Below are 72089 nucleotides of genomic sequence, written 5' to 3' on the forward strand. Positions count from 1 at the left end.
ATCTATTTTTGATAAACAGTGGAAAAGTATTATTCGTTTGTGGTGTAGATTAAATAACATGAGCTGAAATCGGTTAAATGAAAAAGTTCACAAGTGGGCTGATAGTGTGCGTATTAAGCATAAGTGTGTTAAAAACTGGATTTTCTTAGAAAAAAAACCTTCGAGCTAAATTCAAGTCATTTATCGTGTCCTGAAAATATGGACACTAACTTTATTGTAAATATTTTTATGTCAAAATTGTTCCTGTAACAAATACCATGTACATAGATATAGGAAGATGTGGTGTGAGTGCCAATGAGACAACTCTCCATCCAAATAACAATTTAAAAAGTAAACCATTATAGGCACATATATGAGACTATGAAAGTAAATAAATGGAGTTTACAGAAATAAAGATGATAATGGGATAAGCACTTTAAATTACAGAATAAAGAGATGAAAATATAAAGAATAGATTAAATGATTCATGGTTGCTTAACGACCAGTTACAAATATTACACTCTACCCCTCCATGTTTTTGTCCATCTGATGAGTTAAGCCTATTTAAACTGATTCTTATAGTTCGTTTTTATGTTGTACATGTACTTTTATACCACTGACCGAGTCTAGGGGCAGAATAGGGAGCCCGCTAACAATTTTAACCCCACCACATTATTTATGTATGTGCCTGTCCCAAGTCATGAGACTGCAATTCAGTAGTTGTCGTTTGTTTATGTGTTACATATTTATTTTTCGGTCATTTTTTTTGTTGTTATATAAATAAGGCGGTTAGTTTTCTTGTTTGAATTGTTTTACATTGTCATATCGGGGCCTTTCATAGCTGACCATGCGGATTTGGCATTGCTCATTGTTGAAGGCCGTACGGTGACCTATATTTTTTAATGTCTCTGTCATTTTGGTCTCTTGTGGACTGTTGTCTAATTGGAAATCATACCACATCTTCTTTTTTATATTCCGGTGCTTTTGAAATGCCCATTATAGACTTAACATGATACATTAAGCTTAACATTTTAATTTATAAATATCAAATAGCGAACAATTTATATATTTATTCAAAAACGACAATGTTGCTGCAATAGGTGCCAAAAACATCAACAATATTTTATTGAAAAGAAACGGCATTTTATTTCACTTGTTCTTAAAGAAAAAGATGTTTCATTTCATTTAGTATACGGACACTGTAAATTTTGAATGTAAATGAGTAAAAATTTGTTTATATTTATATATTGTGTCTTATACGGCTCTCATTTATCTTTTTAAATAATTGTTTAGTTCTGGGATTCTCATTTTATGTTTGTATGTGGTGAGACTTTGAAATAATAATAATGATAAAATATTGAATCTAAAAATATTCAGAAACTATAAACTTTTCTTAAATTTATACTTGAGTCAGAAAATTAAAACCAGCAGTGTCAAAAATATGTTTTAAGCTGACAAATATTTTACACTCAGCGGCATTCAATAATCATTGACATACTATATAGCACTAATCGCAATATACATGTACATATATTTTGGACATCTTATCAGTAATCTCTCTATTGAAGATGTTGAAATCTATGTATTATAATTATTCGCTTATTAGGCAAATTCATATTCTACAAAGATATTTTCAATCATTTTAGTTTTGATAAATACCATTACAAATAACATATTTGTCTCAGTCTCCTGTGTGAGGATATTCGATTGATAAAAAACAATAAACAATTTAAGGTCGTCAGGTAAATGTGGATTACGGATTAAGATGTTAGATGTCAAACTTGAATTAACAAACTGAGATGAATTTAACCCGAATATGTAGTTTCTCTTCAACAGTGTTTTAATTCCAAGTTCCTCATTTTCATTTAAACTAAATTAATTATATAGAATGATAGAAAGATTCGGAACTAAAGATAGTCACAATTAAAAATATGTATTTTGAAAAAAAGACAAAAACCGCCAGATCATATCTGATTTAAATCCAGGGTTCGTATATGCATCTTGTGACATCAGACTCAGGTGGCAGAAACCAGTTATTTTACAATAAATCTTTAGAATTTCATGGATTTATGATTTTATTTTCTTGAAAATTCATTCAAGCTTATATACAAATAAAATGTATGGTTTCAAGGAACTAAGATGTGTGCGTGCTTATGTTAATATATAGAAAACCTATAAATTTGGGTGTCTGTCCAGCATGGAAATTTAAAAATTTATAAATGCATTGCAAATAAGGCAAAAAATGTGATGCTCTGATACCAATCTAATCCTCACCTGCAAAATCCTGCTAAAAGCCGACAAGAATTTTAGCCAAAATTCAAGAGAGAAAGGATATTCAGTGAATTATAGCCTTGTCCGAACCTATCCTTACCATCAAAATCTCAAGATATTTTTGTTTACATAAAACTGAATTTTTCCCCCACTGTGATTGGATGCCGTCAAGTGAGGAGACCACAATTTTGACATCTGATTGGATCTATATGTGAAGGAAATCCCCAACCTGTGTATGCAACTACTTACTTGTGTAGTACAATAGCCTAGAATTTATATTCATTTATTTTTTCAGTCCACATGATGCAATTATATACCTCAATACTTAACTATAACAAAATTTCTGCGTGGGACACATGTTCTGGTACACCAAAACTGGTACCTGCCACCTTTAACCACTCATTGAAAACAATAGAATTCCATTTTTTTAGTCTGATTGAGTTCTATAGTCCTTTACCATTAAAAATACATGCATTTTATATGGTTACAGCACAAAAGAAAACATTAATAGGCTTTGTAAGACCAAATTTATTAAAGCATTATTTGCGTCTTTTGGCGTCTCACTGCTTTGAATGCAAAAAAAATAGAAAAAAATGATTGTGTTCATATTTAATAAATTTTATTGTGTGAGTTGTCTGGTACAGTGTATGAATTATCCAACAGTTTTTAAAACTACTTAAGTTTATTGTTTCATGCATGATATAAAACCACTTACAACTGATCTCAAGAAGTATTTTCCCATTGTTTGAGGTATTAAATAGTCTCAATTCTTGTCACTATCATTGTTCTGTTGACTGCAGTGCTGAAAAAGGCTTAGTTATGAATAAACTAATATTTTTGGTACATATGTTTCACTTTGTAAATCCATGATGCACTAAACTAAGTGTACATTTATTCGCAATCAGTCTCATGTCTCTTCTCCAAATGAGCTAGCTGTGTAGGCCGCATGTTGAAATTTTAGAATTGCCACACTATTGCTGATGAGAGAGACCAGTTTTCTTATTTCTATAGCCTGTCCTACAGTATCAACTATGTAGTAGACCTATAAAAAAAGAAGAATTCATATATTCATAGTTAAAAAGTAAATAAATAAGAAAATGTCCATATCATATGAAATAAATCATTATAACAGATAATATACAGTATAATCAGCTTTTTCTTGTACTATGCTGAGGCTTATTTTACTTTTTTCTCTCTTTGTAATTGCTATTTCTATATAATTTATGATATAAAATCATTGTTTGGTGAACATAATCATTTTAAAACTAATCAATTGAATGTCATTGTTTGTATTGGGATACAGAGTTATCTGTCTTGATATTTGATAATTCTTAAAATCCATGTAAAAACTATTTGCTTGCTAACAGACCTATACATTGACTGTGAATAAAAGAAATATATTACCACACACCTGTAGAACTCTTAAAAAGGCACATTTTGTGATATGTTAAAATCATGTTTAGGCTTAAGGTGGCAGAAACCAGTTATTTTACAATAAATCTTTAGAATTTCATGGATTTATGATTTTATTTTCTTGAAAATTCATTCAAGCTTATATACAAATAAAATGTATGGTTTCAAGGAACTAAGATGTGTGCGTGCTTATGTTAATATATAGAAAACCTATAAATTTGGGTGTCTGTCCAGCATGGAAATTTAAAAATTTATAAATGCATTGCAAATAAGGCAAAAAATGTGATGCTCTGATACCAATCTAATCCTCACCTGCAAAATCCTGCTAAAAGCCGACAAGAATTTTAGCCAAAATTCAAGAGAGAAAGGATATTCAGTGAATTAGAGCCTTGTCCGAACCTATCCTTACCATCAAAATCTCAAGATATTTTTGTTTACATAAAACTGAATTTTTCCCCCACTGTGATTGGATGCCGTCAAGTGAGGAGACCACAATTTTGACATCTGATTGGATCTATATGTGAAGGAAATCCCCAACCTGTGTATGCAACTACTTACTTGTGTAGTACAATAGCCTAGAATTTATATTCATTTATTTTTTCAGTCCACATGATGCAATTATATACCTCAATACTTAACTATAACAAAATTTCTGCGTGGGACACATGTTCTGGTACACCAAAACTGGTACCTGCCACCTTTAACCACTCATTGAAAACAATAGAATTCCATTTTTTTAGTCTGATTGAGTTCTATAGTCCTTTACCATTAAAAATACATGCATTTTATATGGTTACAGCACAAAAGAAAACATTAATAGGCTTTGTAAGACCAAATTTATTAAAGCATTATTTGCGTCTTTTGGCGTCTCACTGCTTTGAATGCAAAAAAAATAGAAAAAAATGATTGTGTTCATATTTAATAAATTTTATTGTGTGAGTTGTCTGGTACAGTGTATGAATTATCCAACAGTTTTTAAAACTACTTAAGTTTATTGTTTCATGCATGATATAAAACCACTTACAACTGATCTCAAGAAGTATTTTCCCATTGTTTGAGGTATTAAATAGTCTCAATTCTTGTCACTATCATTGTTCTGTTGACTGCAGTGCTGAAAAAGGCTTAGTTATGAATAAACTAATATTTTTGGTACATATGTTTCACTTTGTAAATCCATGATGCACTAAACTAAGTGTACATTTATTCGCAATCAGTCTCATGTCTCTTCTCCAAATGAGCTAGCTGTGTAGGCCGCATGTTGAAATTTTAGAATTGCCACACTATTGCTGATGAGAGAGACCAGTTTTCTTATTTCTATAGCCTGTCCTACAGTATCAACTATGTAGTAGACCTATAAAAAAAGAAGAATTCATATATTCATAGTTAAAAAGTAAATAAATAAGAAAATGTCCATATCATATGAAATAAATCATTATAACAGATAATATACAGTATAATCAGCTTTTTCTTGTACTATGCTGAGGCTTATTTTACTTTTTTCTCTCTTTGTAATTGCTATTTCTATATAATTTATGATATAAAATCATTGTTTGGTGAACATAATCATTTTAAAACTAATCAATTGAATGTCATTGTTTGTATTGGGATACAGAGTTATCTGTCTTGATATTTGATAATTCTTAAAATCCATGTAAAAACTATTTGCTTGCTAACAGACCTATACATTGACTGTGAATAAAAGAAATATATTACCACACACCTGTAGAACTCTTAAAAAGGCACATTTTGTGATATGTTAAAATCATGTTTAGGCTTAAGGTGGCAGAAACCAGTTATTTTACAATAAATCTTTAGAATTTCATGGATTTATGATTTTATTTTCTTGAAAATTCATTCAAGCTTATATACAAATAAAATGTATGGTTTCAAGGAACTAAGATGTGTGCGTGCTTATGTTAATATATAGAAAACCTATAAATTTGGGTGTCTGTCCAGCATGGAAATTTAAAAATTTATAAATGCATTGCAAATAAGGCAAAAAATGTGATGCTCTGATACCAATCTAATCCTCACCTGCAAAATCCTGCTAAAAGCCGACAAGAATTTTAGCCAAAATTCAAGAGAGAAAGGATATTCAGTGAATTAGAGCCTTGTCCGAACCTATCCTTACCATCAAAATCTCAAGATATTTTTGTTTACATAAAACTGAATTTTTCCCCCACTGTGATTGGATGCCGTCAAGTGAGGAGACCACAATTTTGACATCTGATTGGATCTATATGTGAAGGAAATCCCCAACCTGTGTATGCAACTACTTACTTGTGTAGTACAATAGCCTAGAATTTATATTCATTTATTTTTTCAGTCCACATGATGCAATTATATACCTCAATACTTAACTATAACAAAATTTCTGCGTGGGACACATGTTCTGGTACACCAAAACTGGTACCTGCCACCTTTAACCACTCATTGAAAACAATAGAATTCCATTTTTTTAGTCTGATTGAGTTCTATAGTCCTTTACCATTAAAAATACATGCATTTTATATGGTTACAGCACAAAAGAAAACATTAATAGGCTTTGTAAGACCAAATTTATTAAAGCATTATTTGCGTCTTTTGGCGTCTCACTGCTTTGAATGCAAAAAAAATAGAAAAAAATGATTGTGTTCATATTTAATAAATTTTATTGTGTGAGTTGTCTGGTACAGTGTATGAATTATCCAACAGTTTTTAAAACTACTTAAGTTTATTGTTTCATGCATGATATAAAACCACTTACAACTGATCTCAAGAAGTATTTTCCCATTGTTTGAGGTATTAAATAGTCTCAATTCTTGTCACTATCATTGTTCTGTTGACTGCAGTGCTGAAAAAGGCTTAGTTATGAATAAACTAATATTTTTGGTACATATGTTTCACTTTGTAAATCCATGATGCACTAAACTAAGTGTACATTTATTCGCAATCAGTCTCATGTCTCTTCTCCAAATGAGCTAGCTGTGTAGGCCGCATGTTGAAATTTTAGAATTGCCACACTATTGCTGATGAGAGAGACCAGTTTTCTTATTTCTATAGCCTGTCCTACAGTATCAACTATGTAGTAGACCTATAAAAAAAGAAGAATTCATATATTCATAGTTAAAAAGTAAATAAATAAGAAAATGTCCATATCATATGAAATAAATCATTATAACAGATAATATACAGTATAATCAGCTTTTTCTTGTACTATGCTGAGGCTTATTTTACTTTTTTCTCTCTTTGTAATTGCTATTTCTATATAATTTATGATATAAAATCATTGTTTGGTGAACATAATCATTTTAAAACTAATCAATTGAATGTCATTGTTTGTATTGGGATACAGAGTTATCTGTCTTGATATTTGATAATTCTTAAAATCCATGTAAAAACTATTTGCTTGCTAACAGACCTATACATTGACTGTGAATAAAAGAAATATATTACCACACACCTGTAGAACTCTTAAAAAGGCACATTTTGTGATATGTTAAAATCATGTTTAGGCTTAAGGTGGCAGAAACCAGTTATTTTACAATAAATCTTTAGAATTTCATGGATTTATGATTTTATTTTCTTGAAAATTCATTCAAGCTTATATACAAATAAAATGTATGGTTTCAAGGAACTAAGATGTGTGCGTGCTTATGTTAATATATAGAAAACCTATAAATTTGGGTGTCTGTCCAGCATGGAAATTTAAAAATTTATAAATGCATTGCAAATAAGGCAAAAAATGTGATGCTCTGATACCAATCTAATCCTCACCTGCAAAATCCTGCTAAAAGCCGACAAGAATTTTAGCCAAAATTCAAGAGAGAAAGGATATTCAGTGAATTAGAGCCTTGTCCGAACCTATCCTTACCATCAAAATCTCAAGATATTTTTGTTTACATAAAACTGAATTTTTCCCCCACTGTGATTGGATGCCGTCAAGTGAGGAGACCACAATTTTGACATCTGATTGGATCTATATGTGAAGGAAATCCCCAACCTGTGTATGCAACTACTTACTTGTGTAGTACAATAGCCTAGAATTTATATTCATTTATTTTTTCAGTCCACATGATGCAATTATATACCTCAATACTTAACTATAACAAAATTTCTGCGTGGGACACATGTTCTGGTACACCAAAACTGGTACCTGCCACCTTTAACCACTCATTGAAAACAATAGAATTCCATTTTTTTAGTCTGATTGAGTTCTATAGTCCTTTACCATTAAAAATACATGCATTTTATATGGTTACAGCACAAAAGAAAACATTAATAGGCTTTGTAAGACCAAATTTATTAAAGCATTATTTGCGTCTTTTGGCGTCTCACTGCTTTGAATGCAAAAAAAATAGAAAAAAATGATTGTGTTCATATTTAATAAATTTTATTGTGTGAGTTGTCTGGTACAGTGTATGAATTATCCAACAGTTTTTAAAACTACTTAAGTTTATTGTTTCATGCATGATATAAAACCACTTACAACTGATCTCAAGAAGTATTTTCCCATTGTTTGAGGTATTAAATAGTCTCAATTCTTGTCACTATCATTGTTCTGTTGACTGCAGTGCTGAAAAAGGCTTAGTTATGAATAAACTAATATTTTTGGTACATATGTTTCACTTTGTAAATCCATGATGCACTAAACTAAGTGTACATTTATTCGCAATCAGTCTCATGTCTCTTCTCCAAATGAGCTAGCTGTGTAGGCCGCATGTTGAAATTTTAGAATTGCCACACTATTGCTGATGAGAGAGACCAGTTTTCTTATTTCTATAGCCTGTCCTACAGTATCAACTATGTAGTAGACCTATAAAAAAAGAAGAATTCATATATTCATAGTTAAAAAGTAAATAAATAAGAAAATGTCCATATCATATGAAATAAATCATTATAACAGATAATATACAGTATAATCAGCTTTTTCTTGTACTATGCTGAGGCTTATTTTACTTTTTTCTCTCTTTGTAATTGCTATTTCTATATAATTTATGATATAAAATCATTGTTTGGTGAACATAATCATTTTAAAACTAATCAATTGAATGTCATTGTTTGTATTGGGATACAGAGTTATCTGTCTTGATATTTGATAATTCTTAAAATCCATGTAAAAACTATTTGCTTGCTAACAGACCTATACATTGACTGTGAATAAAAGAAATATATTACCACACACCTGTAGAACTCTTAAAAAGGCACATTTTGTGATATGTTAAAATCATGTTTAGGCTTAAGGTGGCAGAAACCAGTTATTTTACAATAAATCTTTAGAATTTCATGGATTTATGATTTTATTTTCTTGAAAATTCATTCAAGCTTATATACAAATAAAATGTATGGTTTCAAGGAACTAAGATGTGTGCGTGCTTATGTTAATATATAGAAAACCTATAAATTTGGGTGTCTGTCCAGCATGGAAATTTAAAAATTTATAAATGCATTGCAAATAAGGCAAAAAATGTGATGCTCTGATACCAATCTAATCCTCACCTGCAAAATCCTGCTAAAAGCCGACAAGAATTTTAGCCAAAATTCAAGAGAGAAAGGATATTCAGTGAATTAGAGCCTTGTCCGAACCTATCCTTACCATCAAAATCTCAAGATATTTTTGTTTACATAAAACTGAATTTTTCCCCCACTGTGATTGGATGCCGTCAAGTGAGGAGACCACAATTTTGACATCTGATTGGATCTATATGTGAAGGAAATCCCCAACCTGTGTATGCAACTACTTACTTGTGTAGTACAATAGCCTAGAATTTATATTCATTTATTTTTTCAGTCCACATGATGCAATTATATACCTCAATACTTAACTATAACAAAATTTCTGCGTGGGACACATGTTCTGGTACACCAAAACTGGTACCTGCCACCTTTAACCACTCATTGAAAACAATAGAATTCCATTTTTTTAGTCTGATTGAGTTCTATAGTCCTTTACCATTAAAAATACATGCATTTTATATGGTTACAGCACAAAAGAAAACATTAATAGGCTTTGTAAGACCAAATTTATTAAAGCATTATTTGCGTCTTTTGGCGTCTCACTGCTTTGAATGCAAAAAAAATAGAAAAAAATGATTGTGTTCATATTTAATAAATTTTATTGTGTGAGTTGTCTGGTACAGTGTATGAATTATCCAACAGTTTTTAAAACTACTTAAGTTTATTGTTTCATGCATGATATAAAACCACTTACAACTGATCTCAAGAAGTATTTTCCCATTGTTTGAGGTATTAAATAGTCTCAATTCTTGTCACTATCATTGTTCTGTTGACTGCAGTGCTGAAAAAGGCTTAGTTATGAATAAACTAATATTTTTGGTACATATGTTTCACTTTGTAAATCCATGATGCACTAAACTAAGTGTACATTTATTCGCAATCAGTCTCATGTCTCTTCTCCAAATGAGCTAGCTGTGTAGGCCGCATGTTGAAATTTTAGAATTGCCACACTATTGCTGATGAGAGAGACCAGTTTTCTTATTTCTATAGCCTGTCCTACAGTATCAACTATGTAGTAGACCTATAAAAAAAGAAGAATTCATATATTCATAGTTAAAAAGTAAATAAATAAGAAAATGTCCATATCATATGAAATAAATCATTATAACAGATAATATACAGTATAATCAGCTTTTTCTTGTACTATGCTGAGGCTTATTTTACTTTTTTCTCTCTTTGTAATTGCTATTTCTATATAATTTATGATATAAAATCATTGTTTGGTGAACATAATCATTTTAAAACTAATCAATTGAATGTCATTGTTTGTATTGGGATACAGAGTTATCTGTCTTGATATTTGATAATTCTTAAAATCCATGTAAAAACTATTTGCTTGCTAACAGACCTATACATTGACTGTGAATAAAAGAAATATATTACCACACACCTGTAGAACTCTTAAAAAGGCACATTTTGTGATATGTTAAAATCATGTTTAGGCTTAAGGTGGCAGAAACCAGTTATTTTACAATAAATCTTTAGAATTTCATGGATTTATGATTTTATTTTCTTGAAAATTCATTCAAGCTTATATACAAATAAAATGTATGGTTTCAAGGAACTAAGATGTGTGCGTGCTTATGTTAATATATAGAAAACCTATAAATTTGGGTGTCTGTCCAGCATGGAAATTTAAAAATTTATAAATGCATTGCAAATAAGGCAAAAAATGTGATGCTCTGATACCAATCTAATCCTCACCTGCAAAATCCTGCTAAAAGCCGACAAGAATTTTAGCCAAAATTCAAGAGAGAAAGGATATTCAGTGAATTAGAGCCTTGTCCGAACCTATCCTTACCATCAAAATCTCAAGATATTTTTGTTTACATAAAACTGAATTTTTCCCCCACTGTGATTGGATGCCGTCAAGTGAGGAGACCACAATTTTGACATCTGATTGGATCTATATGTGAAGGAAATCCCCAACCTGTGTATGCAACTACTTACTTGTGTAGTACAATAGCCTAGAATTTATATTCATTTATTTTTTCAGTCCACATGATGCAATTATATACCTCAATACTTAACTATAACAAAATTTCTGCGTGGGACACATGTTCTGGTACACCAAAACTGGTACCTGCCACCTTTAACCACTCATTGAAAACAATAGAATTCCATTTTTTTAGTCTGATTGAGTTCTATAGTCCTTTACCATTAAAAATACATGCATTTTATATGGTTACAGCACAAAAGAAAACATTAATAGGCTTTGTAAGACCAAATTTATTAAAGCATTATTTGCGTCTTTTGGCGTCTCACTGCTTTGAATGCAAAAAAAATAGAAAAAAATGATTGTGTTCATATTTAATAAATTTTATTGTGTGAGTTGTCTGGTACAGTGTATGAATTATCCAACAGTTTTTAAAACTACTTAAGTTTATTGTTTCATGCATGATATAAAACCACTTACAACTGATCTCAAGAAGTATTTTCCCATTGTTTGAGGTATTAAATAGTCTCAATTCTTGTCACTATCATTGTTCTGTTGACTGCAGTGCTGAAAAAGGCTTAGTTATGAATAAACTAATATTTTTGGTACATATGTTTCACTTTGTAAATCCATGATGCACTAAACTAAGTGTACATTTATTCGCAATCAGTCTCATGTCTCTTCTCCAAATGAGCTAGCTGTGTAGGCCGCATGTTGAAATTTTAGAATTGCCACACTATTGCTGATGAGAGAGACCAGTTTTCTTATTTCTATAGCCTGTCCTACAGTATCAACTATGTAGTAGACCTATAAAAAAAGAAGAATTCATATATTCATAGTTAAAAAGTAAATAAATAAGAAAATGTCCATATCATATGAAATAAATCATTATAACAGATAATATACAGTATAATCAGCTTTTTCTTGTACTATGCTGAGGCTTATTTTACTTTTTTCTCTCTTTGTAATTGCTATTTCTATATAATTTATGATATAAAATCATTGTTTGGTGAACATAATCATTTTAAAACTAATCAATTGAATGTCATTGTTTGTATTGGGATACAGAGTTATCTGTCTTGATATTTGATAATTCTTAAAATCCATGTAAAAACTATTTGCTTGCTAACAGACCTATACATTGACTGTGAATAAAAGAAATATATTACCACACACCTGTAGAACTCTTAAAAAGGCACATTTTGTGATATGTTAAAATCATGTTTAGGCTTAAGGTGGCAGAAACCAGTTATTTTACAATAAATCTTTAGAATTTCATGGATTTATGATTTTATTTTCTTGAAAATTCATTCAAGCTTATATACAAATAAAATGTATGGTTTCAAGGAACTAAGATGTGTGCGTGCTTATGTTAATATATAGAAAACCTATAAATTTGGGTGTCTGTCCAGCATGGAAATTTAAAAATTTATAAATGCATTGCAAATAAGGCAAAAAATGTGATGCTCTGATACCAATCTAATCCTCACCTGCAAAATCCTGCTAAAAGCCGACAAGAATTTTAGCCAAAATTCAAGAGAGAAAGGATATTCAGTGAATTAGAGCCTTGTCCGAACCTATCCTTACCATCAAAATCTCAAGATATTTTTGTTTACATAAAACTGAATTTTTCCCCCACTGTGATTGGATGCCGTCAAGTGAGGAGACCACAATTTTGACATCTGATTGGATCTATATGTGAAGGAAATCCCCAACCTGTGTATGCAACTACTTACTTGTGTAGTACAATAGCCTAGAATTTATATTCATTTATTTTTTCAGTCCACATGATGCAATTATATACCTCAATACTTAACTATAACAAAATTTCTGCGTGGGACACATGTTCTGGTACACCAAAACTGGTACCTGCCACCTTTAACCACTCATTGAAAACAATAGAATTCCATTTTTTTAGTCTGATTGAGTTCTATAGTCCTTTACCATTAAAAATACATGCATTTTATATGGTTACAGCACAAAAGAAAACATTAATAGGCTTTGTAAGACCAAATTTATTAAAGCATTATTTGCGTCTTTTGGCGTCTCACTGCTTTGAATGCAAAAAAAATAGAAAAAAATGATTGTGTTCATATTTAATAAATTTTATTGTGTGAGTTGTCTGGTACAGTGTATGAATTATCCAACAGTTTTTAAAACTACTTAAGTTTATTGTTTCATGCATGATATAAAACCACTTACAACTGATCTCAAGAAGTATTTTCCCATTGTTTGAGGTATTAAATAGTCTCAATTCTTGTCACTATCATTGTTCTGTTGACTGCAGTGCTGAAAAAGGCTTAGTTATGAATAAACTAATATTTTTGGTACATATGTTTCACTTTGTAAATCCATGATGCACTAAACTAAGTGTACATTTATTCGCAATCAGTCTCATGTCTCTTCTCCAAATGAGCTAGCTGTGTAGGCCGCATGTTGAAATTTTAGAATTGCCACACTATTGCTGATGAGAGAGACCAGTTTTCTTATTTCTATAGCCTGTCCTACAGTATCAACTATGTAGTAGACCTATAAAAAAAGAAGAATTCATATATTCATAGTTAAAAAGTAAATAAATAAGAAAATGTCCATATCATATGAAATAAATCATTATAACAGATAATATACAGTATAATCAGCTTTTTCTTGTACTATGCTGAGGCTTATTTTACTTTTTTCTCTCTTTGTAATTGCTATTTCTATATAATTTATGATATAAAATCATTGTTTGGTGAACATAATCATTTTAAAACTAATCAATTGAATGTCATTGTTTGTATTGGGATACAGAGTTATCTGTCTTGATATTTGATAATTCTTAAAATCCATGTAAAAACTATTTGCTTGCTAACAGACCTATACATTGACTGTGAATAAAAGAAATATATTACCACACACCTGTAGAACTCTTAAAAAGGCACATTTTGTGATATGTTAAAATCATGTTTAGGCTTAAGGTGGCAGAAACCAGTTATTTTACAATAAATCTTTAGAATTTCATGGATTTATGATTTTATTTTCTTGAAAATTCATTCAAGCTTATATACAAATAAAATGTATGGTTTCAAGGAACTAAGATGTGTGCGTGCTTATGTTAATATATAGAAAACCTATAAATTTGGGTGTCTGTCCAGCATGGAAATTTAAAAATTTATAAATGCATTGCAAATAAGGCAAAAAATGTGATGCTCTGATACCAATCTAATCCTCACCTGCAAAATCCTGCTAAAAGCCGACAAGAATTTTAGCCAAAATTCAAGAGAGAAAGGATATTCAGTGAATTAGAGCCTTGTCCGAACCTATCCTTACCATCAAAATCTCAAGATATTTTTGTTTACATAAAACTGAATTTTTCCCCCACTGTGATTGGATGCCGTCAAGTGAGGAGACCACAATTTTGACATCTGATTGGATCTATATGTGAAGGAAATCCCCAACCTGTGTATGCAACTACTTACTTGTGTAGTACAATAGCCTAGAATTTATATTCATTTATTTTTTCAGTCCACATGATGCAATTATATACCTCAATACTTAACTATAACAAAATTTCTGCGTGGGACACATGTTCTGGTACACCAAAACTGGTACCTGCCACCTTTAACCACTCATTGAAAACAATAGAATTCCATTTTTTTAGTCTGATTGAGTTCTATAGTCCTTTACCATTAAAAATACATGCATTTTATATGGTTACAGCACAAAAGAAAACATTAATAGGCTTTGTAAGACCAAATTTATTAAAGCATTATTTGCGTCTTTTGGCGTCTCACTGCTTTGAATGCAAAAAAAATAGAAAAAAATGATTGTGTTCATATTTAATAAATTTTATTGTGTGAGTTGTCTGGTACAGTGTATGAATTATCCAACAGTTTTTAAAACTACTTAAGTTTATTGTTTCATGCATGATATAAAACCACTTACAACTGATCTCAAGAAGTATTTTCCCATTGTTTGAGGTATTAAATAGTCTCAATTCTTGTCACTATCATTGTTCTGTTGACTGCAGTGCTGAAAAAGGCTTAGTTATGAATAAACTAATATTTTTGGTACATATGTTTCACTTTGTAAATCCATGATGCACTAAACTAAGTGTACATTTATTCGCAATCAGTCTCATGTCTCTTCTCCAAATGAGCTAGCTGTGTAGGCCGCATGTTGAAATTTTAGAATTGCCACACTATTGCTGATGAGAGAGACCAGTTTTCTTATTTCTATAGCCTGTCCTACAGTATCAACTATGTAGTAGACCTATAAAAAAAGAAGAATTCATATATTCATAGTTAAAAAGTAAATAAATAAGAAAATGTCCATATCATATGAAATAAATCATTATAACAGATAATATACAGTATAATCAGCTTTTTCTTGTACTATGCTGAGGCTTATTTTACTTTTTTCTCTCTTTGTAATTGCTATTTCTATATAATTTATGATATAAAATCATTGTTTGGTGAACATAATCATTTTAAAACTAATCAATTGAATGTCATTGTTTGTATTGGGATACAGAGTTATCTGTCTTGATATTTGATAATTCTTAAAATCCATGTAAAAACTATTTGCTTGCTAACAGACCTATACATTGACTGTGAATAAAAGAAATATATTACCACACACCTGTAGAACTCTTAAAAAGGCACATTTTGTGATATGTTAAAATCATGTTTAGGCTTAAGGTGGCAGAAACCAGTTATTTTACAATAAATCTTTAGAATTTCATGGATTTATGATTTTATTTTCTTGAAAATTCATTCAAGCTTATATACAAATAAAATGTATGGTTTCAAGGAACTAAGATGTGTGCGTGCTTATGTTAATATATAGAAAACCTATAAATTTGGGTGTCTGTCCAGCATGGAAATTTAAAAATTTATAAATGCATTGCAAATAAGGCAAAAAATGTGATGCTCTGATACCAATCTAATCCTCACCTGCAAAATCCTGCTAAAAGCCGACAAGAATTTTAGCCAAAATTCAAGAGAGAAAGGATATTCAGTGAATTAGAGCCTTGTCCGAACCTATCCTTACCATCAAAATCTCAAGATATTTTTGTTTACATAAAACTGAATTTTTCCCCCACTGTGATTGGATGCCGTCAAGTGAGGAGACCACAATTTTGACATCTGATTGGATCTATATGTGAAGGAAATCCCCAACCTGTGTATGCAACTACTTACTTGTGTAGTACAATAGCCTAGAATTTATATTCATTTATTTTTTCAGTCCACATGATGCAATTATATACCTCAATACTTAACTATAACAAAATTTCTGCGTGGGACACATGTTCTGGTACACCAAAACTGGTACCTGCCACCTTTAACCACTCATTGAAAACAATAGAATTCCATTTTTTTAGTCTGATTGAGTTCTATAGTCCTTTACCATTAAAAATACATGCATTTTATATGGTTACAGCACAAAAGAAAACATTAATAGGCTTTGTAAGACCAAATTTATTAAAGCATTATTTGCGTCTTTTGGCGTCTCACTGCTTTGAATGCAAAAAAAATAGAAAAAAATGATTGTGTTCATATTTAATAAATTTTATTGTGTGAGTTGTCTGGTACAGTGTATGAATTATCCAACAGTTTTTAAAACTACTTAAGTTTATTGTTTCATGCATGATATAAAACCACTTACAACTGATCTCAAGAAGTATTTTCCCATTGTTTGAGGTATTAAATAGTCTCAATTCTTGTCACTATCATTGTTCTGTTGACTGCAGTGCTGAAAAAGGCTTAGTTATGAATAAACTAATATTTTTGGTACATATGTTTCACTTTGTAAATCCATGATGCACTAAACTAAGTGTACATTTATTCGCAATCAGTCTCATGTCTCTTCTCCAAATGAGCTAGCTGTGTAGGCCGCATGTTGAAATTTTAGAATTGCCACACTATTGCTGATGAGAGAGACCAGTTTTCTTATTTCTATAGCCTGTCCTACAGTATCAACTATGTAGTAGACCTATAAAAAAAGAAGAATTCATATATTCATAGTTAAAAAGTAAATAAATAAGAAAATGTCCATATCATATGAAATAAATCATTATAACAGATAATATACAGTATAATCAGCTTTTTCTTGTACTATGCTGAGGCTTATTTTACTTTTTTCTCTCTTTGTAATTGCTATTTCTATATAATTTATGATATAAAATCATTGTTTGGTGAACATAATCATTTTAAAACTAATCAATTGAATGTCATTGTTTGTATTGGGATACAGAGTTATCTGTCTTGATATTTGATAATTCTTAAAATCCATGTAAAAACTATTTGCTTGCTAACAGACCTATACATTGACTGTGAATAAAAGAAATATATTACCACACACCTGTAGAACTCTTAAAAAGGCACATTTTGTGATATGTTAAAATCATGTTTAGGCTTAATTTAAGGTGGCAGAAACCAGTTATTTTACAATAAATCTTTAGAATTTCATGGATTTATGATTTTATTTTCTTGAAAATTCATTCAAGCTTATATACAAATAAAATGTATGGTTTCAAGGAACTAAGATGTGTGCGTGCTTATGTTAATATATAGAAAACCTATAAATTTGGGTGTCTGTCCAGCATGGAAATTTAAAAATTTATAAATGCATTGCAAATAAGGCAAAAAATGTGATGCTCTGATACCAATCTAATCCTCACCTGCAAAATCCTGCTAAAAGCCGACAAGAATTTTAGCCAAAATTCAAGAGAGAAAGGATATTCAGTGAATTAGAGCCTTGTCCGAACCTATCCTTACCATCAAAATCTCAAGATATTTTTGTTTACATAAAACTGAATTTTTCCCCCACTGTGATTGGATGCCGTCAAGTGAGGAGACCACAATTTTGACATCTGATTGGATCTATATGTGAAGGAAATCCCCAACCTGTGTATGCAACTACTTACTTGTGTAGTACAATAGCCTAGAATTTATATTCATTTATTTTTTCAGTCCACATGATGCAATTATATACCTCAATACTTAACTATAACAAAATTTCTGCGTGGGACACATGTTCTGGTACACCAAAACTGGTACCTGCCACCTTTAACCACTCATTGAAAACAATAGAATTCCATTTTTTTAGTCTGATTGAGTTCTATAGTCCTTTACCATTAAAAATACATGCATTTTATATGGTTACAGCACAAAAGAAAACATTAATAGGCTTTGTAAGACCAAATTTATTAAAGCATTATTTGCGTCTTTTGGCGTCTCACTGCTTTGAATGCAAAAAAAATAGAAAAAAATGATTGTGTTCATATTTAATAAATTTTATTGTGTGAGTTGTCTGGTACAGTGTATGAATTATCCAACAGTTTTTAAAACTACTTAAGTTTATTGTTTCATGCATGATATAAAACCACTTACAACTGATCTCAAGAAGTATTTTCCCATTGTTTGAGGTATTAAATAGTCTCAATTCTTGTCACTATCATTGTTCTGTTGACTGCAGTGCTGAAAAAGGCTTAGTTATGAATAAACTAATATTTTTGGTACATATGTTTCACTTTGTAAATCCATGATGCACTAAACTAAGTGTACATTTATTCGCAATCAGTCTCATGTCTCTTCTCCAAATGAGCTAGCTGTGTAGGCCGCATGTTGAAATTTTAGAATTGCCACACTATTGCTGATGAGAGAGACCAGTTTTCTTATTTCTATAGCCTGTCCTACAGTATCAACTATGTAGTAGACCTATAAAAAAAGAAGAATTCATATATTCATAGTTAAAAAGTAAATAAATAAGAAAATGTCCATATCATATGAAATAAATCATTATAACAGATAATATACAGTATAATCAGCTTTTTCTTGTACTATGCTGAGGCTTATTTTACTTTTTTCTCTCTTTGTAATTGCTATTTCTATATAATTTATGATATAAAATCATTGTTTGGTGAACATAATCATTTTAAAACTAATCAATTGAATGTCATTGTTTGTATTGGGATACAGAGTTATCTGTCTTGATATTTGATAATTCTTAAAATCCATGTAAAAACTATTTGCTTGCTAACAGACCTATACATTGACTGTGAATAAAAGAAATATATTACCACACACCTGTAGAACTCTTAAAAAGGCACATTTTGTGATATGTTAAAATCATGTTTAGGCTTAAGGTGGCAGAAACCAGTTATTTTACAATAAATCTTTAGAATTTCATGGATTTATGATTTTATTTTCTTGAAAATTCATTCAAGCTTATATACAAATAAAATGTATGGTTTCAAGGAACTAAGATGTGTGCGTGCTTATGTTAATATATAGAAAACCTATAAATTTGGGTGTCTGTCCAGCATGGAAATTTAAAAATTTATAAATGCATTGCAAATAAGGCAAAAAATGTGATGCTCTGATACCAATCTAATCCTCACCTGCAAAATCCTGCTAAAAGCCGACAAGAATTTTAGCCAAAATTCAAGAGAGAAAGGATATTCAGTGAATTAGAGCCTTGTCCGAACCTATCCTTACCATCAAAATCTCAAGATATTTTTGTTTACATAAAACTGAATTTTTCCCCCACTGTGATTGGATGCCGTCAAGTGAGGAGACCACAATTTTGACATCTGATTGGATCTATATGTGAAGGAAATCCCCAACCTGTGTATGCAACTACTTACTTGTGTAGTACAATAGCCTAGAATTTATATTCATTTATTTTTTCAGTCCACATGATGCAATTATATACCTCAATACTTAACTATAACAAAATTTCTGCGTGGGACACATGTTCTGGTACACCAAAACTGGTACCTGCCACCTTTAACCACTCATTGAAAACAATAGAATTCCATTTTTTTAGTCTGATTGAGTTCTATAGTCCTTTACCATTAAAAATACATGCATTTTATATGGTTACAGCACAAAAGAAAACATTAATAGGCTTTGTAAGACCAAATTTATTAAAGCATTATTTGCGTCTTTTGGCGTCTCACTGCTTTGAATGCAAAAAAAATAGAAAAAAATGATTGTGTTCATATTTAATAAATTTTATTGTGTGAGTTGTCTGGTACAGTGTATGAATTATCCAACAGTTTTTAAAACTACTTAAGTTTATTGTTTCATGCATGATATAAAACCACTTACAACTGATCTCAAGAAGTATTTTCCCATTGTTTGAGGTATTAAATAGTCTCAATTCTTGTCACTATCATTGTTCTGTTGACTGCAGTGCTGAAAAAGGCTTAGTTATGAATAAACTAATATTTTTGGTACATATGTTTCACTTTGTAAATCCATGATGCACTAAACTAAGTGTACATTTATTCGCAATCAGTCTCATGTCTCTTCTCCAAATGAGCTAGCTGTGTAGGCCGCATGTTGAAATTTTAGAATTGCCACACTATTGCTGATGAGAGAGACCAGTTTTCTTATTTCTATAGCCTGTCCTACAGTATCAACTATGTAGTAGACCTATAAAAAAAGAAGAATTCATATATTCATAGTTAAAAAGTAAATAAATAAGAAAATGTCCATATCATATGAAATAAATCATTATAACAGATAATATACAGTATAATCAGCTTTTTCTTGTACTATGCTGAGGCTTATTTTACTTTTTTCTCTCTTTGTAATTGCTATTTCTATATAATTTATGATATAAAATCATTGTTTGGTGAACATAATCATTTTAAAACTAATCAATTGAATGTCATTGTTTGTATTGGGATACAGAGTTATCTGTCTTGATATTTGATAATTCTTAAAATCCATGTAAAAACTATTTGCTTGCTAACAGACCTATACATTGACTGTGAATAAAAGAAATATATTACCACACACCTGTAGAACTCTTAAAAAGGCACATTTTGTGATATGTTAAAATCATGTTTAGGCTTTAACCACTCATTGAAAACAATAGAATTCCATTTTTTTAGTCTGATTGAGTTCTATAGTCCTTTACCATTAAAAATACATGCATTTTATATGGTTACAGCACAAAAGAAAACATTAATAGGCTTTGTAAGACCAAATTTATTAAAGCATTATTTGCGTCTTTTGGCGTCTCACTGCTTTGAATGCAAAAAAAATAGAAAAAAATGATTGTGTTCATATTTAATAAATTTTATTGTGTGAGTTGTCTGGTACAGTGTATGAATTATCCAACAGTTTTTAAAACTACTTAAGTTTATTGTTTCATGCATGATATAAAACCACTTACAACTGATCTCAAGAAGTATTTTCCCATTGTTTGAGGTATTAAATAGTCTCAATTCTTGTCACTATCATTGTTCTGTTGACTGCAGTGCTGAAAAAGGCTTAGTTATGAATAAACTAATATTTTTGGTACATATGTTTCACTTTGTAAATCCATGATGCACTAAACTAAGTGTACATTTATTCGCAATCAGTCTCATGTCTCTTCTCCAAATGAGCTAGCTGTGTAGGCCGCATGTTGAAATTTTAGAATTGCCACACTATTGCTGATGAGAGAGACCAGTTTTCTTATTTCTATAGCCTGTCCTACAGTATCAACTATGTAGTAGACCTATAAAAAAAGAAGAATTCATATATTCATAGTTAAAAAGTAAATAAATAAGAAAATGTCCATATCATATGAAATAAATCATTATAACAGATAATATACAGTATAATCAGCTTTTTCTTGTACTATGCTGAGGCTTATTTTACTTTTTTCTCTCTTTGTAATTGCTATTTCTATATAATTTATGATATAAAATCATTGTTTGGTGAACATAATCATTTTAAAACTAATCAATTGAATGTCATTGTTTGTATTGGGATACAGAGTTATCTGTCTTGATATTTGATAATTCTTAAAATCCATGTAAAAACTATTTGCTTGCTAACAGACCTATACATTGACTGTGAATAAAAGAAATATATTACCACACACCTGTAGAACTCTTAAAAAGGCACATTTTGTGATATGTTAAAATCATGTTTAGGCTTAAGGTGGCAGAAACCAGTTATTTTACAATAAATCTTTAGAATTTCATGGATTTATGATTTTATTTTCTTGAAAATTCATTCAAGCTTATATACAAATAAAATGTATGGTTTCAAGGAACTAAGATGTGTGCGTGCTTATGTTAATATATAGAAAACCTATAAATTTGGGTGTCTGTCCAGCATGGAAATTTAAAAATTTATAAATGCATTGCAAATAAGGCAAAAAATGTGATGCTCTGATACCAATCTAATCCTCACCTGCAAAATCCTGCTAAAAGCCGACAAGAATTTTAGCCAAAATTCAAGAGAGAAAGGATATTCAGTGAATTAGAGCCTTGTCCGAACCTATCCTTACCATCAAAATCTCAAGATATTTTTGTTTACATAAAACTGAATTTTTCCCCCACTGTGATTGGATGCCGTCAAGTGAGGAGACCACAATTTTGACATCTGATTGGATCTATATGTGAAGGAAATCCCCAACCTGTGTATGCAACTACTTACTTGTGTAGTACAATAGCCTAGAATTTATATTCATTTATTTTTTCAGTCCACATGATGCAATTATATACCTCAATACTTAACTATAACAAAATTTCTGCGTGGGACACATGTTCTGGTACACCAAAACTGGTACCTGCCACCTTTAACCACTCATTGAAAACAATAGAATTCCATTTTTTTAGTCTGATTGAGTTCTATAGTCCTTTACCATTAAAAATACATGCATTTTATATGGTTACAGCACAAAAGAAAACATTAATAGGCTTTGTAAGACCAAATTTATTAAAGCATTATTTGCGTCTTTTGGCGTCTCACTGCTTTGAATGCAAAAAAAATAGAAAAAAATGATTGTGTTCATATTTAATAAATTTTATTGTGTGAGTTGTCTGGTACAGTGTATGAATTATCCAACAGTTTTTAAAACTACTTAAGTTTATTGTTTCATGCATGATATAAAACCACTTACAACTGATCTCAAGAAGTATTTTCCCATTGTTTGAGGTATTAAATAGTCTCAATTCTTGTCACTATCATTGTTCTGTTGACTGCAGTGCTGAAAAAGGCTTAGTTATGAATAAACTAATATTTTTGGTACATATGTTTCACTTTGTAAATCCATGATGCACTAAACTAAGTGTACATTTATTCGCAATCAGTCTCATGTCTCTTCTCCAAATGAGCTAGCTGTGTAGGCCGCATGTTGAAATTTTAGAATTGCCACACTATTGCTGATGAGAGAGACCAGTTTTCTTATTTCTATAGCCTGTCCTACAGTATCAACTATGTAGTAGACCTATAAAAAAAGAAGAATTCATATATTCATAGTTAAAAAGTAAATAAATAAGAAAATGTCCATATCATATGAAATAAATCATTATAACAGATAATATACAGTATAATCAGCTTTTTCTTGTACTATGCTGAGGCTTATTTTACTTTTTTCTCTCTTTGTAATTGCTATTTCTATATAATTTATGATATAAAATCATTGTTTGGTGAACATAATCATTTTAAAACTAATCAATTGAATGTCATTGTTTGTATTGGGATACAGAGTTATCTGTCTTGATATTTGATAATTCTTAAAATCCATGTAAAAACTATTTGCTTGCTAACAGACCTATACATTGACTGTGAATAAAAGAAATATATTACCACACACCTGTAGAACTCTTAAAAAGGCACATTTTGTGATATGTTAAAATCATGTTTAGGCTTAAGGTGGCAGAAACCAGTTATTTTACAATAAATCTTTAGAATTTCATGGATTTATGATTTTATTTTCTTGAAAATTCATTCAAGCTTATATACAAATAAAATGTATGGTTTCAAGGAACTAAGATGTGTGCGTGCTTATGTTAATATATAGAAAACCTATAAATTTGGGTGTCTGTCCAGCATGGAAATTTAAAAATTTATAAATGCATTGCAAATAAGGCAAAAAATGTGATGCTCTGATACCAATCTAATCCTCACCTGCAAAATCCTGCTAAAAGCCGACAAGAATTTTAGCCAAAATTCAAGAGAGAAAGGATATTCAGTGAATTAGAGCCTTGTCCGAACCTATCCTTACCATCAAAATCTCAAGATATTTTTGTTTACATAAAACTGAATTTTTCCCCCACTGTGATTGGATGCCGTCAAGTGAGGAGACCACAATTTTGACATCTGATTGGATCTATATGTGAAGGAAATCCCCAACCTGTGTATGCAACTACTTACTTGTGTAGTACAATAGCCTAGAATTTATATTCATTTATTTTTTCAGTCCACATGATGCAATTATATACCTCAATACTTAACTATAACAAAATTTCTGCGTGGGACACATGTTCTGGTACACCAAAACTGGTACCTGCCACCTTTAACCACTCATTGAAAACAATAGAATTCCATTTTTTTAGTCTGATTGAGTTCTATAGTCCTTTACCATTAAAAATACATGCATTTTATATGGTTACAGCACAAAAGAAAACATTAATAGGCTTTGTAAGACCAAATTTATTAAAGCATTATTTGCGTCTTTTGGCGTCTCACTGCTTTGAATGCAAAAAAAATAGAAAAAAATGATTGTGTTCATATTTAATAAATTTTATTGTGTGAGTTGTCTGGTACAGTGTATGAATTATCCAACAGTTTTTAAAACTACTTAAGTTTATTGTTTCATGCATGATATAAAACCACTTACAACTGATCTCAAGAAGTATTTTCCCATTGTTTGAGGTATTAAATAGTCTCAATTCTTGTCACTATCATTGTTCTGTTGACTGCAGTGCTGAAAAAGGCTTAGTTATGAATAAACTAATATTTTTGGTACATATGTTTCACTTTGTAAATCCATGATGCACTAAACTAAGTGTACATTTATTCGCAATCAGTCTCATGTCTCTTCTCCAAATGAGCTAGCTGTGTAGGCCGCATGTTGAAATTTTAGAATTGCCACACTATTGCTGATGAGAGAGACCAGTTTTCTTATTTCTATAGCCTGTCCTACAGTATCAACTATGTAGTAGACCTATAAAAAAAGAAGAATTCATATATTCATAGTTAAAAAGTAAATAAATAAGAAAATGTCCATATCATATGAAATAAATCATTATAACAGATAATATACAGTATAATCAGCTTTTTCTTGTACTATGCTGAGGCTTATTTTACTTTTTTCTCTCTTTGTAATTGCTATTTCTATATAATTTATGATATAAAATCATTGTTTGGTGAACATAATCATTTTAAAACTAATCAATTGAATGTCATTGTTTGTATTGGGATACAGAGTTATCTGTCTTGATATTTGATAATTCTTAAAATCCATGTAAAAACTATTTGCTTGCTAACAGACCTATACATTGACTGTGAATAAAAGAAATATATTACCACACACCTGTAGAACTCTTAAAAAGGCACATTTTGTGATATGTTAAAATCATGTTTAGGCTTAAGGTGGCAGAAACCAGTTATTTTACAATAAATCTTTAGAATTTCATGGATTTATGATTTTATTTTCTTGAAAATTCATTCAAGCTTATATACAAATAAAATGTATGGTTTCAAGGAACTAAGATGTGTGCGTGCTTATGTTAATATATAGAAAACCTATAAATTTGGGTGTCTGTCCAGCATGGAAATTTAAAAATTTATAAATGCATTGCAAATAAGGCAAAAAATGTGATGCTCTGATACCAATCTAATCCTCACCTGCAAAATCCTGCTAAAAGCCGACAAGAATTTTAGCCAAAATTCAAGAGAGAAAGGATATTCAGTGAATTAGAGCCTTGTCCGAACCTATCCTTACCATCAAAATCTCAAGATATTTTTGTTTACATAAAACTGAATTTTTCCCCCACTGTGATTGGATGCCGTCAAGTGAGGAGACCACAATTTTGACATCTGATTGGATCTATATGTGAAGGAAATCCCCAACCTGTGTATGCAACTACTTACTTGTGTAGTACAATAGCCTAGAATTTATATTCATTTATTTTTTCAGTCCACATGATGCAATTATATACCTCAATACTTAACTATAACAAAATTTCTGCGTGGGACACATGTTCTGGTACACCAAAACTGGTACCTGCCACCTTTAACCACTCATTGAAAACAATAGAATTCCATTTTTTTAGTCTGATTGAGTTCTATAGTCCTTTACCATTAAAAATACATGCATTTTATATGGTTACAGCACAAAAGAAAACATTAATAGGCTTTGTAAGACCAAATTTATTAAAGCATTATTTGCGTCTTTTGGCGTCTCACTGCTTTGAATGCAAAAAAAATAGAAAAAAATGATTGTGTTCATATTTAATAAATTTTATTGTGTGAGTTGTCTGGTACAGTGTATGAATTATCCAACAGTTTTTAAAACTACTTAAGTTTATTGTTTCATGCATGATATAAAACCACTTACAACTGATCTCAAGAAGTATTTTCCCATTGTTTGAGGTATTAAATAGTCTCAATTCTTGTCACTATCATTGTTCTGTTGACTGCAGTGCTGAAAAAGGCTTAGTTATGAATAAACTAATATTTTTGGTACATATGTTTCACTTTGTAAATCCATGATGCACTAAACTAAGTGTACATTTATTCGCAATCAGTCTCATGTCTCTTCTCCAAATGAGCTAGCTGTGTAGGCCGCATGTTGAAATTTTAGAATTGCCACACTATTGCTGATGAGAGAGACCAGTTTTCTTATTTCTATAGCCTGTCCTACAGTATCAACTATGTAGTAGACCTATAAAAAAAGAAGAATTCATATATTCATAGTTAAAAAGTAAATAAATAAGAAAATGTCCATATCATATGAAATAAATCATTATAACAGATAATATACAGTATAATCAGCTTTTTCTTGTACTATGCTGAGGCTTATTTTACTTTTTTCTCTCTTTGTAATTGCTATTTCTATATAATTTATGATATAAAATCATTGTTTGGTGAACATAATCATTTTAAAACTAATCAATTGAATGTCATTGTTTGTATTGGGATACAGAGTTATCTGTCTTGATATTTGATAATTCTTAAAATCCATGTAAAAACTATTTGCTTGCTAACAGACCTATACATTGACTGTGAATAAAAGAAATATATTACCACACACCTGTAGAACTCTTAAAAAGGCACATTTTGTGATATGTTAAAATCATGTTTAGGCTTAAGGTGGCAGAAACCAGTTATTTTACAATAAATCTTTAGAATTTCATGGATTTATGATTTTATTTTCTTGAAAATTCATTCAAGCTTATATACAAATAAAATGTATGGTTTCAAGGAACTAAGATGTGTGCGTGCTTATGTTAATATATAGAAAACCTATAAATTTGGGTGTCTGTCCAGCATGGAAATTTAAAAATTTATAAATGCATTGCAAATAAGGCAAAAAATGTGATGCTCTGATACCAATCTAATCCTCACCTGCAAAATCCTGCTAAAAGCCGACAAGAATTTTAGCCAAAATTCAAGAGAGAAAGGATATTCAGTGAATTAGAGCCTTGTCCGAACCTATCCTTACCATCAAAATCTCAAGATATTTTTGTTTACATAAAACTGAATTTTTCCCCCACTGTGATTGGATGCCGTCAAGTGAGGAGACCACAATTTTGACATCTGATTGGATCTATATGTGAAGGAAATCCCCAACCTGTGTATGCAACTACTTACTTGTGTAGTACAATAGCCTAGAATTTATATTCATTTATTTTTTCAGTCCACATGATGCAATTATATACCTCAATACTTAACTATAACAAAATTTCTGCGTGGGACACATGTTCTGGTACACCAAAACTGGTACCTGCCACCTTTAACCACTCATTGAAAACAATAGAATTCCATTTTTTTAGTCTGATTGAGTTCTATAGTCCTTTACCATTAAAAATACATGCATTTTATATGGTTACAGCACAAAAGAAAACATTAATAGGCTTTGTAAGACCAAATTTATTAAAGCATTATTTGCGTCTTTTGGCGTCTCACTGCTTTGAATGCAAAAAAAATAGAAAAAAATGATTGTGTTCATATTTAATAAATTTTATTGTGTGAGTTGTCTGGTACAGTGTATGAATTATCCAACAGTTTTTAAAACTACTTAAGTTTATTGTTTCATGCATGATATAAAACCACTTACAACTGATCTCAAGAAGTATTTTCCCATTGTTTGAGGTATTAAATAGTCTCAATTCTTGTCACTATCATTGTTCTGTTGACTGCAGTGCTGAAAAAGGCTTAGTTATGAATAAACTAATATTTTTGGTACATATGTTTCACTTTGTAAATCCATGATGCACTAAACTAAGTGTACATTTATTCGCAATCAGTCTCATGTCTCTTCTCCAAATGAGCTAGCTGTGTAGGCCGCATGTTGAAATTTTAGAATTGCCACACTATTGCTGATGAGAGAGACCAGTTTTCTTATTTCTATAGCCTGTCCTACAGTATCAACTATGTAGTAGACCTATAAAAAAAGAAGAATTCATATATTCATAGTTAAAAAGTAAATAAATAAGAAAATGTCCATATCATATGAAATAAATCATTATAACAGATAATATACAGTATAATCAGCTTTTTCTTGTACTATGCTGAGGCTTATTTTACTTTTTTCTCTCTTTGTAATTGCTATTTCTATATAATTTATGATATAAAATCATTGTTTGGTGAACATAATCATTTTAAAACTAATCAATTGAATGTCATTGTTTGTATTGGGATACAGAGTTATCTGTCTTGATATTTGATAATTCTTAAAATCCATGTAAAAACTATTTGCTTGCTAACAGACCTATACATTGACTGTGAATAAAAGAAATATATTACCACACACCTGTAGAACTCTTAAAAAGGCACATTTTGTGATATGTTAAAATCATGTTTAGGCTTAACCACTCATTGAAAACAATAGAATTCCATTTTTTTAGTCTGATTGAGTTCTATAGTCCTTTACCATTAAAAATACATGCATTTTATATGGTTACAGCACAAAAGAAAACATTAATAGGCTTTGTAAGACCAAATTTATTAAAGCATTATTTGCGTCTTTTGGCGTCTCACTGCTTTGAATGCAAAAAAAATAGAAAAAAATGATTGTGTTCATATTTAATAAATTTTATTGTGTGAGTTGTCTGGTACAGTGTATGAATTATCCAACAGTTTTTAAAACTACTTAAGTTTATTGTTTCATGCATGATATAAAACCACTTACAACTGATCTCAAGAAGTATTTTCCCATTGTTTGAGGTATTAAATAGTCTCAATTCTTGTCACTATCATTGTTCTGTTGACTGCAGTGCTGAAAAAGGCTTAGTTATGAATAAACTAATATTTTTGGTACATATGTTTCACTTTGTAAATCCATGATGCACTAAACTAAGTGTACATTTATTCGCAATCAGTCTCATGTCTCTTCTCCAAATGAGCTAGCTGTGTAGGCCGCATGTTGAAATTTTAGAATTGCCACACTATTGCTGATGAGAGAGACCAGTTTTCTTATTTCTATAGCCTGTCCTACAGTATCAACTATGTAGTAGACCTATAAAAAAAGAAGAATTCATATATTCATAGTTAAAAAGTAAATAAATAAGAAAATGTCCATATCATATGAAATAAATCATTATAACAGATAATATACAGTATAATCAGCTTTTTCTTGTACTATGCTGAGGCTTATTTTACTTTTTTCTCTCTTTGTAATTGCTATTTCTATATAATTTATGATATAAAATCATTGTTTGGTGAACATAATCATTTTAAAACTAATCAATTGAATGTCATTGTTTGTATTGGGATACAGAGTTATCTGTCTTGATATTTGATAATTCTTAAAATCCATGTAAAAACTATTTGCTTGCTAACAGACCTATACATTGACTGTGAATAAAAGAAATATATTACCACACACCTGTAGAACTCTTAAAAAGGCACATTTTGTGATATGTTAAAATCATGTTTAGGCTTAAGGTGGCAGAAACCAGTTATTTTACAATAAATCTTTAGAATTTCATGGATTTATGATTTTATTTTCTTGAAAATTCATTCAAGCTTATATACAAATAAAATGTATGGTTTCAAGGAACTAAGATGTGTGCGTGCTTATGTTAATATATAGAAAACCTATAAATTTGGGTGTCTGTCCAGCATGGAAATTTAAAAATTTATAAATGCATTGCAAATAAGGCAAAAAATGTGATGCTCTGATACCAATCTAATCCTCACCTGCAAAATCCTGCTAAAAGCCGACAAGAATTTTAGCCAAAATTCAAGAGAGAAAGGATATTCAGTGAATTAGAGCCTTGTCCGAACCTATCCTTACCATCAAAATCTCAAGATATTTTTGTTTACATAAAACTGAATTTTTCCCCCACTGTGATTGGATGCCGTCAAGTGAGGAGACCACAATTTTGACATCTGATTGGATCTATATGTGAAGGAAATCCCCAACCTGTGTATGCAACTACTTACTTGTGTAGTACAATAGCCTAGAATTTATATTCATTTATTTTTTCAGTCCACATGATGCAATTATATACCTCAATACTTAACTATAACAAAATTTCTGCGTGGGACACATGTTCTGGTACACCAAAACTGGTACCTGCCACCTTTAACCACTCATTGAAAACAATAGAATTCCATTTTTTTAGTCTGATTGAGTTCTATAGTCCTTTACCATTAAAAATACATGCATTTTATATGGTTACAGCACAAAAGAAAACATTAATAGGCTTTGTAAGACCAAATTTATTAAAGCATTATTTGCGTCTTTTGGCGTCTCACTGCTTTGAATGCAAAAAAAATAGAAAAAAATGATTGTGTTCATATTTAATAAATTTTATTGTGTGAGTTGTCTGGTACAGTGTATGAATTATCCAACAGTTTTTAAAACTACTTAAGTTTATTGTTTCATGCATGATATAAAACCACTTACAACTGATCTCAAGAAGTATTTTCCCATTGTTTGAGGTATTAAATAGTCTCAATTCTTGTCACTATCATTGTTCTGTTGACTGCAGTGCTGAAAAAGGCTTAGTTATGAATAAACTAATATTTTTGGTACATATGTTTCACTTTGTAAATCCATGATGCACTAAACTAAGTGTACATTTATTCGCAATCAGTCTCATGTCTCTTCTCCAAATGAGCTAGCTGTGTAGGCCGCATGTTGAAATTTTAGAATTGCCACACTATTGCTGATGAGAGAGACCAGTTTTCTTATTTCTATAGCCTGTCCTACAGTATCAACTATGTAGTAGACCTATAAAAAAAGAAGAATTCATATATTCATAGTTAAAAAGTAAATAAATAAGAAAATGTCCATATCATATGAAATAAATCATTATAACAGATAATATACAGTATAATCAGCTTTTTCTTGTACTATGCTGAGGCTTATTTTACTTTTTTCTCTCTTTGTAATTGCTATTTCTATATAATTTATGATATAAAATCATTGTTTGGTGAACATAATCATTTTAAAACTAATCAATTGAATGTCATTGTTTGTATTGGGATACAGAGTTATCTGTCTTGATATTTGATAATTCTTAAAATCCATGTAAAAACTATTTGCTTGCTAACAGACCTATACATTGACTGTGAATAAAAGAAATATATTACCACACACCTGTAGAACTCTTAAAAAGGCACATTTTGTGATATGTTAAAATCATGTTTAGGCTTAAGGTGGCAGAAACCAGTTATTTTACAATAAATCTTTAGAATTTCATGGATTTATGATTTTATTTTCTTGAAAATTCATTCAAGCTTATATACAAATAAAATGTATGGTTTCAAGGAACTAAGATGTGTGCGTGCTTATGTTAATATATAGAAAACCTATAAATTTGGGTGTCTGTCCAGCATGGAAATTTAAAAATTTATAAATGCATTGCAAATAAGGCAAAAAATGTGATGCTCTGATACCAATCTAATCCTCACCTGCAAAATCCTGCTAAAAGCCGACAAGAATTTTAGCCAAAATTCAAGAGAGAAAGGATATTCAGTGAATTAGAGCCTTGTCCGAACCTATCCTTACCATCAAAATCTCAAGATATTTTTGTTTACATAAAACTGAATTTTTCCCCCACTGTGATTGGATGCCGTCAAGTGAGGAGACCACAATTTTGACATCTGATTGGATCTATATGTGAAGGAAATCCCCAACCTGTGTATGCAACTACTTACTTGTGTAGTACAATAGCCTAGAATTTATATTCATTTATTTTTTCAGTCCACATGATGCAATTATATACCTCAATACTTAACTATAACAAAATTTCTGCGTGGGACACATGTTCTGGTACACCAAAACTGGTACCTGCCACCTTTAACCACTCATTGAAAACAATAGAATTCCATTTTTTTAGTCTGATTGAGTTCTATAGTCCTTTACCATTAAAAATACATGCATTTTATATGGTTACAGCACAAAAGAAAACATTAATAGGCTTTGTAAGACCAAATTTATTAAAGCATTATTTGCGTCTTTTGGCGTCTCACTGCTTTGAATGCAAAAAAAATAGAAAAAAATGATTGTGTTCATATTTAATAAATTTTATTGTGTGAGTTGTCTGGTACAGTGTATGAATTATCCAACAGTTTTTAAAACTACTTAAGTTTATTGTTTCATGCATGATATAAAACCACTTACAACTGATCTCAAGAAGTATTTTCCCATTGTTTGAGGTATTAAATAGTCTCAATTCTTGTCACTATCATTGTTCTGTTGACTGCAGTGCTGAAAAAGGCTTAGTTATGAATAAACTAATATTTTTGGTACATATGTTTCACTTTGTAAATCCATGATGCACTAAACTAAGTGTACATTTATTCGCAATCAGTCTCATGTCTCTTCTCCAAATGAGCTAGCTGTGTAGGCCGCATGTTGAAATTTTAGAATTGCCACACTATTGCTGATGAGAGAGACCAGTTTTCTTATTTCTATAGCCTGTCCTACAGTATCAACTATGTAGTAGACCTATAAAAAAAGAAGAATTCATATATTCATAGTTAAAAAGTAAATAAATAAGAAAATGTCCATATCATATGAAATAAATCATTATAACAGATAATATACAGTATAATCAGCTTTTTCTTGTACTATGCTGAGGCTTATTTTACTTTTTTCTCTCTTTGTAATTGCTATTTCTATATAATTTATGATATAAAATCATTGTTTGGTGAACATAATCATTTTAAAACTAATCAATTGAATGTCATTGTTTGTATTGGGATACAGAGTTATCTGTCTTGATATTTGATAATTCTTAAAATCCATGTAAAAACTATTTGCTTGCTAACAGACCTATACATTGACTGTGAATAAAAGAAATATATTACCACACACCTGTAGAACTCTTAAAAAGGCACATTTTGTGATATGTTAAAATCATGTTTAGGCTTAAGGTGGCAGAAACCAGTTATTTTACAATAAATCTTTAGAATTTCATGGATTTATGATTTTATTTTCTTGAAAATTCATTCAAGCTTATATACAAATAAAATGTATGGTTTCAAGGAACTAAGATGTGTGCGTGCTTATGTTAATATATAGAAAACCTATAAATTTGGGTGTCTGTCCAGCATGGAAATTTAAAAATTTATAAATGCATTGCAAATAAGGCAAAAAATGTGATGCTCTGATACCAATCTAATCCTCACCTGCAAAATCCTGCTAAAAGCCGACAAGAATTTTAGCCAAAATTCAAGAGAGAAAGGATATTCAGTGAATTAGAGCCTTGTCCGAACCTATCCTTACCATCAAAATCTCAAGATATTTTTGTTTACATAAAACTGAATTTTTCCCCCACTGTGATTGGATGCCGTCAAGTGAGGAGACCACAATTTTGACATCTGATTGGATCTATATGTGAAGGAAATCCCCAACCTGTGTATGCAACTACTTACTTGTGTAGTACAATAGCCTAGAATTTATATTCATTTATTTTTTCAGTCCACATGATGCAATTATATACCTCAATACTTAACTATAACAAAATTTCTGCGTGGGACACATGTTCTGGTACACCAAAACTGGTACCTGCCACCTTTAACCACTCATTGAAAACAATAGAATTCCATTTTTTTAGTCTGATTGAGTTCTATAGTCCTTTACCATTAAAAATACATGCATTTTATATGGTTACAGCACAAAAGAAAACATTAATAGGCTTTGTAAGACCAAATTTATTAAAGCATTATTTGCGTCTTTTGGCGTCTCACTGCTTTGAATGCAAAAAAAATAGAAAAAAATGATTGTGTTCATATTTAATAAATTTTATTGTGTGAGTTGTCTGGTACAGTGTATGAATTATCCAACAGTTTTTAAAACTACTTAAGTTTATTGTTTCATGCATGATATAAAACCACTTACAACTGATCTCAAGAAGTATTTTCCCATTGTTTGAGGTATTAAATAGTCTCAATTCTTGTCACTATCATTGTTCTGTTGACTGCAGTGCTGAAAAAGGCTTAGTTATGAATAAACTAATATTTTTGGTACATATGTTTCACTTTGTAAATCCATGATGCACTAAACTAAGTGTACATTTATTCGCAATCAGTCTCATGTCTCTTCTCCAAATGAGCTAGCTGTGTAGGCCGCATGTTGAAATTTTAGAATTGCCACACTATTGCTGATGAGAGAGACCAGTTTTCTTATTTCTATAGCCTGTCCTACAGTATCAACTATGTAGTAGACCTATAAAAAAAGAAGAATTCATATATTCATAGTTAAAAAGTAAATAAATAAGAAAATGTCCATATCATATGAAATAAATCATTATAACAGATAATATACAGTATAATCAGCTTTTTCTTGTACTATGCTGAGGCTTATTTTACTTTTTTCTCTCTTTGTAATTGCTATTTCTATATAATTTATGATATAAAATCATTGTTTGGTGAACATAATCATTTTAAAACTAATCAATTGAATGTCATTGTTTGTATTGGGATACAGAGTTATCTGTCTTGATATTTGATAATTCTTAAAATCCATGTAAAAACTATTTGCTTGCTAACAGACCTATACATTGACTGTGAATAAAAGAAATATATTACCACACACCTGTAGAACTCTTAAAAAGGCACATTTTGTGATATGTTAAAATCATGTTTAGGCTTAAGGTGGCAGAAACCAGTTATTTTACAATAAATCTTTAGAATTTCATGGATTTATGATTTTATTTTCTTGAAAATTCATTCAAGCTTATATACAAATAAAATGTATGGTTTCAAGGAACTAAGATGTGTGCGTGCTTATGTTAATATATAGAAAACCTATAAATTTGGGTGTCTGTCCAGCATGGAAATTTAAAAATTTATAAATGCATTGCAAATAAGGCAAAAAATGTGATGCTCTGATACCAATCTAATCCTCACCTGCAAAATCCTGCTAAAAGCCGACAAGAATTTTAGCCAAAATTCAAGAGAGAAAGGATATTCAGTGAATTAGAGCCTTGTCCGAACCTATCCTTACCATCAAAATCTCAAGATATTTTTGTTTACATAAAACTGAATTTTTCCCCCACTGTGATTGGATGCCGTCAAGTGAGGAGACCACAATTTTGACATCTGATTGGATCTATATGTGAAGGAAATCCCCAACCTGTGTATGCAACTACTTACTTGTGTAGTACAATAGCCTAGAATTTATATTCATTTATTTTTTCAGTCCACATGATGCAATTATATACCTCAATACTTAACTATAACAAAATTTCTGCGTGGGACACATGTTCTGGTACACCAAAACTGGTACCTGCCACCTTTAACCACTCATTGAAAACAATAGAATTCCATTTTTTTAGTCTGATTGAGTTCTATAGTCCTTTACCATTAAAAATACATGCATTTTATATGGTTACAGCACAAAAGAAAACATTAATAGGCTTTGTAAGACCAAATTTATTAAAGCATTATTTGCGTCTTTTGGCGTCTCACTGCTTTGAATGCAAAAAAAATAGAAAAAAATGATTGTGTTCATATTTAATAAATTTTATTGTGTGAGTTGTCTGGTACAGTGTATGAATTATCCAACAGTTTTTAAAACTACTTAAGTTTATTGTTTCATGCATGATATAAAACCACTTACAACTGATCTCAAGAAGTATTTTCCCATTGTTTGAGGTATTAAATAGTCTCAATTCTTGTCACTATCATTGTTCTGTTGACTGCAGTGCTGAAAAAGGCTTAGTTATGAATAAACTAATATTTTTGGTACATATGTTTCACTTTGTAAATCCATGATGCACTAAACTAAGTGTACATTTATTCGCAATCAGTCTCATGTCTCTTCTCCAAATGAGCTAGCTGTGTAGGCCGCATGTTGAAATTTTAGAATTGCCACACTATTGCTGATGAGAGAGACCAGTTTTCTTATTTCTATAGCCTGTCCTACAGTATCAACTATGTAGTAGACCTATAAAAAAAGAAGAATTCATATATTCATAGTTAAAAAGTAAATAAATAAGAAAATGTCCATATCATATGAAATAAATCATTATAACAGATAATATACAGTATAATCAGCTTTTTCTTGTACTATGCTGAGGCTTATTTTACTTTTTTCTCTCTTTGTAATTGCTATTTCTATATAATTTATGATATAAAATCATTGTTTGGTGAACATAATCATTTTAAAACTAATCAATTGAATGTCATTGTTTGTATTGGGATACAGAGTTATCTGTCTTGATATTTGATAATTCTTAAAATCCATGTAAAAACTATTTGCTTGCTAACAGACCTATACATTGACTGTGAATAAAAGAAATATATTACCACACACCTGTAGAACTCTTAAAAAGGCACATTTTGTGATATGTTAAAATCATGTTTAGGCTTAAGGTGGCAGAAACCAGTTATTTTACAATAAATCTTTAGAATTTCATGGATTTATGATTTTATTTTCTTGAAAATTCATTCAAGCTTATATACAAATAAAATGTATGGTTTCAAGGAACTAAGATGTGTGCGTGCTTATGTTAATATATAGAAAACCTATAAATTTGGGTGTCTGTCCAGCATGGAAATTTAAAAATTTATAAATGCATTGCAAATAAGGCAAAAAATGTGATGCTCTGATACCAATCTAATCCTCACCTGCAAAATCCTGCTAAAAGCCGACAAGAATTTTAGCCAAAATTCAAGAGAGAAAGGATATTCAGTGAATTAGAGCCTTGTCCGAACCTATCCTTACCATCAAAATCTCAAGATATTTTTGTTTACATAAAACTGAATTTTTCCCCCACTGTGATTGGATGCCGTCAAGTGAGGAGACCACAATTTTGACATCTGATTGGATCTATATGTGAAGGAAATCCCCAACCTGTGTATGCAACTACTTACTTGTGTAGTACAATAGCCTAGAATTTATATTCATTTATTTTTTCAGTCCACATGATGCAATTATATACCTCAATACTTAACTATAACAAAATTTCTGCGTGGGACACATGTTCTGGTACACCAAAACTGGTACCTGCCACCTTTAACCACTCATTGAAAACAATAGAATTCCATTTTTTTAGTCTGATTGAGTTCTATAGTCCTTTACCATTAAAAATACATGCATTTTATATGGTTACAGCACAAAAGAAAACATTAATAGGCTTTGTAAGACCAAATTTATTAAAGCATTATTTGCGTCTTTTGGCGTCTCACTGCTTTGAATGCAAAAAAAATAGAAAAAAATGATTGTGTTCATATTTAATAAATTTTATTGTGTGAGTTGTCTGGTACAGTGTATGAATTATCCAACAGTTTTTAAAACTACTTAAGTTTATTGTTTCATGCATGATATAAAACCACTTACAACTGATCTCAAGAAGTATTTTCCCATTGTTTGAGGTATTAAATAGTCTCAATTCTTGTCACTATCATTGTTCTGTTGACTGCAGTGCTGAAAAAGGCTTAGTTATGAATAAACTAATATTTTTGGTACATATGTTTCACTTTGTAAATCCATGATGCACTAAACTAAGTGTACATTTATTCGCAATCAGTCTCATGTCTCTTCTCCAAATGAGCTAGCTGTGTAGGCCGCATGTTGAAATTTTAGAATTGCCACACTATTGCTGATGAGAGAGACCAGTTTTCTTATTTCTATAGCCTGTCCTACAGTATCAACTATGTAGTAGACCTATAAAAAAAGAAGAATTCATATATTCATAGTTAAAAAGTAAATAAATAAGAAAATGTCCATATCATATGAAATAAATCATTATAACAGATAATATACAGTATAATCAGCTTTTTCTTGTACTATGCTGAGGCTTATTTTACTTTTTTCTCTCTTTGTAATTGCTATTTCTATATAATTTATGATATAAAATCATTGTTTGGTGAACATAATCATTTTAAAACTAATCAATTGAATGTCATTGTTTGTATTGGGATACAGAGTTATCTGTCTTGATATTTGATAATTCTTAAAATCCATGTAAAAACTATTTGCTTGCTAACAGACCTATACATTGACTGTGAATAAAAGAAATATATTACCACACACCTGTAGAACTCTTAAAAAGGCACATTTTGTGATATGTTAAAATCATGTTTAGGCTTAAGGTGGCAGAAACCAGTTATTTTACAATAAATCTTTAGAATTTCATGGATTTATGATTTTATTTTCTTGAAAATTCATTCAAGCTTATATACAAATAAAATGTATGGTTTCAAGGAACTAAGATGTGTGCGTGCTTATGTTAATATATAGAAAACCTATAAATTTGGGTGTCTGTCCAGCATGGAAATTTAAAAATTTATAAATGCATTGCAAATAAGGCAAAAAATGTGATGCTCTGATACCAATCTAATCCTCACCTGCAAAATCCTGCTAAAAGCCGACAAGAATTTTAGCCAAAATTCAAGAGAGAAAGGATATTCAGTGAATTAGAGCCTTGTCCGAACCTATCCTTACCATCAAAATCTCAAGATATTTTTGTTTACATAAAACTGAATTTTTCCCCCACTGTGATTGGATGCCGTCAAGTGAGGAGACCACAATTTTGACATCTGATTGGATCTATATGTGAAGGAAATCCCCAACCTGTGTATGCAACTACTTACTTGTGTAGTACAATAGCCTAGAATTTATATTCATTTATTTTTTCAGTCCACATGATGCAATTATATACCTCAATACTTAACTATAACAAAATTTCTGCGTGGGACACATGTTCTGGTACACCAAAACTGGTACCTGCCACCTCAGACTTCTCTTGAACTGAATCTTAATGTGCATATTGTTATGTTTACTTTTCTACATTGGCTAGAGGTATATGGGGGGGGGGGTGAGATCTCATAAACATGTTTAACCCCCCCGCATTTTTGCGCCAGTCACAAGTCAGAAGCCTCTGGCCTTTGTTAGTCTTGTATTATTTTAATTTTAGTTTCTTGTGTACAATTTGGAAATAAGTATGGCGTTAATTATCACTGGACTATATATATATATATATATATACAACTCGTCTAAACATCAACACAACAATGTTAGATCTGTAAATTTGCTTTCGCAAATTTTTGGTTCTTCCCTCGCCGGGATTCGAACCCATGCTACTGTGATATCGTGACACCAAATCGCCTGCACTGCAGCCGTCCCGCTAGACCACACGACCACCTGTATATATATATATAGTATATATTTGTTTAAAGGCCAGCTGAAGGACGACTCCGGGTGCGGGAATTTCTCGCTACATTGAAGACCTGTTGGTGACTTTCTGCTCAGTGTTGGTTTTTTCTTTGGTCGGGTTGTTGTCTCTTTGACACATTCCCCATTTCCATTCTCAATTTTACAATGGTACGTAAATTAAGATTTCATCTGAAAAGACGGATTTTTCTACATGTTCTACAAAAAAATTGAACAACTATTGAATATTGTAAATGTTTAATGCATAAATGTCCAGATCTAGATCGAACTTGCTTTGCTTCGTCGAAAGTACGAATATAGAAAAATCACAGATTTATATTACAACTAAAAAGTCCTAGAACAGTTGCAGAAATCATCAGAATTTGTTTATTGTTAGTTATTTGTAAATGTATAACTATAATGCGAACCCGAAGTTGTGAAATAGCAACTAAGCGTGAATTCTTTGGAAAAGCGACGGTTCTTGAAAACCTATTGTCAATTTCAAGTTCTGATTCGACATCATTGTAATATATGTCACCGGACGTTAAAATTTAATCCTTTATTTCGTCTTCGTCTTCGTCAAATAGTGCTGTTGGTTTCTGCCGAAAAAAATCTTTCAAAAAGTTGTAACCTTTGGAACTTTTTCAGATATTTTGACCACATGACAAGAAATTATACAATAAACATTGGTCACGCACGATAGATTCTGATGTAAGACACGTACCGTTACAATACCCAGTTTACACGCATCAGCGCACACAGGTTTGTCGAATAGGCCAGTTAATTGGAGGAAAGTTACCAAATACCACGCCTACCTTTAACTATTATCCAATCAAACGCATTTGACATAAACATAAATAATACATGGGTAATATTACAGAGATTTTGAAAAAAAGTTGCGACTCTAAATTCTAACTTAAAAGTATAGATTAATGCTCGTAATGCATTTTCGCAATTTACATTAAATTTTATACATACTTTCACCTATCTAGTGAGGAAAAAATACAAATTTAAAACAATTGCAAATTACAACTATTTTGAATTATAATGCACAGCAAGGACGTATATTAGTTATCCGTCCTTGTGCACAGTTTGTGATAAATGGGTGTCAAAATGTATTAAACAAAAATCCAAAGACCAGTTTCAAGAAGAATTCTTTGCTTTTATTGCAGAATCGCATAAAACATAATGTTGTCGTATTTTCAAAAAGAATTATCAATTTGCAAAACTCTGGATTTTCTTTGATAATTACCCGAGAAGTTATAAAAGATCTAGAAACGACTTCCAAAGGTGTTTGCCAAAAATGAATTGAAATAAAAGATTTTTGTGTAGACGAGTTACAACATTGCATAAGCATGATTAGGAAATTTGAACAAAACATGTAAGTGCACATCTTTCTAGTGGCGAAAAACACGCATATCGAGTTACGTAGACGAAAAAGAATAAGTACATTCATAATGATTATGATGTAAATTCACGAAATTATAAGGTTATAATTAGAAAACAATCCAAAACACGATTCGTCATTCCCCATGTATATAGATTAAAACAGAATTATAATTTTAATTCTTAAATTAAATTCTGAAATTCAAAAGACGACATGTTTCTGATACTTGACAGTTCAGCGAACACTATTGCATGAAATGCACGATGATATTGACCGAAAACAAAGGTGAAAGATTCAAATTGGAAAATCAGTCGCTGAACGATAGAATTTCTATCAATCATTCAACGATCAATAAAAAAAAGACTATTGAGTGTTAAAGTATGATAGAAATACTTTTAATTTATTGAAATGCCTGTTAAATTGTTCCAGTCATTGGTTACTAGTGATTGTCAGTCCATTTCGATATTTCATAGCACTTTTACAAATTCTGAAAAAAAATAAAAGAAAAAACTAATATTCCCATGGAAAAAATATATCTTCCCATGGGAAGAAATTTGTCCTGCACAGTGTTCAACTCCCAAAAAAGGGAGTCTAACCAACAAAGAAATGCTTTATCATCTGTAGATTGATTTTTATATATGAAACGATGTGTATTAATTTTACTTGGTTCATTCACTTATGGTCTTCAAAAATAACGATTGCGGGATGACGGACAGGAAGACTTCAAACGTAACAGTGTGAACTAGCTGTCAGAAACTTAAGTACTCTCAGATCCTTTCTTGCTATAATTGTCGTTTTGTTCTTCTGATAAACAAGTGATTCTTTCATTGTTGAAGACCCTCTAGCGACTATAAAGATGAGCAGGAATAGAACGCTGACCATTGATAATTTGTATTTTTGTTAAGCTCTGACTTTGTGTTCGATAAGGTCCCGTGTACTTTTACTCCATATTCCTTTATTTTCTATAAAGGCGTCTGTCTTGACAGTAAGTTGACACGACTTAATACAAGTTAAACCCTTAAATGTAAGACACCAGATGGAAATACTCAAAAAGGAGAGCCAGTTTGGTATTCTGTAATGTTAGAGTTCATTTCTCCATGAAGAAACGACTATATATGTTTTCTGTATTCAGCATAGAATCATATCTTCTAAACTATATTTTTTCGCACAATGTCTGGATATTGGTGGACATGCATCATTGCGAAACCAGACATTTACAAATGAAAATTAACACTTATACTATAGCCATTTAGTAGGAAAGTAAATGCACAAAAGACAAGTAATTCAGAAACATGCATGGATCACGCAAAATTATGCAGGGGCGACACCGGAGTAATGGGAGTTTGCTTCTTGCAAGACATTCGCCGTGAAAACAATTTTATATGAAGACAAGCCTTTGTTTCAACTTCGTTTTAAAATTTCAAATATGAGGCTGTTACGGCCCAGGTCAATGTTCTTAAGCAACACATATTTTCCTTTCATTTTGCTGTTAGCTTTCTGATATAAATTTTTACATATTATAGACTATTATGATACTTTTTTTTAATTTCAGTTAAACACTATTTCTGATTTGCTTTTAAATAAATTTTAACATGTTAAAATGTCTTTTTCTTTTTCTTCATCTTTTTGTATTACCACTGACCAGTTCAGTAAAGAAACAGCTGCTTCATGTTTGCATAAATGTGTTTGTAACCAATCCAACATGCTATTATTTCCTTATTTTTTATTCCGTGTCTATAGATAGTCTTCATCGGGGAGGCAAGATTTATTTTGTCTGTTGGTTGCTTGGCTAGCGTGAGCTAATCGATTTACCTCACATTTTGAAGTTGGATGGAGATTGTTTTTAAATAAATGCCGTACCTTAATACTTTGGTTTCCTGTCGGATTTTTCTCAATTTTAAATTGAGAAGTTTTATCATTTGTTTTGCATAATTATTAGTTTTTGACTTGCAAATGAACGATTTATAAATCTAGTCCCATGTGTGCTAGCGAAATGTCTTTAGTGTAATCTCGTAGTGTAATTTTTATTTCAACTTTTACGTTTGCATCAGGACGACCTAAAACACGAAAACTTTCTTTTTTTTAAGAATAACATTCGTTACAAAAATCGCGTTTATCTTTTTTTTTTTGCAGTAAAAGACCGGTTTCTTTAAAAAAAAAACTTTCATACAATCGACTGAACGAAGTATAAGCTTCGGGAAGGTCAAGGATTATAACATATTTTTCGTAATTCTGAAAAATTCAATGGTCGAATTGAAGCTTAATATCTACAAAAAATCTCAATGAGCAAAAAGACTTTCATTTTAGTAATCTCTGGTGTATTTATGATGGCTTGGTTTGAAGCGAGAACAGACGAACTATGATTACTAGTGCTGCATAAAAAAACATGAGGATATGGTTTGTCCTTTATTACAAATTTGACTCCAATAAGGATAATTTTTGTCTCATAGAAAAATCGGTATTTTTTACCGATAATTTATTTTTCGATTTTTATCGGATATAATAGTTATTTTGAAAAATACAAACCGGATAATTATTTATTAAAGTTTCGTATGCATCATAAATCAAGCTCCGGCAACTTTTGACTTGTTCTAATATAAATAGTAATGATTTTCATTGGAGAAAAAGATAGATATTTTTGTAGTGATTGGAAGAATCGTATAAGTGTTATTTTTCTAAATTCTGTTAGTTTAATCGGACATCGTAGAGTCTTAATTTGATTTCTTTTTGCCGAACTGGACTTCATATTGAGTATTGATTTTGAAACATGAACGCGGACCTCGATGGGAACACCTGGATTGAAAGTTTGCAAACGTCCCGACCAATGAAATTCATTTTAATATGTAACGAGAGAACTTCAACGAGAGCACCTAGATGAAATATTTTATCTATACTACAATCAGTTTTAACAGAGACATATCGGACACACATAATTTCACAGTGAAATTGAACAAACTATTGCAAAGATATGCCGTACTAAAAATTTTCTTGTAATAACAATTGAGCATTACCAGATTTGAAATTTTAATTATGAAATACAGATAAAAATATTTTTCTCAATAAATGCTTAAAGATAAATATAACATTCAAGTATTTTTTTAGAAAAGAAATTAAAATATGATCTGATATAATTTTCCCATTGCTTTTCTTGATTATCTATCGAGGTTATTCATCCCCGACTTGATTGCATGTTCTAAATTTTATCGACGGGAATCTCATTCCGGGCCGCGATCTTTAACGGGATTTCACGGAGTTGCCAATCTCTGTATATATATGTCTCTGGTTTTAACTTAGAAATTTCCGCTCAAATATATAGGAAATAAAATTATATGAAAGCAACAATGCAGGATGTTTCTTTTCCATTTTTTTTTTTTTTTTTTAACAATGTTTATGTTCATTTCAATTTGGTAAGTAGACTTATATTAAATGCCCAAAACGTAAATGTATGTTTTCTTTTAAAACATTAAAAAACGTAAGAGTATGCCGACAAATAGCCTGTCAAGTTCGTTAAACTTAAATCAACTTACCCATCTTTATCGCAGACTAAAATTTATCTCATATATACAGAATACATGTTCATTTATTACAAGTACATCAGGATGCATGGCAGCACAATAATCTTTTTACAGAATCGTAAGAACTTTTGTTTGATATTTGTTTCTCTACCACAATTAACGCCCGATTTGGCCAGTGACCGGTATTACAATTTAATACAGTTGTAAAAGTTCAGTGGGCTGCTACTTCATTTAGAATTTTGAGCATGCCTTTCTAATTATCATATTAACGTCAACATTATTTTCGTCAATTTTATTATTCAACAATATCTTGTTTTTTTCATTACAAGATTTTCCAAATATCAATATACAGCAAGAGAATGAAAATATGTTGCTTCCCGGAAATATAAGTCACATCGATTTAAATTATGTACACAATAAATAATTTCTGTGTAGTTTTCCGTGTCTACATTTGATTTACGAGTACAATATAGTAAACAGAAAAAAAGAGAAACGGTAAATATACAGGAATACATAAAGTTTCGTAAACAGTTGCAAAGGACCACACGTTACTTACGATAGATACATCGAAGTCGTTTTGCTTGGCGGTCAACTTTTTTCTTTGGAAGTTAATTCCTTGAAGTTAATTCCTTAAAGCAAAAGTTACCCTTTCTAAAACATGTTCAACAGGTGTTTTAAAAAATAAATTTCGGACTTCACATCCTTGTATTAACTATGATGGTAAAGTGCATCGGACTATTCGTGCAACAGAATGGACACAAGAGGAACATAGTTTCCAATTTTCAATCCTCGAATATTGAAGCTTCTTGTAAAATTTAAAAGTTCCACACATAAATAAAGTTTTGTTTTCTCTATCGTTTACAAAGTAAAATACCTTTTATTATCATATACATGTATATTTGTATTTTTTCTCTAAAAGGTTTGATTTTTACAGGTAAATGCATATTACAGGTGGCTAGATGATCACATGTTTACCTGTAATATTGCTAAGAGGTGTCAGAAGTTAAATTTCTATAACAACTGGCCCCAATAAACGTTGACATAACAGGGAAAAAGTGTTTTTTTAAGAATTTTATAATCAATAAATTAATTCGAGACTGTTTAACAGTAAGAAACAAATTTTCAACATTCATAAACAAGAAATCTTTAAAGATTTATGCTCTATGGTTCTTTTTTTGTGTGTAATTATTTGGGTTGTTCTTTTGTTCAGAAATCTATATATCATTTCATATAATAATATTTTATGAAGTTAGTGTGTCTTAACACTGATTAGGACTCCTAAGTGCACTAAAAACTTATAATATGACACTCTTGACAAGAAGGAGTACTATTAAATGTAAAAAAAAATCATGTTATGTTAGAAATTGATATTTAATGCATAAACTCAAAATAATAAAATAAACAGAATAACAAATAATTGAAGTATTTAACAATGTTAATCTTGCCGGTTTTTCTTTGATTTTACCGAAAATCGATGAACCGCAAGATATGGGTCAAATTACATATCTGATTACTCTATTATCTTAAAAAAAATGAACATTTTAAACTTATTTGCATAAGAAAATATCTCAGACATTATATATGTTTAACATAGAAAATACTTTAAGATTCCGTGATTATTATTTTTAATAAGACATCTATAGATAAAAGCTTAAGTGTACCTTGGTGAATTCAATGTTGTGATGTCATAGCAGATCTTAGAATACAGAAAGTTGTTACTTATACAGTATTCTAAAATACTATTAATTGCCGGTTTTTGAGATCTAGCTAGACGATCAATTTGACTTAAACGCGTTGTCATTTGAATCGATGGATATGATTGGACAAAATTAATTAGCATTGTCGATAACCTATTGTGATTGGGTACATATGAATTGCTATCGAAAACAGGGCGTAAATGCATTTACGAATCGCCCGTTAAACTGTAATTATCCAATAATGTGGTTCCCGCGTTCCTTTATTATAGATTGTCGACTGTTAATGCATTTATGATCGATAATGATAGATTGTCGACGATAATTTCGTAAATGCATTTACAACCGTAAAGTATACTTTACGCCGTACATCTATAATGGTCGACCGATAATCTATCATTATCCCCGATAAATTGTGATTATCTCATTTATGTGGTTCCCGCGTGCCATACGATCAAGTTAAATTCGGGTTACTAGTGAGGGGATCAGACCCATGTCAGACATGCTTCATTAAGCGGTCTTTAGAACACAGGGGATCAGGCCCATGTTAGACAAGCTTTATTGAGCGGTCTTTAGAACACAGGGGGTCAGAACCATGCCTGATAAGCTTTATTGAGCGGTCTTTAGAACTGAGGGGTCAGACCCATGTCAGAAAAGCTTTATTGAGCGGTCTTTAGAACTGAGGTTGGGTCAGACCCATGTCAGACAACCTTTATTAAGCGGTCTTTAGGACAGAGGGGGTCAGACCCATGTCAGATAAGATTAATTGAGCGGTCTTTAAAACACAGGGGGTCAGACCCATGTCAGATCAGCTTTATTAAGCGGTCTTTAGAACACAGGGGTCAGAACCATGCCTGATAAGCTTTATTAAGCAGTTTTTAGATCTGAGGGGGGTCAGACAAATGTCAGAGAAGCTTTATTAAGCGGTCTTTAGAACATAGGGGGTCAGACCCATGTCAGATAAGCTTAATTAAGCGGTCTTGAGAAAACAGGGGGTCAGACCAATGTCTAACAAGCTTTATTTAGGCGGCATTTGGCACTGTGGGGACGAGATCCCTGTCAGACAAGCTTTATAAAGCGGTGTTTAGAACATAGGGAGTCAGACCTATGTCAAAACAAGCTTTATGAAGCGGTCTTTAAAACTGAGGGGGTCAGACCCATTTCAGACAAGCTTTATTAAGCGGTCTTCGTAACTGAGGGGTCAGATCCATGTCATACAAGCTTTATCAAGCGGTCTTTAGAATAGAGGGGATCAGACCCATGACAGACATGCTTCATTAAGCGGTCTTTAGAAAACAGGGGGTCAGACCAATGTCAGATAATCTTTATTAATCGGTCTTTGGAACATAGGAAATCAGACCCATGTCTAACAAGCTTTATTTAGGCGGCATTTGGCACCGTGGGGACGAGATCCCTGTCAGACAAGCTTTATAAAGCGGTGTTTAGAACATAGGGAGTCAGACCTATGTCAAAACAAGCTTTATGAAGCGGTCTTTAAAACTGAGGGGGTCAGACCCATTTCAGACAAGCTTTATTAAGCGGTCTTCGTAACTGAGGGGTCAGATCCATGTCATACAAGCTTTATCAAGCGGTCTTTAGAATAGAGGGGATCAGACCCATGACAGACATGCTTCATTAAGCGGTATTTAGAACTAAGGGGGTCAGACCCATGTCAGGCATGCTTCATTGAGAGGTCTTTAGAACACAGGGGGTCAGACCCATGTCAGGTAAGCTTTACTAAACAGTCTTTAGAAAACAGGGGGTCAGAGTGTAAGCTTTATTAAGCGGTTTTTAGAACAGAGAAGATCAGACCCATGTCAGATAAGCTTTATTGAGCGGTCTTTAGAACTGAGGTTGGGTCAGACCCATGTCAGACAACCTTTATTAAGCGGTCTTTAGAACTGCGGGGGTCAGATCCATGTCACATAAGTATTATTAAGCGGTCTTTAAAACAATGGGGTCAGACCCATGCCAGACAAGCTTAATATTTTCTGTTGTGTTGTATTGCTTTATATTGCATTGTTTTTAATTATTTGATTGTGTGTTTATATATTGCTAGAACCCTATGAGTGTGAATTTGAAATAAAGATTATATAAAAAAAAAGAAGACGTGATATAATTGCCAATGAGACGACTTTTAACCAGTCCAAATGACACAGAAAATAACTATAGATCACCAAACGGTCTCCAACAATGAGTAAAGCTAATACTGCATAGTCAGATAAACAAAATTTTTTATTCATTCTATGATTATAAACTGATGATCGAAGTATTAAAAGAAAAATTGTATCTTTAATTTAGCATGAAACACTCATATATTGAAGACAAGGTTTCGTGTAATTGAACATATTTCTTATGAAATATCAATAAATCTTCACGGATAAAATTTCAGCTTGCAGAAATCATCTTCTGGTGGTTTAGTATGCTATGTCGACATCTTAATTAATTTAAAACAATTCCAAAAATTAACACAAGAGGGGTTAGGAGGTCGGTCCCCATAGATGTTAATTTGTACAATAAGATGATGGGTTGGGTAGATCTGCTGATCAACATATTCTGACAGTCCTATGACCCTGATGCACGTTCTCTTTAAATGTGGAAGAAGCTTCTCGTCATGATTTTGAGAATAATTGGTACAAAAAAGATTCTTATGTATTCGAATATCTCAGTCCATTCTAAATCAGGTTGATCATGATAAATATAAACACTAATAATAGAAATTGAAAAAATTTCCACGACAGTTTTATTGGAACAGGATTAATTCCATATTAAAATATGCAGGGTATGCTTAAAATAAACTATACAGGTTATGCTTAAAAAAAACTATGTAGGGTATGCTTAAAGAAAACTATGCAGGGTATGCTAAAAGAAAACTATGCAGGGTACGCTTAAAGAAAACTATGCAGGGTAGGCTTAAAGAAAACTATGCAGGGTATGCTGAAAGAAAACTATTTAGGGTATGCTAAAAGAAAACTATGCAGGGTATGCTAAAAGAAAACTATGCAGGGTATGCTTAAAGAAAACTATGTAGGGTATGCTTAAAGAAAACTATGCAGGGTATGCTTACAGTAAACTATGCAGGGCATGCTCAAAGAAAACTATGCAGGGTATTTAAAGAAAACTATGCAGGGTATGCTAAAAGAAAAATATGCAGGGTACGCTAAAAGAAAATAAACTATGCAGGGTACGCTTAAAGTAAACTATGTAGGGTATGCTAAAAGAAAACTATGCAGGGTAGGCTTAAAGAAAACTATGTAGGGTATGCTTAAAGAAAACTATGCAGGGTAGGCTTAAAGAAAACAATGCAGGGTAGGCTCAAACAAAAACTATGCAGGGTATGCTTAAAGAAAAGAAGATCAAACTGCCCTACCTGATGTTTTGGTCTATGCAGTGGTGACTGTTTCCGCCGGTTTCACTCGATCATATACTTTTAATGAACACATGCACCCCTATCATACACATTTGTCACTAACAAAGTTACTGTGTGCATTGTTTACATTGAAATGAATTAAATGGAATAAAATTGTCAGTCAATAAAGGTGTCTCTGATACTCTTATATCAAAAATAGTTTTCATTTTGTCAATCGAATCATTTTTCACTTTGCAATATCCATTTGAATGCAGCTCATTTTTCATATAAACATCCTGTTGATAAGAACCTGTTCTGGTGCCTTCCAATTTCGACGTTAAACACATTTTAATTTCATGAGTATCGAGTATCCCTATTTAAATGACGTCATACACATAAACTTTAACACAGTTTACCCAAAAAAAAAAATTTGCGATATTATTGGTTGATAATTTTTGTACAACTTTTATAATTAACTGTGGCCTAATCATAGTTGTACACAGGGTTGCTAAAGGGACAACCCCTTCCCTTTTCGTGTGAAAAAATTAATTGATTATATACAATAATTGAAGCATAACTTGAGCAAGCCCCCTCCTCATTTACGTCAGAACGCCCTACTTCTCCTTGTGAAAAGTTCTGGATCCGCCACTGCTAATGAATATATATCTTCTTGTCACAAACAGTGTACACAATTAGTCTGGTGTATCAAATCTGAACAAAATCTTGTTAGAAGCATTATCAAAAATGGCTTGTGACAAGAGAATGAAGAATTGCTATTACAATAGTTAAAGTTGCTTAAAAATGAAATAAAAACTCATGTAGAAAATAGTATCTGCTGCTCCGATAGATATATTTAAATTTAGTAGGTACAACGAAAATCAACACAAACAAACAAAGTGCATTTTAACAATGATATTTACATATTTCGACCTCTCAAAAAACAAAATTAAAGATAACCATTAAATCAATGATCTTACTAATGACCAACAAACATTAGAGGTAAACGCTAAATATTCTATAATAATACTGACATGTTGACGTTCATGAATATATAAAGGTGTGCCACAAGGCTCTATATTAGGACCTGTACTTTTTAACATTTTCTTGAATGACATTTTTCATTTTGTTTCAAACAGTTCATTGTATAATTATGCAGATGACAATACTTTATCATATTCACACTCTGATATAGACACTGTGGTAAATATTTTAGAAAAAGAAAGCTTAGAGCTAATAAATTGGTTCAATCTAAATCATATGAAGGCCAACCCTGACAAATTTCAGGCAATAGCCATAGGCAAGAAAACTGAAAATAAAAACATTTCATTTAATTTAGATGGTAATATTATACATTGTGAAAAAGAAGTAAAATTATTGGGTGTAACAATTGATTATCAACTTAAGTTTGATGCCCATATTTCCAATATTTGTAAAAAGGCATCAAGACAATCACATGTACTTAAACGTATTGGTAAAAATTTAACAAAATTAGGTAGACTTACTATATATTATTCATTTATAATGTCAAATTTTAATTATTGTCCTGTAATATGGCACTTCTGTGGTGATTGTAACACCAGAAAAATAGAGAAAATACAGGAGCGTGCCCTAAGATTTATATATGAAGACTATTGTAGTACCTATCAACAACTATTAATTAAATCAAAATTACCAAGCTTAGAAATCAGAAGAATTAGAATGATAGCAATAGAGGTATATAAAATTATTAATAAACAATGTCCATTATATCTACATGAACTTATTGAAAATAAAAAATGTAATTACTCTTTTAGAAATAACAACATAGCAGATGTTCCCAGGGTAAGGACAACTACCCATGGGCTACACTCATTTAAATATGCAGGAGCCAAACTCTGGAACGAACTGCCAAATAAAATGAGGGACGAAATGCCATTGGGTCAGTTTAAAAGTTTGGTTGGTAATTGGGAGGGCAGTTCGTGTCGGTGTTCCTCCTGCAGATCTCAATGAGCTGTAGATCAGTTTATTTATTTATCATGTATACTCTGGCTTTTAAATCATTTGGCATAATTTTTTTATTTGTGTTCTTAATGCTTGAATTACTTTTAGTGCTTTATAATTGCTATTGCATAAATGTTAGTATATCTGCATTTTATGTTTGCTTATATGCTTTAATTGTGCTAATTAATTGTTGTGCTTGATAACATTATCTATTTTGCATGTTTTATGTGTTTTATGTATTGTGCTTGTCTTATATGTATGTCGGATAAAAGCTCTACAGAGCTTATGTTGTATTGTTATATGTATAACCGACTTTAAATAAATCTCAAAAGATCTCTTCGTCCATATGCAGAACATTTTTAAAATTCCTTCTGTCACGAAATAGAAGTTCCTTCATAATCAAAGTTCCAAATTGAAAACATATTCAGGACTACCATTTCCACAAGATTGAATATTACATTAATACGTTCCTAGCGGAATAAATAGTATAGAATATTTGTTCATAAATGTACAGGTATAATGACATTGTTTATAGCTTTTCAATGGTACTTATGTCAGGTGCAACGAAAACACGTTTGACACTTCAACAGTTTTTTCTATGTAACGTTACTCGTCACCAATGTTGATGTGCCTAAATCGCTGTCGAAAAATCTTGTTTAACTGATGAAACCTCTGTTTCTGAAGCACCGTAACATGTGTAAAGCCTGTAAAAAGTGTATGCTCATGTGTCTTATATCACATGTGTACAGCCCGTAAAGAGTATATGCTCATGTGTCTTATATCACATGTAAAAAGGCTGTCAAGAGCATATGCGTATGTGTCTTATATAACATGTGTAAAGAAGGTCAAGAGCATATGCGTATGTGTCTTATATCACATGTGTATAAGATAAAAGTTACAATTGACTGTTTTAGTTAAACCCGTTAAACATCGTTTTTCAATAATTTTGCCTTCTTTTAGCATTTTTGAGCGCTATTTCTACATTACGGTATAACGCAATTCTTTACTTTTTGATGACGTCATATCTCGAAAACAACACCGGTGACCCCAATTTTTTTTTCGCCTAAAATATTGAAATAAGTATGATCTGTCTAAATGCAAAATTTTAATGAATTATTATTAGTAGTTTAAATAGTGTGATTTCCCTTTAAGAGTAAATGCGTATGTGTTTTAGATCACATGTCCTAGGATTGTCAACAGTATGTGTTCATGTGTCTTAAATCACATGTGGAATGGCTCTCTAGAGTAAATGCGTATGTTTCTTAGATCACATGTCCTTAAATTGTGAATAGTATGTGTTCGTGTGTCTTATACCACATGTGTAAAGACTGTAAAGAGTAATGCTCGTGTGTCTTATATCACATGTGTAAAGCCTAAAGGCTGTCGAGAGCATATGAGTATATGTGTCTTATATAACATGTGTGAAGGCTGTGAAGAGCATATGCGTATGTTTTTTATATTACATGTGTAAAGGCTGTAAAGAGCATATGCGTATGTGTCTGATATCACCTGTGTAAAGGCTGTAAAGAGTATATGCTCATATGTCTTATCACATGTATAAAGGCTGTCAAGATCATATGGGTATGTGTCTTATATCACATGTCCTAGGATTGTCAACAGTACGAGTTCATGTGTCTTAAATCACATGTGTGAGCTGTCAAGAGTAAATGCGTATGTGTCTTATATCACATGTGCTAGGATTGTCAATAGTATATGCTCAAGTGTCTTAAATCACATGTGTAAATGATCTCAAGAGTAAAAGCGTATGTGTCTTAGATCCCATGTGCTAGGATTGTCAATGGTGTGTGTTCGTGTGTCTTAAATCACGTGTGTGAGCTGTCAGGAGCATGTGCGTATGTGTCTTATATCACATGTCCTAGGATTGTTAATAGTTTGTGTTCGTGTATTTTTAATCACATGTGTAAAGGCTGTCAAGAGCATGTGCTCATGTGTTTTGGATTACATGTCCCAGGATAGTATGTGTTTATGTGTCTTAGATCACATGTGTAAATGCTCTCAAGAGTAAATGCGTATGTGACTTAGATCACATGTCCTGGGATTGTCAACAGTTACTGTATGTGTTCGTGTGTCTTAAATCACATTTGTAAAGGATGTCAAGAGTATATATCCGTATGTGTATTATATCACATGTCCTAGAATTGTTAATAGTGTGTGTTCATGTGTCTTAGATCACACGTGTAAAGACTCTCAAGAGTAAATGAGTATGTGACTTATATGCGAGTAAAGACCGATTTGTTTATGACTTCAGTAAGAAACTACTTCAATGTATGTTATGTAATATAGAGGCCGTTTCAAATAAAAGTTGCAGAAATTAAAAAAAATGTTGCCTTCCAAAATACAACTTATGGCACATTATAAAGAGTGAAATGCTACAAACACTTTAATGCGCATAGAAAAAGAATTTAAGTAATTTATTTTGATCTTTCAATGAAATAGTAAAAGATCGTAAAATGAGTATACAATAACAAATAACCTACGTTTTTATAATATGAACACGAATGATAGTTCCAGTAAAATAAAAAGCTTGATATGGACACGTTTGGGGGATTGGACACGATTGTGGGTTTATTAAAAAATGGACACGTTTGAGCGTTTATACAAATGACACGCTTTGGCGCCCTTAGACAACTAGACATGTTTTTGCAGTTCAGTGACGTAGATGTGGACACGTTTGGGGGGAAGGACACGCTTGGGGGGAAGGACACGTTTCTGAGTGTTACATGTACATATATGCGTATGTGACTTATATCACATGTCCTAGGATTGCCAACAGTATGTGTTCGTGTGTCTTATATCACATGTGGAATGGCTCTCTAGAGTATATGCTCATGTGTCTTGGATAACATGTCTTAGGATAGTATGTGATTATGTGTCTTAGATCACGTGTTAAGGCTCTCAAGAGTAAATGCGTATGTGACTTAGATCACATGTCCTAGGATTGTCAACAGTATGTGTTCGTGTGTCTTATATCACATGTGTAATTGCTGTCAATAGTATACATTATCTTATCTCATTTTAACCGATGAAATTCATTTACTTTCCTTAATACGTATAGATTATAACATGCCCTTTTCCATATTGGCCCTGGTATCATCCCGAGACTCCCATATCGGCCTCGAGGCTTTAGCCGAGGGCCGATATGGGTCGAGGGATGATACCAGGGCCAATATGGAAAAGACATGTTATAATCTTTTTATCACATATTTAATTTCTGCAGAAAAGAGAAAAAAAGGTCAATTATAACAATTTAATGAAAGATAAAAGGTAAAATCTTAAACATTTTATCACAAACGTGTCGTTAAGGACGCAGTGACGTCACGTCATTTAGAATCAGGGCACAATATCAATATGCTCTTTTTTGCCCCGGGCAATTTTGAGGTTATTGCATATGCAAAACCAGACGTATTCGTAACAAATATGTGATAAAATGAATTATCATATACTTAGACTAAATAACATATAAACTTTACCGTATGATAATAGCATTAAATTGACGTAAATTCCATATTTTTCGAATTGGTGCTTAGCGGGCTGATATGAAAAGTTTATCACATGCTTCGATTGTTATCACATGCCTTTTCGTAACGTTATCACATGGCATTCCGGTAATACTCGGCTAATTCCGGAAAATACACCTCAATGCTACGTTTTTAGTAAAAAACATTACAAAGTAGTGTACAAAACAATTATTTGAATACTGGAAAGTATATTGCTTAAAATAATAAAAAAATGAAATTAAAAAAAACAAAAAAACAATTATTTTATAAATGCATTTTTTAAGTTTTTCTGAAACATAATTTAGAAAGTTTCTTTAAAAAGTTTATTTTTCCAAACAATGATCATTATGTATATTGTTGAATTATTTTTTTGTCGACTCGTCCATATTAAAATGTTTTTCTTCTCTCTCTGTTGAGGCATATGATAGAAAGATTTTCATATTGAATGTATTAAATTTTTGGCCCGACGGCCGTGAACTTTTTTACTCTTTTAACTTCGGGAACCACGTAAAAGGATCAATATATGAATCTGTTATTTGTCTCTACGGTTGAAGCATATGATAAAAAGATTATAACATGTCATTTTTCATATCGCATGTATTATCAGCCCTCGGTCAATATCAGCCCTCGAGCCTAGCGTCTCTTGGGCTGATATTGAACCTAGGGCTGATAATACATGCGATATGAAAAATGCCATGTTATAATCTGTAGTACAATGAAAAAGTAGTAGTTAATTTAGTCTGTAGTAGTGATATTTTCAAACTGTTTGGATAGCAATGCACCATAAGACCATATCTAGATGTCAACATGCATATGGCAGGGTCCACGATGGAGTAACACTTTATTTTCTGCTGTTCGTCTTTAATGGCATGAGCGACGCAATAAGTACCAGGGGTGCCTCAAATCGGTAAAATTAGTTCAAAAAAGGTAAATTTTAAAAATGCATCTGATTGGTATTTGAAGACACGAGCGACAAAATTAGTGGATTAACGTAAGAGGGGTGCCTAAAATTTAAAAAAAAAACAATAAAAAAGGTTTGAAAAAACACATCTAATTCGGTCCTCTCGTTTTAATTCTTAGGAATACACCACCATAGATTCAAATCCTGGATTCGTCCAAGAAATTCAGTGATTGTTTTGAATTCAATCATCTTCCTTATTGACACTTTACAAATAATCAATCGGCGCAGTGATCTATCAATTTCCTATCAAACTATAGTTTCGTTCCTACATCCTCCAGCCCTTGCAAACTAATTGAAGGATGATATTTCTGATGTGCCGTCACAATTTTTGTAAAATATCTTTTTTTTATATAGGTTTTTTCTATCTTAATTGTTTTCAATCAACCCCATATCTTAATATTTTAAATTAGCTATTATGGCTTCAAATATACTATGCTTTCAAATATACTTTAAATTTGATATGATAATGCTTTCCAATATATTCTAAATTTTCTTTAATGCTTCCAAGTTCTTATGAAAATCCTCAGATCCTTGTACTATCTATTTGTTTGTTTTAGTCCAGTGGAAAATTAAGCAAACACGAATCAATCATCCGGAAATTAGTTATGCAAAGTATGTGGCATATTGTTGATGGTCGTGCGATGGCCTATAGGTGTTAATTACTATGTCAACTAGTCTCTGGTGGAGATTGTCTCATAGGCAATTATACCTAATATACTATATATAGTTGGAATTTTACCAAAAGAGTTCCTGGATATATCACTTTGTCATGGTAACTTGATATTTAGAGGTAACACATGGTGGTTTATAGATTTACAGGTCAATCTACAAATTATTTACAGTTTCTAAAATCATGAATAATATTTGTGTTACGAATCATTTCTCTCAGATATCATAATGGTCTGTGTTGTTGTTAGTATTGGCTGTAAACAATTCTTTGGCAGATTTCAACTTTGAAAAGGAATGTCCGTCTGGTAAAATAATTTATTTTATTCCATATTGATAGCGCATTAACAGGTTTTTCTATATGAAGTAATCATATTGACCTGCGGCTAAAAGTATATTCACTGCGCATTCTGCGCGTGCTTTTACGTATATAATTATGTTCAAATCGTTTGATATAGATTGTTTTTGGCAAATAATTGTCATCAAATACATTTCTGTAAGTACTGTCTCGGTATATAGAATAAAACAATTACTGTCTTTTGCTTCAGTAAATATGTGATTTAATTTACTGGTAACAAACATCCATCACGTACTGTACACGCGGATATATTCATTAAAACAATCGAATAACCCTGGAGCCGCAAATGTACTACACCTTAATGTGTAAAATAAACAAATATATATAATATATATTTCTAGTACCTTTTTATAACGAAAACTTGAGGATATACTTTTTAATTGAAATCTCGTGTATTTACACAAATAATTTTTAAACTCGCATACATTTAGCTACAATCATTTGGTCCGGATAAATAAAGACCATAGTTTAGTAAGTGTGTAACTTGCAAATATTTTTCATATACCTTCTTTTCATTTTATGTATAAAATAGAAAGAAGAGAGATTAAAAAAATGGGAAATGACTTTGAGGATAAGTTGAGGTTTGGTCCAGTTTGATAAGGTAAAACATTAGTAAATCTGAAGCTGTCAAACAGAATTATAGATCCCCTTTCTTAACTATGTTTGAAGGTGTGACCTTTAACGGTAGGAATGCCGAAAAAGTGGTAGAACTTCTCTCCAATGAATGTAAAACAGATAAGGAGTGGGATTGTAAAGACTCGGAGGAAGAACAACAACGAACATGTACAGGTATGTCTGGGAGTGTGATTGTAAAGACTCGGAGGAAGAGGAACAACGAACATGTACAGGTATGTCTGGGAGTGTGATTGTAAAGACTCGGAGGAAGAACAACAACGAACATGTACAGGTATGTCTGGATTTTAAGGAGTGTGATTGTAAAGACTCGGAGGAAGAGGAACAACGAACATGTACAGGTATGTCTGGGAGTGTGATTGTAAAGACTCGGAGGAAGAACAACAACGAACATGTACAGGTATGTCTGGGAGTGTGATTGTAAAGACTCGGAGGAAGAACAACAACGAACATGTACAGGTATGTCTGGGAGTGTGATTGTAAAGACTCGGAGGAAGAGGAACAACGAACATGTACAGGTATGTCTGGGAGTGTGATTGTAAAGACTCGGAGGAAGAGGAACAACGAACATGTACAGGTATGTCTGGGAGTGTGATTGTAAAGACTCGGAGGAAGAACAACAACTAACATGTACAGGTATGTCTGGGTTTTAAGGAGTGTGATTGTAAAGACTCGGAGGAAGAACAACAACGAACATGTACAGGTATGTCTGGGAGTGTGATTGTAAAGACTCGGAGGAAGAGGAACAACGAACATGTACAGGTATGTCTGGGTTTTAAGGAGTGTGATTGTAAAGACTCGGAGGAAGAACAACAACGAACATGTACAGGTATGTCTGGGAGTGTGATTGTAAAGACTCGGAGGAAGAGGAACAACGAACATGTACAGGTATGTCTGGATTTTAAGGAGTGTGATTGTAAAGACTCGGAGGAAGAGGAACAACGAACATGTACAGGTATGTCTGGGAGTGTGATTGTAAAGACTCGGAGGAAGAACAACAACGAACATGTACAGGTATGTCTGGGAGTGTGATTGTAAAGACTCGGAGGAAGAAGAACAACGAACATGTACAGGTATGTCTGGATTTTAAGGAGTGTGATTGTAAAGACTCGGAGGAAGAAGAACAACGAACATGTACAGGTATGTCTGGGAGTGTGATTGTAAAGACTCGGAGGAAGAACAACAACGAACATGTACAGGTATGTCTGGATTTTAAGGAGTGTGATTGTAAAGACTCGGAGGAAGAAGAACAACGAACATGTACAGGTATGTCTGGGAGTGTGACTGTAAAGACTCGGAGGAAGAACAACAACGAACATGTACAGGTATGGCTGGGAGTGTGATTGTAAAGACTCGGAGGAAGAACAACAACGAACATGTACAGGTATGTCTGGGTTTTAAGGAGTGTGACTGTAAAGACTCGGAGGAAGAACAACAACGAACATGTACAGGTATGTCTGGGAGTGTGATTGTAAAGACTCGGAGGAAGAACAACAACGAACATGTACAGGTATGTCTGGGTTTTAAGAAGTGTGATTGTAAAGACTCGGAGGAAGAAGAACAACGAACATGTACAGGTATGTCTGGATTTTAAGGAGTGTGATTGTAAAGACTCGGAGGAAGAGGAACAACGAACATGTACAGGTATGTCTGGGAGTGTGATTGTAAAGACTCGGAGGAAGAACAACAACGAACATGTACAGGTATGTCTGGATTTTAAGGAGTGTGATTGCAAAGACTCGGAGGAAGAGGAACAACGAACATGTACAGGTATGTCTGGGAGTGTGATTGTAAAGACTCGGAGGAAGAACAACAACGAACATGTACAGGTATGTCTGGATTTTAAGGAGTGTGATTGCAAAGACTCGGAGGAAGAAGAACAACGAACATGTACAGGTATGTCTGGGTTTTAAGGAGTGTGATTGCAAAGACTCGGAGGAAGAAGAACAACGAACATGTACAGGTATGTCTGGGAGTGTGATTGTAAAGACTCGGAGGAAGAACAACAACGAACATGTACAGGTATGTCTGGGAGTGTGATTGTAAAGACTCGGAGGAAGAACAACAACGAACATGTACACGTATGTCTGGGTTTTAAGAAGTGTTATTGTAAAGACTCGGAGGAAGAAGAACAACGAACATGTACAGGTATGTCTGGATTTTAAGGAGTGTGATTGTAAAGACTCGGAGGAAGAGGAACAACGAACATGTACAGGTATGTCTGGGAGTGTGATTGTAAAGACTCGGAGGAAGAACAACAACGAACATGTACAGGTATGTCTGGGTTTTAAGGAGTGTGATTGCAAAGACTCGGAGGAAGAAGAACAACGAACATGTACAGGTATGTCTGGGTTTTAAGGAGTGTGATTGCAAAGACTCGGAGGAAGAGGAACAACGAACATGTACAGGTATGTCTGGGAGTGTGATTGTAAAGACTCGGAGGAAGAACAACAACGAACATGTACAGGTATGTCTGGGAGTGTGATTGTAAAGACTCGGAGGAAGAACAACAACGAACATGTACAGGTATGTCTGGGAGTGTGATTGTAAAGACTCGGAGGAAGAGGAACAACGAACATGTACAGGTATGTCTGGGAGTGTGATTGTAAAGACTCGGAGGAAGAGGAACAACGAACATGTACAGGTATGTCTGGGAGTGTGATTGTAAAGACTCGGAGGAAGAACAACAACGAACATGTACAGGTATGTCTGGGTTTTAAGGAGTGTGACTGTAAAGACTCGGAGGAAGAAGAACAACGAACATGTACAGGTATGTCTGGATTTTAAGGAGTGTGATTGTAAAGACTCGGAGGAAGAAGAACAACGAACATGTACAGGTATGTCTGGATTTTAAGGAGTGTGATTGTAAAGACTCGGAGGAAGAGGAACAACGAACATGTACAGGTATGTCTGGGAGTGTGATTGTAAAGACTCGGAGGAAGAACAACAACGAACATGTACAGGTATGTCTGGGAGTGTGATTGTAAAGACTCGGAGGAAGAACAACAACGAACATGTACAGGTATGTCTGGGAGTGTGATTGTAAAGACTCGGAGGAAGAACAACAACGAACATGTACAGGTATGTCTGGGAGTGTGATTGTAAAGACTCGGAGGAAGAACAACAACGAACATGTACAGGTATGTCTGGGAGTGTGATTGTAAAGACTCGGAGGAAGAGGAACAACGAACATGTACACGTATGTCTGGGTTTTAAGGAGTGTGATTGTAAAGACTCGGAGGAAGAACAACAACGAACATGTACAGGTATGTCTGGGAGTGTGATTGTAAAGACTCGGAGGAAGAGGAACAACGAACATGTACAGGTATGTCTGGATTTTAAGGAGTGTGATTGTAAAGACTCGGAGGAAGAGGAACAACGAACATGTACAGGTATGTCTGGGAGTGTGATTGTAAAGACTCGGAGGAAGAACAACAACGAACATGTACAGGTATGTCTGGGAGTGTGATTGTAAAGACTCGGAGGAAGAACAACAACGAACATGTACAGGTATGTCTGGGAGTGTGATTGTAAAGACTCGGAGGAAGAGGAACAACGAACATGTACAGGTATGTCTGGGAGTGTGATTGTAAAGACTCGGAGGAAGAACAACAACGAACATGTACAGGTATGTCTGGGTTTTAAGGAGTGTGACTGTAAAGACTCGGAGGAAGAAGAACAACGAACATGTACAGGTATGTCTGGATTTTAAGGAGTGTGATTGTAAAGACTCGGAGGAAGAGGAACAACGAACATGTACAGGTATGTCTGGGAGTGTGATTGTAAAGACTCGGAGGAAGAACAACAACGAACATGTACAGGTATGTCTGGGAGTGTGATTGTAAAGACTCGGAGGAAGAACAACAACGAACATGTACAGGTATGTCTGGGAGTGTGATTGTAAAGACTCGGAGGAAGAGGAACAACGAACATGTACAGGTATGTCTGGGAGTGTGATTGTAAAGACTCGGAGGAAGAACAACAACGAACATGTACAGGTATGTCTGGGTTTTAAGGAGTGTGACTGTAAAGACTCGGAGGAAGAAGAACAACGAACATGTACAGGTATGTCTGGATTTTAAGGAGTGTGATTGTAAAGACTCGGAGGAAGAAGAACAACGAACATGTACAGGTATGTCTGGATTTTAAGGAGTGTGATTGTAAAGACTCGGAGGAAGAGGAACAACGAACATGTACAGGTATGTCTGGGAGTGTGATTGTAAAGACTCGGAGGAAGAACAACAACGAACATGTACAGGTATGTCTGGGAGTGTGATTGTAAAGACTCGGAGGAAGAACAACAACGAACATGTACAGGTATGTCTGGGTTTTAAGGAGTGTGATTGCAAAGACTCGGAGGAAGAAGAACAACGAACATGTACAGGTATGTCTGGGAGTGTGATTGTAAAGACTCGGAGGAAGAGGAACAACGAACATGTACAGGTATGTCTGGATTTTAAGGAGTGTGATTGTAAAGACTCGGAGGAAGAGGAACAACGAACATGTACAGGTATGTCTGGGAGTGTGATTGTAAAGACTCGGAGGAAGAACAACAACGAACATGTACAGGTATGTCTGGGAGTGTGATTGTAAAGACTCGGAGGAAGAACAACAACGAACATGTACAGGTATGTCTGGGTTTTAAGGAGTGTGATTGTAAAGACTCGGAGGAAGAACAACAACGAACATGTACAGGTATGTCTGGGAGTGTGATTGTAAAGACTCGGAGGAAGAGGAACAACGAACATGTACAGGTATGTCTGGATTTTAAGGAGTGTGATTGTAAAGACTCGGAGGAAGAGGAACAACGAACATGTACAGGTATGTCTGGGAGTGTGATTGTAAAGACTCGGAGGAAGAACAACAACGAACATGTACAGGTATGTCTGGGAGTGTGATTGTAAAGACTCGGAGGAAGAAGAACAACGAACATGTACAGGTATGTCTGGATTTTAAGGAGTGTGATTGCAAAGACTCGGAGGAAGAACAACAACGAACATGTACAGGTATGTCTGGGAGTGTGATTGTAAAGACTCGGAGGAAGAAGAACAACGAACATGTACAGGTATGTCTGGATTTTAAGGAGTGTGATTGCAAAGACTCGGAGGAAGAACAACAACGAACATGTACAGGTATGTCTGGGAGTGTGATTGTAAAGACTCGGAGGAAGAACAACAACGAACATGTACAGGTATGTCTGGGAGTGTGATTGTAAAGACTCGGAGGAAGAGGAACAACGAACATGTACAGGTATGGCTGGGAGTGTGATTGTAAAGACTCGGAGGAAGAACAACAACGAACATGTACAGGTATGTCTGGGTTTTAAGGAGTGTGACTGTAAAGACTCGGAGGAAGAACAACAACGAACATGTACAGGTATGTCTGGGAGTGTGATTGTAAAGACTCGGAGGAAGAACAACAACGAACATGTACACGTATGTCTGGGTTTTAAGAAGTGTGATTGTAAAGACTCGGAGGAAGAAGAACAACGAACATGTACAGGTATGTCTGGATTTTAAGGAGTGTGATTGTAAAGACTCGGAGGAAGAAGAACAACGAACATGTACAGGTATGTCTGGGAGTGTGATTGTAAAGACTCGGAGGAAGAACAACAACGAACATGTACACGTATGTCTGGGTTTTAAGAAGTGTGATTGTAAAGACTCGGAGGAAGAACAACAACGAACATGTACAGGTATGTCTGGGAGAGTGATTGTAAAGACTCGGAGGAAGAACAACGAACATGTACAGGTATGTCTGGGAGTGTGATTGTAAAGACTCGGAGGAAGAACAACGAACATGTACAGGTATGTCTGGGAGTGTGATTGTAAAGACTCGGAGGAAGAACAACAACGAACATGTACAGGTATGTCTGGATTTTAAGGAGTGTGATTGCAAAGACTCGGAGGAAGAGGAACAACGAACATGTACAGGTATGTCTGGGAGTGTGATTGTAAAGACTCGGAGGAAGAACAACAACGAACATGTACAGGTATGTCTGGATTTTAAGGAGTGTGATTGCAAAGACTCGGAGGAAGAAGAACAACGAACATGTACAGGTATGTCTGGGTTTTAAGGAGTGTGATTGCAAAGACTCGGAGGAAGAAGAACAACGAACATGTACAGGTATGTCTGGGTTTTAAGGAGTGTGATTGCAAAGACTCGGAGGAAGAACAACAACGAACATGTACAGGTATGTCTGGGAGTGTGATTGTAAAGACTCGGAGGAAGAACAACAACGAACATGTACAGGTATGTCTGGGAGTGTGATTGTAAAGACTCGGAGGAAGAGGAACAACGAACATGTACAGGTATGTCTGGGAGTGTGATTGTAAAGACTCGGAGGAAGAACAACAACGAACATGTTCACGTATGTCTGGGTTTTTTTTTTCAAATACAAAGTATAGTTCTGAACACAACCTAAGAATGTAACTGTTAAATTTGTGATCAGCACATGTTCAGTTGAAAGATTAGCAGAATAACAGTCCCGTGTTTGAAACTTGCCACCGTCAAACCATCAATGGACGTTGACAACTCTTCAAACACAGTATTGGTATTCCTATCCGGGTTAAGTCTTTCTGATTTAAACAGTTGTCAATCATTTGTACGGTGCAATTATCGTTCAAACAAGGTCAAAGATCAACATTATACATTCCATTTTGTTTCCTTCAAAATATAAGCAAAATAATTTGCATGTAAATAAAAACATCACTTTAATTACAAAAAACGTCCTTATAATCGTTAAAAGGATTTCTTTTAAAATCCAACCTTTGACAATAAACATTTATAGAAACGAATAAAAGAAACCGTAATAGTGCATTACGATATATGCGATATCTTATATATTATTAAAAGATTACACTTTAACATGCAGGTTCCTGAAATTGTGCAAATCAGAAAAGAAACATTCCTGGCATTCCAACAATGTATGTAAAACGGATTCTTCAAAACAACACGTTTGACATGCATTACTATCTTTCAATCGCATGCGGAATAAAAAATCATTCAATGTTCTAGCCAGAAATTTAAGACGAGAGGCCCGAGGTTTCGCTTCAAGTTCTCGAGGGTTTCGGACTTCAGCTTATTACAAGCATCTATACCAAAAAACTTCTTAAATGTTTTTATATTTAGTTTCCATGTATATAATGGTCTATATAAAAAAGAAGATGTGGTATGATTGCCAATGAGACAACTGTCCACAAGAGACCAAAATGACACAGACATTAAACTATAGGTCACTTTACGGCCTTCAACAATGAACAAAGTCCATACCGCATAGTCAGCTATAAAAGGCCCCGATATGACAATGTAAAACAATTCAAACAAGAAAACTAACGGTATTTATATAAAAAAAACTGAACGAAAAACAAATATGTAACACATAAACAAACGACAACCACTGAATTACAGGCTCCTGACTTGGGACAGGCACATACATAAATAATGTGGCGGGGTTAAACATGTTAGCGGGATCCCAACCCTACCCTAACCTGGGACAGTGGTATAACAGTACAACATAAGAACGAACTATAAAAATCAGTTGAAAAAGGCTTAACTGGGATATGCCATTAATATAATTCAAATATTCATTTTTTGATAATTTAAGTTCGGTAAAAATCATTTTGCAATATCTTGTACCAGGTAGAAAATCTAACCTAGCAAAATATGCGATCCTTTGACGGTCCGTATAATTTGTTAGAAATTTTCATCCTTACTCCAATAACACAGAGCATTTTAGAGTTTATTATAACCTTTGCGACTTTGTTCTGCCAGCTGTCTAACAGTTTACAGTTTTTGAAGTAGGGTACCATACACAACAAGCATGAGCAATGGATGGACGTATTACTTATTGCTATTAATTCAAATGCTAAATAGAACAACTGATGCATTACCAACTATTTTATAAGACTCGCCTGTATAATTTCCTTTGATTTATTGCAATTTTAAGAATTGTGTTTCTTCGACATTATGTTGACTACTTTGAATTGTCTAACTTGGAACAGTTTAAAACTTAAAGCCTGAACTTTTACATATGGCAGAATTTTGGACAACTGTATGAGTTGTTCTATTTAGCCTTTGAATTATTAACAGTAAGCTTGATTATGGTCAATTGAGGATATAAAAAAAACTTCCTTTGAACCGAATAAGGATAAACGAAAGCCTATTATGGTCACACAATTTCTTTTAATTATCTCGTATTTACGAGATAAATATCTCGAAATTACGAGATACATATCTCGAAATTACGAGATACATATCTCGTAATTACGCGAAAACTATCTCGTAATTACGAGAAAAATATCGCGTAATTACGAGTTAAGATTTTTTTTATCTCGTAATTACGAGATAGTTATCGCGTAATTACGAGATAACTATAGCGAAATTACGAGAAAACTATTTCGTAATTACGAGATAAAATTATATATATATATATTGATATACAGATCGTGATTATCCTTCCGGGGCACCTGATAAAACGCCCGTTTTTATTAGCTCACCTTACCCAAAGGGTCAAGTGAACTTTCCCCATCAATTGGCGTCCGTTGTCCGTCGTCGTCCGTTAACTTTTACAAAAAATCTTCTCCTCTGAAACCACTGGGCCAAATTGAACCAAACTTGGCCTTAATCATCCTTAGGGTTTCTAGTTTTAAAAAAATGTATCCAAAGCTCAGCCCACCAACAAAAATGGCCACCATGGCTAAAAAAAGAACATGATGGGGGGGGGGGGGGGGGTGTAAATGTAGTTTATTGTTTATATCTCTGAAACTAAAGCATTTAGAGCAAATATATATGACAGGGTAACAATTTTCAGACGAATTCAGACTTCCCGTTGTTAAGAGGCTGTCCCTGGTCCCTGAATTGGTAATTATAATGATCTTTTTTTTTCAATTTTTGGTTATTTTCTTTAATATTATGATAGATAGATATAAACTGTAGCAGCAAAAATGTTCAGCCAAGTAAGATCTACATATAAGTCAAATGACCATAATTGTCAATTAAGCCCTTAAGGAGTTATTGCCCTTTAAAGTCATTTCTGCAATTAAGTAAATGTTCACTATTTCTCGTAAATTTTTGTAATCTTTTACAAAAATATCCTCTTAATCTAATTGGCCAAATGAATTGTTATCTTGTATTACGAGATAGTTTTCTCGTAAATACGCGAAAATTATCTCGTTATTACGAGATAAAAAAAATTATCTCGTTATAACGTGATTGTTTTCTCGTAATTACGCGTTAATTAGGTCTTTCCACTTTTCCGTGGAAAGACCTATTGAATTTGTTCTGATTATTATTATTTTTTTTTTTTTTTTCTTCCGCCTAAATTTTTTTCTTGTGTAGTATTGATGTTTTAAAAGATGTTGCTTAGATATTTGGAATATGATGTCGTATAGTTTATACGCTTTAAAAATTTACAACTGCGTAACAAAATACTTTACGTTGGAAGAGTTATCTCCCCAAACACTGTTTTTCTTGTGGCCACTACTCCTTCGCAACCGTAAAAGATTACGACAAATTTATTTTACCAAATTGCTCGTTACATCTTCAGGATTAGGATATTCATTTGGACCGAAGCTTTACGGAGACTCCATATGAGAGTTATACCCCCTTTTCCATTTAATTAAGTGATATTCATTTCCAACTGGTAAACCATAAGTGATAGAGACCTAGGGTCTCTTGATTTGAGATCCTTGGTCCAAAAAAATTAAAATAAGGTCAAGGTCAAAGGTCAAGGTCACATTCTAAATTTTTATTTTGGCTTATTTTTACTTATTTTCAAAACCTTATAACATATCAACATCTTATTTTCACTAAATTGTTAGTTGCGACATGCCGTTACTTATAAATTTTGGTTGACAGGGTGCGTAAACAATAAATAGGAGTTTTCGCCCATCTTATATTTAGAATTATGCGTAAAGTGATATAACTCATTAACCATATATAATAAAGACCTAGGGTCTTTTGATTTGAGATCCTTGGTTTATGACCTTGAAATTGAGGTCAAGGTCAAAGATTAATAGGACGTTCTAGATTTTGACCTTTGCTTTAAATTCATATTTATACATTATAAAGTCATAGGAACTGACATTTTAGATTCATTTTTAATATTTTGATAATAAAATAGATCTTTACTTGTGGAAAGACCTTCAATTGTTCTTTGAACAATTGGTTTTTAATTATCTTTTAATTACGAGATAAAAACATATCTCGTAATTTATCTCGTAATTACGAGAAAAATTACTTTTTTTTGTGTGACCCCAATAGGCTTTCGTAGGATTTGTGTTTCTTCGAAATTATATTAACTGCTTAGAATTGATTAACTTGGAACCGCTAAAAAGGCTGAACTTTTACATTAGGCAGAATTTTGGACAACTTTATTCAAAAGGACCTAAGTGCTATAATTGTTCTTCAGATGTAGGTCAGGTGGATGCATAAAAAAAAGCTTGTATGGTTAATGCCACTCGCCTTTAACGGTCAAGGAAAAAATTAAAATAAGTGTTCATAACATATGTTTATAAAATTGTATGACATATCTTGATTTGAAATTTCGTTAATTAATTACTTTTGATAAACCACTATAATAGCCATTTATGCAGCGTAATGGAGTCATCAATCAATTACAGTATTCAGTATACGTTATACTTTATCATGTTTATTGTAGTCAGGAAACCATCTGAATGTAGTAATTTGGACAAATCAACGTGTAAAAGTGGAATATACAAGATTTATCCTGACAGAAATTCCGGTTTCAACGTTTTCTGTGAAATGGAGAAGAATGGCGGCGGTTGGACAGTAAGTAAATTGTAGATAGTTGGACCGGGTAATATAACGATTTATCCCGACAGGACTTCCGGTTTAAACGTTTTTCAGCGGTTGGACAGTAAGTAAATTGTAGATATTGTTTGACCTGGTAATATAACGATTTGTCAGTGTTTGTATTCAGCCTGGTAATATAACGATTTGTCAGTGTTTGTATTCAGCCTTCCAAAAAGCAATGCTCTCACGAACATAGAAATAAATCTCACACACACTATTGGTAGTATTAAGGTAAAAAAAATGTGAAGGAATAATTGTAAAAGTCAAACATAAATTGAAAAAGTCAAAAAAAAAAGTGTTTAGAACTAAAGAGGAAGATAATATAAATTAGTAAACATACCAATATGATGAAACTATTAGATAATATATGTATCCTCAAAGTGAAAACAATTTAGCTGTAATATCTGCATTCAGGAAAATGCAGAATTGTTCGAAATTCTATTCAACCAAATATGATTGCTGTAGGACTGCCTGTTTTATGTTTGACAGTCAATATGATTGCTATAGGATTGCCTGTTTATGTAGACAGTCAATATGATTGCTATATATAGGACTGCCTGTTTATGTTTGACAGTCAATATGATTGCTATAGGACTACATGTTTATGTTTGACAGTCAATATGATTGCTATAGGACTGCATGTTTATGTTTGACAGTCAATATGATTGCTATAGGACTGCATGTTTATGTTTGACAGTCAATATGATCGCTATAGGACTGCATGTTTATGTTTGACAGTCAATATGATTGCTATAGGACTGCATGTTTATGTTTGACAGCAAATATGATCGCTATAGGACTGCCTGTTGATGTTTGACAGCAAATATGATTGCTATAGGACTGCCTGTTTATGTTTGACAGTCGATATGATTGCTATAGGACTGTCTGTTTATGTTTGACGGTCGATATGATTGCTATAGGACTGCCTGTTTATGTTGGACGGTAGATATAATTGCTATAGGACTACCTGTTTATGTTTGACGGTCGATATGATTGCTATAGGACTGTCTGTTTATGTTTGACAGTCGATATCATTGCTATAGGACTGTCTGTTTATGTTTGACAGTCGATATGATTGCTATAGGACTGCCTGTTTATGTTTGACAGTCGATATAATTGCTATAGGACTGCCTGTTTATGTTTGACAGTCGATATCATTGCTATAGGACTGCCTGTTTATGTTTGACAGTCGATATGATTGCTATAGGACTGCCTGTTTATGTTTGACAGTCGATATGATTGCTATAAGACTGTCTGTTTATGTTTGACAGTCGATATAATTGCTATAGGACTGCCTGTTTATGTTTGACCGTCGATATGATTGCTATAGGACTGTATGTTTATGTTTGACCGTCGATATGATTGCTATAGGACTGTCTGTTTATGTTTGACCGTCGATATGATTGCTATAAGACTGTCTGTTTATGTTTGACAGTCGATATGATTGCTATAGGACTGTCTGTTTTTGTTTGACAGTCGATATGATTGCTATAGGACTGCCTGTTTATGTTTGACCGTCGATATGATTGCTATAGGACTGTCTGTTTATGTTTGACAGTCGATATGATTGCTATAGGACTGCCTGTTTATGTTTGACAGTCGATATAATTGCTATAGGACTACCTGTTTATGTTTGACGGTCGATATGATTGCTATAGGACTGTCTGTTTATTTTTGACAGTCGATATGATTGCTATAGGACTACCTGTTTATGTTTGACAGTCGATATGATTGCTATAGGACTGTCTGTTTATGTTTGACAGTCGATATGATTGCTATAGGACTGCCTGTTTATGTTTGACAGTCGATATGATTGCTATAGGACTGCCTGTTTATGTTTGACAGTCAATATAATTGCTATAGGACTGCCTGTTTATGTTTGACAGTCGATATGATTGCTATAGGACTGCCTGTTTATGTTTGACAGTCGATATGATTGCTATAGGACTGCATGTTTATGTTTGACAGCAAATATGATCGCTATAGGACTGCCTGTTGATGTTTGACAGCAAATATGATTGCTATAGGACTGCCCGTTTATGTTTGACAGTCGATATGATTGCTATAAGACTGTCTGTTTATGTTTGACAGTCGATATGATTGCTATAGGACTGTCTGTTTATGTTTGACAGTCGATATAAATGCTATAGGACTGTCTGTTTATGTTTGACAGTCGATATGATTGCTATAGGACTGCCTGTTTATGTTTGACAGTCGATATGATTCCTATAGGACTGCCTGTTTATGTTTGACCGTCGATATGATTGCTATAAGACTGTCTGTTTATGTTTATGTTTAGGTGATTCAACGAAGAATGAATGGCCACATCAATTTTTTTCGAGACTTGGACTCGTATAAACGGGGATTTGGTATAATGAAAGGAGAACACTGGTTAGGTAAGGTTTTTGTAACATGAAAGGAGAACACTGGTTCGGTAAGGTTTTTGTAACATGAAAGGAGAACACTGGTTAGGTAAGGGTTTGTAACATGAGGGGAGAACACTGGTAAGGTAAGGTTATGATAACATGAAAGGAGAACACTGGTTAGGTAAGGTTTTTGTAACATGAAAGGAGAACACTGGTTAGGTAAGGTTTTTGTAACATGAAAGGAGAACACTGGTTAGGTAAGGGTTTGTAACATGAGGGGAGAACACTGTTTCGGTAAGGTTATGATAACATGAAAGGAGAACACTGGTTCGGTAAGGTTTTTGTAACATAAAAGGAGAACACTGGTTAGGTAAGGGTTTGTAACATGAGGGGAGAACACTGGTTCTGTAAGGTTATGATAACATGAAAGGAGAACACTGGTTAGGTAAGGTTTTTGTAACATGAAAGAAGAACACTGGTTAGGTAAGGTTTCGGTATTATGAGAGGAGAACACTGGTTCTGTAAGGTTTTGATAACATGAAAGGAGAACACTGGTTAGGTTTGGGTTTGGTAACACGAAAGGAGAACACTAGTTCGGTATGGTTTTGATAATATGAAAGGAAAACACTTGTTAGGCAATAAACTTTAAACTAACAATTTTCATGTTTCTCGGTCACGATCGCCAAGTGGTTTCAATAGCTCAACTACAGTATCGCTCGCATGTCAACGGTGAGGGTGTGAGTTCGACCTCTGCACGTAGCTGCATCTATCTACTTTCTAATTGACTAAGATTTAGTTTTCTGTCGAAGGTCCTAGTCCAAATAATTGTGACGTCTTGAAAAGCTTTTATACTTTTTTTTTCTTTAAAGCAAAAAGTATAATAGCCTTACAAGACGTCATAATTATTTGGACTCCAGAAGGTCCATGGTTCTCTCAGGGCTTCCTCCGCGATCTGCACGAAATATCCGATAATGCTGAAATTTTCCTTCAAATTACGTGTATATATAGACTTTCTTTTTAAGAAACGCCTTTATCCGAATTTTCAGAATTGTTTTGGTAATGAATTACTGTTTTCCCGTACTCATTCTCAGACATTAATTCCGTATGCAGTGTCCTTAACGGTGACACCTTTCGATAAACATTCGACTGCTGAAGAAAAGGCGACCAAATAATGGGCATGTTGACAACATTAATG

General features: G+C 32.7%; 1 protein-coding gene and 20 long non-coding RNA genes across 21 annotated transcripts in view; 1 reads left to right on the forward strand and 20 right to left on the reverse strand.

The window, feature by feature from the left end:
* Positions 1–2844: 2844 nt before the first annotated feature.
* On the reverse strand, positions 2845–4242 carry LOC143051483 (uncharacterized). The gene is made up of 2 exons (XR_012970805.1): positions 3976–4242; positions 2845–3292 (listed from the first exon to the last, which is right to left on the reverse strand). It is a non-coding gene; the product is annotated as an uncharacterized LOC143051483 (long non-coding RNA).
* Positions 4243–4566: 324 nt separating this feature from the next.
* On the reverse strand, positions 4567–5964 carry LOC143051466 (uncharacterized). The gene is made up of 2 exons (XR_012970789.1): positions 5698–5964; positions 4567–5014 (listed from the first exon to the last, which is right to left on the reverse strand). It is a non-coding gene; the product is annotated as an uncharacterized LOC143051466 (long non-coding RNA).
* A 324-nt stretch (positions 5965–6288) lies between these two features.
* On the reverse strand, positions 6289–7686 carry LOC143051467 (uncharacterized). Its single transcript, XR_012970790.1, has 2 exons — positions 7420–7686; positions 6289–6736 (listed from the first exon to the last, which is right to left on the reverse strand). It is a non-coding gene; the product is annotated as an uncharacterized LOC143051467 (long non-coding RNA).
* Positions 7687–8010: 324 nt separating this feature from the next.
* LOC143051468 (uncharacterized) lies at positions 8011–9408 on the reverse strand. The gene is made up of 2 exons (XR_012970791.1): positions 9142–9408; positions 8011–8458 (listed from the first exon to the last, which is right to left on the reverse strand). It is a non-coding gene; the product is annotated as an uncharacterized LOC143051468 (long non-coding RNA).
* Positions 9409–9732: 324 nt separating this feature from the next.
* On the reverse strand, positions 9733–11130 carry LOC143051469 (uncharacterized). Its single transcript, XR_012970792.1, has 2 exons — positions 10864–11130; positions 9733–10180 (listed from the first exon to the last, which is right to left on the reverse strand). It is a non-coding gene; the product is annotated as an uncharacterized LOC143051469 (long non-coding RNA).
* Positions 11131–11454: 324 nt separating this feature from the next.
* LOC143051470 (uncharacterized) lies at positions 11455–12852 on the reverse strand. Its single transcript, XR_012970793.1, has 2 exons — positions 12586–12852; positions 11455–11902 (listed from the first exon to the last, which is right to left on the reverse strand). It is a non-coding gene; the product is annotated as an uncharacterized LOC143051470 (long non-coding RNA).
* Positions 12853–13176: 324 nt separating this feature from the next.
* On the reverse strand, positions 13177–14574 carry LOC143051471 (uncharacterized). Its single transcript, XR_012970794.1, has 2 exons — positions 14308–14574; positions 13177–13624 (listed from the first exon to the last, which is right to left on the reverse strand). It is a non-coding gene; the product is annotated as an uncharacterized LOC143051471 (long non-coding RNA).
* A 324-nt stretch (positions 14575–14898) lies between these two features.
* LOC143051472 (uncharacterized) lies at positions 14899–16296 on the reverse strand. The gene is made up of 2 exons (XR_012970795.1): positions 16030–16296; positions 14899–15346 (listed from the first exon to the last, which is right to left on the reverse strand). It is a non-coding gene; the product is annotated as an uncharacterized LOC143051472 (long non-coding RNA).
* Positions 16297–16620: 324 nt separating this feature from the next.
* Positions 16621–18023, reverse strand: LOC143051481 (uncharacterized). The gene is made up of 2 exons (XR_012970803.1): positions 17757–18023; positions 16621–17068 (listed from the first exon to the last, which is right to left on the reverse strand). It is a non-coding gene; the product is annotated as an uncharacterized LOC143051481 (long non-coding RNA).
* Positions 18024–18347: 324 nt separating this feature from the next.
* On the reverse strand, positions 18348–19745 carry LOC143051473 (uncharacterized). The gene is made up of 2 exons (XR_012970796.1): positions 19479–19745; positions 18348–18795 (listed from the first exon to the last, which is right to left on the reverse strand). It is a non-coding gene; the product is annotated as an uncharacterized LOC143051473 (long non-coding RNA).
* Positions 19746–20069: 324 nt separating this feature from the next.
* LOC143051461 (uncharacterized) lies at positions 20070–22490 on the reverse strand. Its single transcript, XR_012970785.1, has 3 exons — positions 22276–22490; positions 21266–21592; positions 20070–20517 (listed from the first exon to the last, which is right to left on the reverse strand). It is a non-coding gene; the product is annotated as an uncharacterized LOC143051461 (long non-coding RNA).
* A 376-nt stretch (positions 22491–22866) lies between these two features.
* Positions 22867–24264, reverse strand: LOC143051474 (uncharacterized). Its single transcript, XR_012970797.1, has 2 exons — positions 23998–24264; positions 22867–23314 (listed from the first exon to the last, which is right to left on the reverse strand). It is a non-coding gene; the product is annotated as an uncharacterized LOC143051474 (long non-coding RNA).
* A 324-nt stretch (positions 24265–24588) lies between these two features.
* Positions 24589–25986, reverse strand: LOC143051475 (uncharacterized). The gene is made up of 2 exons (XR_012970798.1): positions 25720–25986; positions 24589–25036 (listed from the first exon to the last, which is right to left on the reverse strand). It is a non-coding gene; the product is annotated as an uncharacterized LOC143051475 (long non-coding RNA).
* Positions 25987–26310: 324 nt separating this feature from the next.
* LOC143051476 (uncharacterized) lies at positions 26311–27708 on the reverse strand. The gene is made up of 2 exons (XR_012970799.1): positions 27442–27708; positions 26311–26758 (listed from the first exon to the last, which is right to left on the reverse strand). It is a non-coding gene; the product is annotated as an uncharacterized LOC143051476 (long non-coding RNA).
* A 324-nt stretch (positions 27709–28032) lies between these two features.
* Positions 28033–30452, reverse strand: LOC143051463 (uncharacterized). The gene is made up of 3 exons (XR_012970786.1): positions 30238–30452; positions 29228–29554; positions 28033–28480 (listed from the first exon to the last, which is right to left on the reverse strand). It is a non-coding gene; the product is annotated as an uncharacterized LOC143051463 (long non-coding RNA).
* Positions 30453–30828: 376 nt separating this feature from the next.
* LOC143051477 (uncharacterized) lies at positions 30829–32226 on the reverse strand. Its single transcript, XR_012970800.1, has 2 exons — positions 31960–32226; positions 30829–31276 (listed from the first exon to the last, which is right to left on the reverse strand). It is a non-coding gene; the product is annotated as an uncharacterized LOC143051477 (long non-coding RNA).
* A 324-nt stretch (positions 32227–32550) lies between these two features.
* LOC143051479 (uncharacterized) lies at positions 32551–33948 on the reverse strand. Its single transcript, XR_012970801.1, has 2 exons — positions 33682–33948; positions 32551–32998 (listed from the first exon to the last, which is right to left on the reverse strand). It is a non-coding gene; the product is annotated as an uncharacterized LOC143051479 (long non-coding RNA).
* Positions 33949–34272: 324 nt separating this feature from the next.
* LOC143051480 (uncharacterized) lies at positions 34273–35670 on the reverse strand. Its single transcript, XR_012970802.1, has 2 exons — positions 35404–35670; positions 34273–34720 (listed from the first exon to the last, which is right to left on the reverse strand). It is a non-coding gene; the product is annotated as an uncharacterized LOC143051480 (long non-coding RNA).
* Positions 35671–35994: 324 nt separating this feature from the next.
* Positions 35995–37392, reverse strand: LOC143051465 (uncharacterized). Its single transcript, XR_012970788.1, has 2 exons — positions 37126–37392; positions 35995–36442 (listed from the first exon to the last, which is right to left on the reverse strand). It is a non-coding gene; the product is annotated as an uncharacterized LOC143051465 (long non-coding RNA).
* Positions 37393–37716: 324 nt separating this feature from the next.
* LOC143051482 (uncharacterized) lies at positions 37717–39235 on the reverse strand. Its single transcript, XR_012970804.1, has 2 exons — positions 38848–39235; positions 37717–38164 (listed from the first exon to the last, which is right to left on the reverse strand). It is a non-coding gene; the product is annotated as an uncharacterized LOC143051482 (long non-coding RNA).
* Positions 39236–68353: 29118 nt separating this feature from the next.
* Positions 68354–72089, forward strand: part of LOC143051460 (ryncolin-4-like) — an 8414-nt gene continuing 4678 nt past the window's right edge. Inside the window, exons 1-2 of the mRNA XM_076224346.1 lie at positions 68354–68504; positions 70828–70924. Coding sequence (XP_076080461.1) covers positions 68361–68504; positions 70828–70924 — 241 coding nt within the window. The 5' untranslated portion in view covers positions 68354–68360. The remainder of the gene's footprint in view (positions 68505–70827; positions 70925–72089) is intronic.

This window comes from Mytilus galloprovincialis, chromosome 11, assembly GCF_965363235.1.
Source record: "Mytilus galloprovincialis chromosome 11, xbMytGall1.hap1.1, whole genome shotgun sequence".
Taxonomy (NCBI): domain Eukaryota; kingdom Metazoa; phylum Mollusca; class Bivalvia; order Mytilida; family Mytilidae; genus Mytilus; species Mytilus galloprovincialis.